We start from the raw sequence: 72,089 nt of genomic DNA, 5'->3' as shown, positions 1-72,089 counted from the left end.
GTAGGCAGAAAAAAAGACTGTGACCACATTCGGGGCTGTGAGAGAACCATATAATGCTACATTCACACTACATGAACTTCAATCTGTGCTTCTTTCATCCAAGCAGTCTGACCCTGGACCAGATGGGGTTGATTATAAAATGCTTGAGCATCTTCGTCCGTCTACCCTGGAACGTATCTCGTACCTTTTCAGTGGAGTTTGGCTCCCAGGGTCACTTCCCTTCCTCTTGGAAAGTTGCTATTATGGTACCAGTGCTGAAGCCAGGCAAAGATCCCCCTTGCTCATCTAGCTTTAGACCCATAGTTTAAACTAGTTGTATTTCAAAGACTATGGAGCGGATAATTAACAAGAGATCGACATAGGTGTTTTTTTTTTTTTGTTTGTTTTTTTGAGAGAGAGACAATCTACTTGATAAGTACCAGTGTGGTTTTGTTCAACCCGGTCCACATTCGATCATCTTGTTCTTTTTGAGACTGCTGTGAGGGAGGACCTGTGAACCGGCAACAATGTATTTCTGTTTCCTTTGATTTAGAAAAGGCTTATGACACGGTTTGGCGTTTTGGCATGCAAGACTTGTTCAGTTTCGGTGTTCGAGCTCACATGTTGGCTGCCATCCAAAGTTACTTGGAGCACCATACTTTTTGTGTGAAGCTGCACTCTAAGAAAAAAGGGAGGAAAAAAGTAGCAACGGCGCGCCTTCCTCCCTTCTACCGACGCGCCTCCAAGCGGACACGAGAAAAGGGGAGGAACGAAATGTTTTTCTCCTTCTCCAGGCAGACGGGAGAAAGCTTTCGCCCTCCCGACTCATCGTCTTTCGGTTTCGTTTTTCGAGCAGGTCGCGCACGTTGTTTAATAAATAGCTGTTGAGTCGATTGAGCTTCAGCAGCAGCGAAGGCCGCCTGTAATTCCGTCTTCTAGTTTAAACGTCCAGAACATTTCGGTTGCATTGACATTTTTATCACTAATTTTATCAAACGAGCAAACGAAGCCGCTAGAAACAGCGAAGTCCCGGAGCAGTGCCAGCAGCGCCACGTACACTGGGGGATGGCCGTCTCCGGATTGCGTGACTCGCGCGGCACGGAACTACAGCTACTGCAGGCTACAGCACTACAGACTGCAGTAGCGAAAGCACGCGGAACTGTGTCGACGTTTTCGACGTTATGGAAACCGCAGGAACTGCGTCCAAGACAGGCAGGTTTTGCTGCCGGCTGCCTGGGTGCCTTCCCCCCTGAGTTTGGTTCTGTTTTCCGATGCCGAGTGCAACCGGCGTTCAACGTGGTTTTGTGTTTGTGCGTGTCAGCAACATAGCTGCAACATCGTGATGACAGTGTCGGGTTGTGAACAGAAGACTGGAATTATCGCCGATGTGACCATGTGTTCGCGTATCAGCGGTGTAACAAGAAGATAAGATCGTAAACTGTTGGGCATTGATGCCGCTGGTCGGGTTGTGATCGGAGGGGGCGGGGTGTCGCAGGTTGACATTCCGCTTTACATTAAAAAGTTTAATACCACTTGAGGGATTACGTGCAATCGATCAACGTGCGGATAGTCATGGTCTGAACAGTAGAAGCTCCTATCGTACAGTGGCAATGTGACTGTCGGAATTGTCTCGTCCCCGACAGCGATTGTGCTCAAGGGCAAGGACTGAACAGTACGAAATCGTGACGTAAAGTACGTATATTTACAGTATGGAATTTCGGCATTAAAAACAATAGTAGGTAAAATCGAAAAAAAGCTACCCTTTATTTTGCTGTTTAATTATACGGTTGCTGGAGAAACTGCCCTCCGTGGTGCGCTGGGATGAGCGCTAGAAGTTTTCGGGCTCGCCACGGCGTAGTTCCGTACACTTAAACCTGCCGCAAGTCGCGGCTTGACTACATTCAAGTTGATCGAAAAGCAATTTCTCAGTCCGTGAAGCATCACTTCCAGCTACTGAATATCCGCTCTACAGAGATTAATTCAAACGGCAATTGCAGCTCTGCGCGAACAGCACAAATAGAAAAACAAATAGAAATACAAGCTACGACGTGCCGTGTGGGGAAACAAACTCATGGCTTCGAACCGCATTGGAGCGGCTTGATTTATTGGCTTTCAAATAATTACGGCATGATTGAGCGTTTACTTTTTAATAAGAGATTCAACCCCTGAGCCATTCAAAATACTCTCAGAGGTATGACATTACAGGGAAAAATTCAACATGCTGGGAATATTTTTTATTGCTTAGGGAGTCACCGAAAAGTTCCGCACGTTCAAAACGACCAGTATAAAAGACGGAAACGCAGAGCACGGGTGTAGTGTTCGGGTTAGTGTGGTGTTCCGTTGTAAGGATTCGTCGTTTGGCTTTCGAGGCGAGCAGACGTATCGCAATGAGCTCCGTCGGAGCGGTATCAACGGCCGCTGATAGCCGTGGTTTCAAGGATGAACGCAGCAGCGAGGACTACAGGATTATCATGCCCCCGATCCCGGCGGGCGAGCATCTGCTGAATTCTGTCTTTTTGCACGCCGATATCGGAGCAAGGCCGTACCGGATCGAAGATTTCAAGGCCGGGCTGGAGAACGCAGGAGTGCTCAAGGACATAGCTGCGTTTGGTTCATTTCAGATGAACCACGTATGGCTGGCGACCCTGAAGACACCCGCTGCCAAAAAGAAGTTGGCTGACGTCAAGGCCTTCGAAGTTAAAGGCAGGCAGTGCATCATCCTCGACCCGGACCGGGCGGAGGTGCGCCTCAAGTTGCATTGGATTCCGTTTTACCTGCCCGACGACTGCGTAAAGCGAGCCCTGGAACCTTTCGGCAAAGTCGAGGAAGTTTCCCGAGAGACCTGGCGCGTCGGCGGATTCGAGGGAGTCCAGTCGACCACGAGGACGGTGAGACTAACCCTAAAAGAGGGCGTCACCATTGAGCACCTGCCGCATCAGCTCCGGCTCGTTGGCTGCACTGTGCTGGTCCTGGCGCCAGGACGGGCACCGCTCTGCCTTCGGTGCCGCAAGACCGGCCACATCCGGAAGGAGTGTCGGGTGCCCCGCTGTGAAGGCTGTCGACGCTTCGGGCACACTAGAAGCGAGTGTGTCAGGACATACGCCGTCGTGGCTCACGCGGGGGCGGAAGAAGACCTGGCGGAACACATCATGGACCAGGTCGAGGCGGAAGCGGCGACGGCAGAAGCCGGAGGGACCACCATCAACCCGGAACCTCGGGGTCAGGGTGGAACATCCGCAAGTACTTCTTCAGCCCAACCCCAGGTACCCCCAGCTGAGGTGAAAACCCAAGCGAACGTCACTCCAACGCAAGAAACGGCAGGCAGCGGGCCTACTCACCCTCTGCCGCCCCAAGAACCCGACGGCAAAGAAGACGAACACCAGGCACACCGGGCGTCAGTAGCCCCCGCCCAAAAGGCGGACCGCGAGGACGACGGCGTCCAAATGGAGGCCGTGGACGGCTCTGCCAAGCGGCCTCTCCCGCCATCAGCTACACCGGACGACGAGCACCCAGCAGAGCTCCAGAACACGGTGCTCGAAAGGTGGAGAACGGTCATGTCCAAGAGGGGCAAATACCAAGGAGGAAGGCCTCGAACTTCGGTGGAGGTCAAGCCTCGGGAAGAACCGCGGTGAGGCGTCCAGAAAAAAGAACACTAGGGTCGTGAGTGGGTTTTTTTTCTTTGTCAGGATGACAGTGTAGTTGCACGGTTTTTGCTTTAATCTCCGCAAATTTTAATATAGCCCTCACATTTGCCACCCTCAATATACGTGGTTTAAATTCGAGGAAGAAGCAGTACCAGTTGCAACGCTTGTTATCTGACGCGAATCCGGATTTTCTTGCAGTGCAAGAAACTAAAATGGAAAGTGATAATGACATCGCGATTGCGCTAAAGCCTTTTCTTTTCAAATATGAAGTGTGCGTGAGTCAGGCGGTTGGTTTTTCGGCGGGATGTTTCCTTTTTCTGAAAAAATCTATCAATCTTTCGAACTTACATGTGACTACAGATGATCGCGGACGTTTTATTTTATGCGATTTTAATTTGGCAAGTGTTCAGTGGCGGTGCGTATATATACGCACCGAATAATGCGGGAGACAGAGAACAGTTTTTTCAGTTTCTACACAGTTACGTATACTGTGACAGAACAGTTGTTCTGATGGGTGATTTTAACTGTGTTTGCGATGAGAGCGATAAGTCCTCGCAGACAGCGATAAGTGATAACAGCGTGAGCGTTTTGAGAGACATGGTAATCTCTTGTGGCCTGGATGACGTAGGCGGATCGTGCGCACCAACGCATAGTCTGCGCTACACCCATTTTCAAGCTTCTTCCCACGCTCGTCTTGACCGTATTTATTTATCGTGTGACCTATTACAACAAGTGCGTGAGTATAGCGTCCAACCAGTTTTTTTCTCGGACCATTGCCTCGTAAGCTTTAAAATAGGGAAAAAAGAAAGCGCAGCCTCAAAGTTCAATTGGGGCCTCTGGAAGATCAACAGAACACTACTTAAGGACGAAAAGTTCTTTGATACTGTAGACGGACTACTGCGTGACGTTAGCAAAAGGGACGGCGACTTAGGCGAAATGTGGGAAGTATTAAAAGAGGAAGTGAAATTGGTAGCGATCGAAAGATCGAGCAACATTCTTTTTCAACGCAGGGAGCGCGAAAAACAACTAAAACGGAACCTGGAAGCACTTCACCGCTTAGAGAGCCAAAAACCAGGAACAAGCATGGAAGATATACGAAACATTAAAGCAGAGCTAGACAAAATATACCAAGAAAAGTACAAAGGGGCAGTAATACGTTCACGGTCTGAGAAGTACTTATTGGGGGAGCAGCCCACCAAGCGAGCTTTGTCCGATGAAAAGAAATATGCGTTGTCAAAGGAAATCCGTGAAATTGAGGTTAATGGGGATATAAACAGGGATAAAGAGGTCATTCAGCAAGGCTTTGTCGACTATTATAATAAGCTCTTTGGCGAACGGTCTCCTCCTAAAGGTTTTCAAAATCTAGATGACTTCCTTGCTCTCATGCCCCAACTAAGCGAGGACGCGAAAACATGGCTAGAAAAAGACATAACCGTAGGAGAGATCGAGTTAGTTATTGATTCGTTAGCGCGACAGAAAACGCCGGGGCCCGATGGCCTGTGCGCGGAATTTTATCAATGTTTCAAAAAATCTGTCAGCCCCTTACTGCTTTCGATATTTCAAGAAGCCTACAAAAAGCATAAATTGCCACGTTCATTTTCTGAGGCCCATACAATTTTTATACCGAAGTCGGACGACGAAGTCAAAAAACGCAGTGTAACAGGCTATAGGCCTATTTCGTTGTGCAACACAGACTATAAAATATTTACAAAAGTCCTCACGCGCCGCCTTCAGAAAGTCATCGTTGACCTTATTGGAGATCACCAAACTTGTGGCATACAAGGGAGATCTATACAAACAAACATACACGTAGCAAGGAGCATTTTAGAAACAGTGGGGGGTAGCCGCGTGGCCATGATTCAGTTGGATTTCGAAAAAGCTTTCGATAGGGTTCGGCACGACGTGCTGAAGCGGATTTTATCACACGTAAATGTCGGGGACGTAATTTTGGAAGGCGTGACCATGGCTTATGATAACTGTGGTACAAGACTGGTAATAAACAATTCTTTATCAAGACGCATAGAAGTTAAGACATCGGTGCGACAGGGCTGTCCTTTGTCGCCTCTACTTTTCTCACTATACCTGGAACCTTTTTGCCTGAAAATTGCAGCCTGCAAAAGTATTCGAGGCTTCACCTTAAACACGGTGGAAGTTAAAGTATCAGCATATGCGGACGATGTTGCCGTTTTTTGCAGTGATAAAGAAAGCATAGAGGAAACTGTGAAGATCACAAATGAGTATTGTGATGCCACAGGAGCCGCGGTCAACTGGGGGAAGTGTTGCGGGTTCTGGCACGGCAACTGGACCTCAAAGCCATTGTCTTTTGCAAGAATTGACTGGACAAGCACTCCAACCACCTATCTCGGAGTGCCGTTACAACACTACAAGGACAGCACACCCTATTGGACAGAAGTTTTGGAGAATTTAAAATCAAAGACCGCCACGTGGGTTACTCGAGATATATCTATTTTCACCCGTGCCACGGTATGCAACATCTTCCTCATAGCGAAGCTATGGTACGTTTTACAGGTTCTGGCATGTAAACGCATAAGCATCCAAAAGTTTCATAGAGTTTTTGCCACTTTTATATGGAAATCCAGCTGGGAGAGGATGCGAAGAGACAACCTCTTTCGCCGCGTCAAGACCGGGGGACTGGGACTCACGCACTTGTACGTTCGACAACTAGTTTCACGTTTCTGTTTTCTGCGTGATCAGAACCACCCGTTTCTGCGCACTGTTATCCAGATGAAACTAGCTAATTCTCTGCCCGCCATGTTAGTTACCAGTGATTGTGGTAAACCTCCGAGTCTGGTCGGATTTTTTAAAGAAGTGAAGGATGCTGCTTTATTTTTACAATCGCGTTTTTCTCTGGAATAGCTTAATAGCGTCAAGAAAAAGAAGTTGTCAAGGGATTTAGTTGAAATTCTTTTTCCCACGCCCCTGTATCGCTCAGTTTATAGCCATTGTCCGGGACAAGATGTGTTGTGTCGCGTCAAAAAGATGGCTGTCCCGCCCGTTGTCAAATCTTTTTTCTTTAAACTTCATAGCGGTACTTTGCCTGTCAAACCATGGTTGGAGGAAAAGGGTCTTTTTGTTCCTTGGTCGATTGATTGTCTCCTGTGCAAGACGCCAGAAACAATAGAGCACATTTTCATTTATTGTTGGGACGCGGTCTTCTTTTGGGACATACTACAGAGAACGTTGAAAAAGGACTTGGTTATAACGCACGAAACAATTCGTTTCCTGCCAGTCGATAAAGGGGACACGGTTCCCTATGATATGTTTATAGTCCTGGGTCTGTTTAGTCTATGGAGAACCCGAATGGAACTGCGTCATGCAGACCCGCACGTTAAACAGGCACGTTTTCATTTTATTGATGTGGTAACTCAGGTCCAGTCTGTGTACTGCAGGACTCCTGACACAGCGCCTGACTGGGCACACTTGTTTGAATTGTGTAAACATATGAAGGACTTTTAGTTAGCCCATGAGTTTTTGGGCGGTTCGTATGAATATTGACATGGCATTTGTATGCTGCACATTGTGTCGAATAAAGAAAAAAAAAAAAAAAAAAGTGTGGTGTTTCGTTGTATTGATATTTGTGTGAGCAGTGCATGTGCTTAATGTATGTTCACCTGATGCTTGTAATAATGTGTATGGGTTGCATGTGTGTATAGTAGAGGGTCCTCAGGCGCAGTAGTGGCCTGAAAGAAGGAAATTATTTTTTGTAGAACATGAATTGGGCGGTACCTAGCGCCACCTAGCCTAGCTACTTGCAATTACTCTGCTTGACCCCGCCATCTGGTGGCTAGCGATTTAACCTTCTTTCACGCTACGCGATAAACAGCGGCTTCGAGTTCGTTCTTTCGAGAGCGGCTTTTAGTTTCGCGGAGTGAGTTTTCCCTTCTCCGTGATGTGCGGTTGACGAAGGAATTGTGATTCGAGGAACACCAAAGGTAAGACGCAAAGTGCGCGAAGTAACTGGGTATCGGTTGTCTCCGTTTAACATCGCAGTGCTGTTGACGAGAAAACTGAGTAACTGCTTTCGAAACGCAGGTTTCTGTACCTGTGGGGGGAATCTGGCTTCGGAAATAAACACAGTTTGCGGAAAGCTCGTGTTACGCTTTAATTTGCTGCTGCTCTCGTCCCGTACAAGAGACGATGCGTCCTCGTTAAGCCTTATTGGGCTCGATTTGCTCGATTCGGGGCCGCCATATTGAGGTGCAAGCGACGGAGGAACTTTTCTCCCCTGCTTCAGGGACGAAGGTTTCTCCCTTTCTAAAGGAACATAGGTTACAAGACCGTTCCTCCCGTAAGGGAGGACTATCCGTACCCTTTTTTCTAAGAGTGTGGGGACAACACTTTCAGGAGAGTTCATGCAGAAAAATGGAGTCCCCCAGGGAGGCGTGTTCAGTGCCACTCTTTCCATCGTTAAGTTCAATTACTCGCGTAATACCGCCTTCAACACAATATTCCATATATGTTGATGGCTTGCAGATATCCGTCTCATCCTGTAACTTGTTGATTTGTGAACGTCGGGTTCAACTCACGGTAAATAGCTTGATCGCATGGGCTGATACAAATGGTCTTAAATTTTCGCCCGAAAAAACAGCCTGTGTTTGTTTCTCTAGTCGGCATGGAGTTCGCCATGATCCATCTTTGAGTATGTATGGAACTCCAATTTCCATAAAAAGGGAACACAAGTTTCTGGGTCTCATATTTGGTTCAAAACTTACTTTCCTTCCACATATTAAGAGTCTCAAACTGAAATGTGTATAATCTTTCAACATTCTTAAGGTGTTATTACATGTGTCATTGGGCTCGTTATCACATGTGTCATGGGGCTCGCTATCACATATGTCATGGGGCTCGGACCGACTGTGTCTATAACGCATATATCGCTCCGTTGTTCGTTCCCGGCTTGATATATGGTTGGATAGTGTATGGTTCAGCCCGGGCATCGGCTTTGAAGATGTTGGATCCTATTCACCATCAGGGGTTGCGATTAGCTACTGGTGCGATCCGCACCTTCCCAGTACCTAGTCTGTATGTAGAAGCTAATGAACCATCCTCAGAGTTTAGAAGGCTCGCGCTGGGTTTTATGTACTCCATTAGTGTCTGCTCAGTTGCCGAGCACCCTGCTCGAGATAATATAGACAACATTTGGTTCCAGATAGCATTTCAAAACAAACCCTCCATAGTTTCACCTTTTTCAATTAGGAATCGCAGTTCAGTGGAGTCTCTTAAGATGAATGCAATGGCTTCAGTAGTCCAATATTCTCCACCTATTGCCCCATGGGACTGCCACAACATTCACTGCGACCTCACACTTACTAAACATAATAAAAAAAATGTTTCAAAGGAAGTCATAAAGCAGGAATTTCGGAACTTCAATGTAAATATCAAGAGTATACACGTTTCTATACGGATGGGGCAAAAAACGACTCCACTGTTAGTTGCGCTATGATCGGACCATCCGTTAAGCGAGTAAGAAGGATCAACCCGAACGCCACCTTACTCATGGCAGAGCTCTGTGGTCTGCTAGCTATTGGCGGTCGACTATACTATACACAGACTTGTACGTAACGCGTTACAAGTAATTGATTACTTGTAATCAATTACAGTTAAGTGTAATTTTGTAACGCTTCAATTACATTTGTCAAGCTGTAACGCTCGGAGTAATTCAATTACTTTTTTTCTGTAATCAATTACAAAATCAATTACACAATTACCAATTACATTTTTCATCCCACAATTCTTTTTTCTCACAAAAATCAGCATAGTCACTCAGCCATGGAGCAAAAATGATTGACATTTTTTTAACATCTAAAAAAAATAAAACTAGGATTATTCGGCAAATCCTTTTTTTCTTTTACGCCACGCTCTTCTACAAGCGCGCCACCAGCCTTGGCTGGGGAGTTCCGGATCTCGTTGCAGATTGCTGATAAAGTCGACGGGAAGCGGGAACTCGCTATTGACTTTTTAGTGGGCTTTGTTCCTTAGGTCGACGCGTCAGCTACACGACAAGGTACGGGTCTGAAAACAAAAAAGGAAACAATAACCAAACAAAATTGTGTACGCAATATTTTACTGTGTATTTCTGTCATCGCAATAAGAAGTAACGTGAAAGTAACTTGAAAAGTAATCAATTACTTTGCAGTAATTGTTCAATTACTTCTGGGAGGCAGTAATCAGTAACGGTAATCGGTTACTTTTTTGACTGTAGTAATTGTAATTGTAATCAGTTACTTTTTTTCAGTAACGTGTACAAGTCTGACTATACATAACCAAGAAAAGGTTTCCTCGCTTAGTAGTATTCACTGACTCTTTGAGCTCTTTAAAAACAGTCCCATCGCTGAAACAGGTCATAAACGCGCTTGTTTCTGAATTGCAGAGCAAGATTATTTTAGCCGAAAACAGCAACATTCACATAACTTTATGCTGGGTGCCCAGCCATGTTGGCATCCCGGGAAATGAAGCGGCTGATTCTGCAGCAAGATCTGATAACGAGGAATAAGTAGACTTGCATAAAATACCTTATAAAGATTATCACACGTCTTTAAAACTCAATTAAAGTGGCAACTTCAGTGCAATACTGAAACGCACAACAAATTGCATGCAGTAAAAGTTTACATAAGTGAATGGGAAAGTGCACGGTATCGGGTACGCTTCTACGAAGAGGTCGTGTGCAGGTTTTGAATTGGTCACACGCGTCTCACACATGGCCACCTCTTGTGATGCTCCAGTGTGTGAACACTGTAACATAACTTTAAGCATTATACAGATCCTAATTGAATGCCACACGTATGATCAATTCCGTCCCAAACACTTTGCGCAACCATATAAAGAACATGTCCCACTGCACCTAGCCCTGCTTCTAGGTGATGAACCACTCATTTCACATGATTGCATATTTAATTTTCTCCCTGATATCGGCCTTATACACCGACTGTAATTTTGTTTTCCACCCCAAGCCCATGACCATATATTTTACATTTATACAAATGCATGTTCATAGTTTAATCACGTCACCAGCTACTATAGCTCTTTCTCCTCTTTAACCCTCTACTACGATTGTTCAGACTCTTGGCGGATTGTAGCCTTAGATGCTGATGGGCCATTAACCCCCAATCAATCAATCAATTAATCAATCAATTTTTTCAGGTTGTGTGAAGATTTTGGCACGTAAAGCTGCAATTCGAACTTCTGTCGTTTTCTAGTGGAGCGCCGGGCTTTCCAACTTCGTTTAGCAGGGATTCCGCTACTCCTAAGACAAAAGGAGGAAACCTGCCTGTTCCAGGCGAACTACCTGAAGCTCAAAACTATCACTAACTACATGCGGACAAAACTTGAGTAATGTCAGTCACTACTCTTTCTAAAACAAAAGGTACAAAACCTGCCTTTTGATTCAGCCCACTTTAAATTGATAAAGAGTTACATCACTTCGTGGCGCCTTCGATCGGCATCGCTATTTTACTCTTATCAAATAAGAAGTAAGCAACAGCGTTATCAATAACGCCTGATCAAGTAACAATTTATCACACACACAAAAATTAGAAAAAGATGGCTGGTTGCTACGTCTTAACACGGTGTCACGATTGATCGTTTCTTTTCCCTTTAAGCTGTAAGAGAGAGAGTGTGTGTGTGTGTGTGTGAGGAGCAGTTTTTGTGACGTTGGAGTCGCTCAATAAATACTAGTTGATAATTAGCACCTGTCTTGTGTGTTTTTCTGACTCCGCCCCGTCCTTTTCTAGCTTTTTTTTATTATATAGCCAAGCAGGAAACTATTAGCTTAGAAGGAAGAAAACCAGACAGGGGGGGGGGGGGGGTGAAGATATTTTACAAGTAAACAGTCACATGATGTGCACCAATAGCAGGCGTGCTTGCACACCGTATACTCTGTTTCGTCAAGGTTTCTTTCAAAACTAGCGTCTCAACTTTGAAGATTGGGGGGGGGGGGGGGGGGGGTTGTGTGTATGTTTATACAGCCTACAACTTGGTCTGCGTCAACGGGCGACGAGTCTCCCAGCTCTAGATGAGACATTTAGCCAGTGCAATACAATCGCTAGCCTGGGGTCTTTAACGTGCACCACGCAGTAGTGATACACAACCGCACTTCGGTACGATGCTCATTGAAGATTGTGGTTTGGTGTGCACTTCGCACATTCTCGAGCTAGTTTTCAGTTAAATGGTGGCTAACTTTTGAAGTGTACACCATAATAAACCTGGGACCATGAAACTAGAAAGTACAACCACACACATCCGTATGGGGTTGTCCATTTGTTGCTTTGGTCTTTAGTTTATTACGAAGCTAGTTCACCAGCTTGCCTGTATTTCCATTCTTTCATTCTTAAGCCTAGATACCTGGAAATATCGACGCGTGCTTTCTAAGCTTCAACAAGCGACACTAAAGCTAGACTTGACTTCCAAGTAGGCAAGAGGCAAATAACAGCGCGTATCTTAGCGAACAACACAACCGTCTTTTGAACTACTGTGGCAGAAGCCTGCGCTCGCTCTCTCCCTGGCGTCCTTTTTGTAACACCGAGACACGCCCCAACGGGGCGCGCCGAGCGTTGGCGATCCGCGCCGATGATGATGATGATAGGTCGCGAACAGCCCTCGGCCGGTGCCCACAATTTTGGGCGCCGCCGGACCGCGTGAATCTTCACACCACTCGACAATGGGGGGACCTGCAGAAAACGAGAACAGCCATCACGGACCTTTCACTACAAATGAAGGAGTGAGAAGCTGCGGTTGGTTCTTCCCTGGACTTTCGCTCAATTATCGCCGGCCGCTACAGTAGCACGCTTCTTCGCTTCGCGGTTTGTTTCAAAGAAGTGGGTGGGCTTCCCTCCGGAGTTAACGCGAGGATGGCGTGTGCGGAGGGTCGCGTTTTTGTCAGGTGGCGCAAGCTACCGCCCGATACGAAGGGTATAGCCAATACCATTCATCCATCCTTCCATCGTCACGCACGTCTCCGTAATTGCATCACAGCCATTCGTCTTCCTCGGACGATAACTACTCTTTTGTTAACCACCGTTTCGGCGTTAATTTGACGGCATTGTTTGCTTTCCGCAAAATTCGCCGGCATTTCGTGGCTGTTTTTACGTATTTCGTGCGGCTGTTACCCACGTTGCTTTCGTGGTGCGCTGTAAACAGACCGGCGTTGAGAAAGTGTGTTTACAGAAGCACACACGGGAGCGTTAAATATATATGAGCTTGAACAAAGAGAACCAATCGTTGGAAAAATACAACTTGGACCTCTGCCGCCGTTTCTTTTTGGAGATGAATGGTGAGCTTGGGGGAAGGGGGGGGGGGGGGGGGGGGCTTGGAACTCACAGGATTTCGGACCAAGCCTACAAGCAACAGCTAGCCACAGCTTTCTGCAGAAACACCTGGAAGATGGTTGGGTGAAGTTGTTTTAAGCGTAAGGTGTTTTTAATCTCCCATGCTCACAAGTTCATGTGCGACTGGTCCCCCAAATTTGGCTGGTGTGTGCTTCGCAGCCATTTGACATTTTGTCTTTCGTTGTTCTTGTATTTGTTGTTTTGGGAGCATCTCGAAAATGAGCGATCGGAACTACAACAAAAGTATTTTGCCAATATTGCCCCTAAGTCTTTGCACCAGATAGAAAAAAAAAGTTTTTTCATCCTCTCAAAAATAACATTTTGGCAGCCGGCGTGCCTTGGCCTGTGCCGCCCTATCAATTGTAAACGCGCCGCTTACCGCTGTCAGCTTTACGAATTTTCATGGCACACCGGATCCGGGTACCTACTACAACTGATGCGTTCTCAGCGGTCGGTACATATCCGTTAGAAAGTTACCCGTGTTCTTAGAAAAGCTTGGGGGACGCATAAACCTCGCCTTTAAGAGTGGAACGCGATAGCGATGTCGGGTTCTGTTCGCAGAGCCTTCTCCTATAAAAGCGCGCTAGCTGCTTGCGGTAACCAACCGGCTTGCGGTAACCGACCGGCTTGCGGTAAACATGAATTTCTCGAAAACCACTGCCCCGCACAAGAAATGACGCTGAAATGACGATTCGGCGAAGGAACGAAGCAACGGATCCGGAAAACGAGGTCAACTATTCATTCGGGAAGAGTCCACTTTTTGGAAGAAATGGTCGTTCAAACATTCCATTCGGGTTGCGGCACGAAGTGGGGGAGGGAGGGAGAACTTAGCGTACGTAGGGAGTTCGGTGTCGCCAGGTTGTTGCTGTTGGGTGAGCGTAGCTCTGCTTGTGTTCTGTATATTCTGTGTGTCAAGTGCTGTATGTTTATTGTACAGCGTACGAAAGTCGGGGAATATTGAAGAAGTATCTTAGCGCTTCTCTTACTTTTTTTTTTTTTTGCCGTTTGGAGCGTTATTTGGTGGAAGCTATATAAATTATACTGGGGGGGAAAAGCTTCCTCCATCGGGAATAAAATGGGGCAATTTCCCCTACTTCTTAGAGGAGCAACCTTTTCTCCACGAGCAGAAATAGGTCGCAATTTTTTCTCTCTTTTTAGGGGAGCAAATTTGCTCCCGGTTTTGTGGGAGCAACTTTCCTTCCTTTCTAAAGGAACATAGGTGACACGAGAGTTCCTTCTGCAAGGGAGGAAATACAACTCCTTTTTTTTTTTTTTATTTGGGAGGTTCTATCGGCGCAAGCTTTCGCTCCCCGCTCCGAGCCACTCGGCCATTCATTACCCTTCGGCAAAAAAAGAAGGAAAAGGAATCCAGATGCTCACTTGGCAGGAACGGGTTGAGGTATTAATTTATTTATTCAACCATTGGAGGTGATTTAAACAGCCCCCTAGAGAAGGGTCCACCTTTTGTCAGATATACGGATTCCAACATGAATAACGGACAGATAAAATCACGCACAGTTGCTTGTACACAAAAATCTGCTATGAGAAAAGAAACTGGTACGTAAGAAATATTAATCTAAAAATATTATCAGATGTGAATATAAAATACACAAAAAAAAAGTATGATCTATGTCATCGTACAAAAAGAAAAAGGCACACAAAGATAGCTCGAACATCAATTTTGACTAAAAAATATTTAGAATGCCCAAAGAAAAAAGGAATTTACTCGAAGACGTTTGAGCAGTAACCGCATACTAAAATTTTCACTCGTAAAAATATCGACATCAGACGAACTTACCACTTTTGGCCCATTCAAATTATATTGAATGCATTCAAGGGGTTGCATACTCTATGGCTCAGAGCAACGGATTGCATGATGGGAAAGAAGAATCCTATAGACCTTTCCAGCGGCAGTCTCGAACGAAGCGATTTACAGCGCGTGTCCCTGGTTTTGAGGGTGTACGTCAGTGTTGCCCGACTGCGCTGAGCTGTGGAGTTTCTCGTCAGTAGGCTGTGGCAGCTTGCGTTGGCGCAATTCCGGACGCTGGTGGCGGCTGAATTGCCACGTTTTCTTTTTTATCTTGTGTTCTGTGGCGAGCATAATTTATAGAAGTCTTTAAGAAAGCAGTGCTCTATTTTTGGGAACAAAAACAAAGAAATGAAAGCTGTTTTGGTGAGTCCGTGTGCGACAGAACAAATGCAACTGGAATGTTTGTTTCATTTTATGTTCATTGTTTTACGGCACCGTAAACTCAGCCGTGTCAATCTATAAAGGTCAAAATATTTGACCACACAGGATATCCGTACTGCATGGATATTCCCCGCCCACAACATAAAATTAAATGAGTCTCATCAATCAAACAAAAAATATATTGTACGTACCCCTCGGTGCCGCGTTATCCGAACAGGATTTGAGAAAGGTCTCAAGTAACACAGCATGTCCAATATACAGTGTCGACGATAGCCACTTCACGACGATCGGACGGAATCCGGCGTGTTTTGGGAATCATGTAGAAGAGAGCTCCTTTTTTGCACAGCTTCATAGCAAATGAACGAACGTGCTTATTATGTCGCCACACCCCGGACTCGACCCTATCAGCTAGTTTTTGCGAAGACCCGGAACACAGCCTGGAAGGCTTTTTGGAGATTATCTCGACGGAAATAATCCTCCAAGCAAGTCGAACTGCCTGCGTCGCGGGCTGCTTGACGTTCGCTCTCTTCGTTCGTTTCCTGCGAAGGCCGAGCGGGCTACGAGCCTTGGTATTCCCTGGTTCTCACAGTGGAGGATAACATACAAAGGGTAAGTATCCTAAACAGGCGAATAAAATAAAAACTTCCAAGAAAAGCCGGCAAACTCCGAATGCAAAAGGCAGGTGGGGGTCACGCTGACCGGGTTTCCACAGCTCAGGCGGGTGCCAGACATTTCTGGCTGATAGGGGTCGCTCGATTCGCAAAATGGCGGCGGCCAGAGCGCTCTTTTTGGAAAGGTCTATATGGTAGAGCGATAAAAACAGACGAAGGTAGTTTAGGGCATTTGATGGAACCGGGAGGAAATTTATGTCAAAATCACAAATCACGTATCATCCTCCTTTAAAGGGGCCCTGCAATCCTATTTTAGCGTCTACTTTTATTTTGCTGTTTCCACATCTCTTCTAGTTCGAGCAACCCAGCAGGCACAGAGAGTCACTAAATGTCAGTGCGTTATATTTTAACCGGAAACGCTTGCGGCATGTGACAGATTCGTGACGTCGCCGGTTCCGGCCAGCTCCTGCATGCCTTACGACTGCTCACAGTCGCTAAACGTTTTTTTCAGTCGAAATACAAAATATAAGTGGCGCGAACCGTTTCAATTATTTATGAAAGTAGTGTTTGTTCAGCATTTTAAATTGGAAAATGAATAAATGCAGTTTAGAAGGTACGGAAACAAGAAGCAAAGCGCGATGGCACGTCTTTATACCCGCCACCACGCGGTGGAAGAGGCTGCGCAGGCCGCCCCCACGGATTCTAGCAGACGACGCATGGCGACGATGCCGGCACATCTTGCAACACGGAGGTAGGAAGATTCTGGAGGCGACATGACGTTGTGGAGAGGGATACGCCCGAGACGTTGTGGAGAGGGATACGCCCGAGACGATGACCAAAATTAAGAGACGCGGAAGAAGAAAAGGGAGCGAGCTGATGTGCATCTCCGTTTCCGGGGATACCGGCGTGGCCCGATATCTATCCAGTTGTGACGTTGGTGCCTTGGTGGTGAAGCTCGGCAGCTAATTTCTTGATCATCTTGACCTTCTTGCTAGCGCTAGAGGTTTTCTTGCATTCCAGTACAGCCTCCTGAGAGTCTGTAAAGATACGCAGTTCTGGTGGCCCGTCGTTGCGTAGTGGATCACGTGACCTCTCGTACCACGTTACAGCCATGTTTTTGGCGGCCCGAGGCTACGGTGCCTAGAACGCGTCTCCAACTCATGCGTTTACCAGGTCCAAAAAAGTGATCCCTCGGTTTCCGCCTCATGACGTCATAGAAGTGAAGTGCTGTCGCCGGTTGCGAACCAGGCGTCTCAATAGCTGTGGTGTACGTGGCAGACGCCTGTTCTGCTGCAGGCAAAGGTCGGCATTTTAGGTCGCCCTCACTCACCCTCACCCTCACAGCCACACTCACCTAAGTCCCTCACTCACCGTCACCCTCACAGCTACACTCACCTTCAGCCCCTCACTCACCCTCACCCTCACAGTCACACTCACCTTCAGCCCTTCACTCACCCTCACTGAACCTCACGGCCCTCACGCGCTCACCGCCCTCACGGCCCTCACGGCCCTCACGCCCCTCACCGCCCTCACGGCCCTCATGCCCCTCACTCCCTCATAGCCCTCACGACACTCACCACCCTCACGCCACTCACCGCCCTCACCGCCCTCACCGCCCTCACCGCCCTCACCGCCCTCACGGCCCTCACCGCCCTCACGACCCTCACGCACTCATAGCCCTCACGCCACTCACCGCCCTCACGGCCCTCACGGCCCTCACCGCCCTCACCACCCTCACGGCCCTCACCGCCCTCACAGCCCTCACCGCCCTCACCGCCCTCACGGCCCTCACCGCCCTCACCGCCCTCACGACCCTCACGCACTCACAGCCCTCACGCCACTCACCGCCCTCACGCCACACACCGCCCTCACCGCCCTCACCGCCCATGCGGCCCTCACACCCCTCACGCCCCTCACGCACTCATGGCCCTCACGCCAGTCAGGCCAGCTTCAGATGGGGCAATTTCGCCCAGAAACTTTACGTCGCAACACCAGCAACACGAACCGCCCGCGATCACACGCAGCAACCAATTGCTGCAATTTGCCGTCGTCCTCATAAAATTTTATTTTTCTTGCACTATTTAGACAGAATTACGCGTTATAAACGTGTTTTTATGCATTTAAACCTCGTTAAGAATACTAATGCACCTTTCTGAAACAGTTTATTTCCGAAAAAAACGATCGATTTCAAACCAGAATCGTCATTCGGCGTTATCATCACCGGCACGAGGTATCACGTGAAAATTTTGCGTCCCTGACTGGATGCAGCCGTTTCAAACGTATTCGAATTGCTCCGAGTTGCTTGCTTATTTCGAGCCGGACCCGATCTCAGCAATTCGTGTCGATCTAGGGAAAGCTAGAGAACAACCCGCCATTAACACCAAAATTGCTGAGAAAGATGCTCGATCTGAAGGGGGCCTCACGCACTCACCGCCCTCACGCACTCATGGCCCTCACACACCTCATGCACTCACCGCCCTCACGGCCCTCACGGCCCCCCCGCCTCTCATGCCACTCACTGCCCTCACGCACTCATGGCCCTCACACCCCTCACGCACTCACCGCCCTCACACCACTCACGCACTCATGGCCCTCACGCCACTCACCGCCCTCACGCCTCTCACGCACTCATGACCCTCACCGCCCTCACGGCCCTCACGGCCCTCACGGCCCTCACCGCCCTCACGGCCCTCACGGCCCTCATGGCCCTCACGGCCCTCACGGCCCTCACGGCCCTCACCGCCTTCATGGCCTTCACGGCCCTCACCGCCTTCACAGCCCTCACTCACCCTCACACTCAGGAATTTTCCTGGTTCAGAAACTCACTCACCCTCACCTCACCTGTGAAGATGAGGGTGAGTGAGGGTGAGTGAGGGTGAGTGAGGGCCCTCATGAGTGAGGTTTGCCGAGGTATGGCTGCAGGTCGCTCTCCACTGCGGCTGTCCACGGAAGCTAAGGCAGCGGGAATTTGGGACGCCTGGAACGCCGTGACGACAGCGACACTCGCGATCGTCTGCGGTTTTTGCCAGCATTTCTGCGACCAACCGCCAGGATCGCGACATGCAACGGCATGACACTCCGGCTTCTGTGACGTCATTTGCTGCCACTTTGGAACCACTTTTGCTGTATGGGCGGGATAGGACGCTAAACACACCAGTCGGAGACGCGATCCAGGCACCATAGCCAGGCCAACGTTACCGGACGGAGCCGAAATTTCGGTTTCGACTTCTGCTTATGTTTAAAGTAGGATTTAATAATATTTACCCCATTTATCGCTAAACAAACGACGTAATAATAATGTTTATTTTCCACCATAAGATGGTGGCGATCAGGGAAAAAAGCTGTCAGGTACAGCTTGACGGGTCCCTGACCGCCTACAGAAAGCAGCAACAGAGCCGGAAAAAACAATATTCAAGAGGAGAAAAGAAAAAAAAATTGTACAATGATTGTCGCTATCACACATTTTAAAACAAATTTTAGATTTCTTTTCCCCTTTTTTACATTGAGGCAGGACAGACAGCAGAGAAAATTATGCAAAAACTAGTTACAAAGATCACAAAGAAAGAAAGGCAACTACCTTCAGCTGCTAGAGAAAAAAGATGATTTTACTTCTCTTAGGGATAACTTATCCCAATCTATACTTTTAGTCTTATACGAATTGAGTAAATTAGGGAGAGTGTATTTAAGCATTTGTTTGCCATAGTTTGTTCTTGGTGTAGCCACCTCCCAACATTCAGCACCTCGGGTAGGGTAATTATGAACATGTTTTGATAAATTTCCAAGATCTGTTAAAAAAGTTGAGTCTTTAAGTTGCTCTACTTTAAGGCTAGTGCTAAGCCTGTAATCATATAATGCATGCGCGTTTAATACGCGAAATTTTTGAAATAAGCCAGCTGTGTGAAAATCATACGAGACGGCAGCTATAGCCCTCAGTGCTTTTTTTTGCAATACATGTAACTTTTCTAGGTTTGTTAAAGTTGTTGTTCCCCAAACTAAATGGCAATAATTTAAGTGAGAATAAAATAGAAAATTATATATTAATAATTTAACGCTTGTTGGTAAAATATAACGATGTCGATTTAACATGCCCACAGTTTGGGATAGCTTTGGAATAAGAGAGTTTATATGACTTTCCCACGACATATTTTCAGAAAACGTGACACCTAAGAGTTTAAAACAATTCACAATCTCGATTTTGGTTGAATTCAAAACTATCTCCTTGGTAATGGTAACGAGTTTATTTTTAGGACGAAAAAGGTTTTATTTACATTTATTTGTAATGCGTTGTAATGACTCCACGTTTGTAACCTAGACAGGGCCAGATTTGCCATATCGAATAATAGGTCAGGATCATCTGCAGAAAACAGTATGCTCGTGTCATCAGCATAGTTTACAAATTTTGCGCTTACATTAATATTGACTATATCATTCACGTACATGTTAAAGAGGAAGGGGCCCAATATACTACCCTGTGGTACACCAGAAGGAATAGGTTTTATAGTGGAAGAATTCCCATTGATATAAACATATTGTGCTTGATGCTTCAGATAAGATCTTATCAGCTGTAAAGCGTGCCCTCGAATTCCATAATTATCTAATTTAGATAGTAACATTTCATGATTGAGGCAGTCAAACGCCTTGGTGAAATCTATAAAGACTCCAAGAACCATATTTTTGTTTTCAAAGCTTTGTAAAATAAATTCTTTTAAAACAAGTAAGGCAGATTCTGTCGACTTGTGTTTTATAAATCCATACTGTGATGGAGTTATCAAGTTATACTTATTTGAAAATTTAGTCAAACGTGTATGAATAACCTTTTCGAGCGCCTTGGAAAACACTGGTAATATTGAAATTGGCCTGTAGTTTCCCATTTCATTTACATTTCCTTTTTCATGCAATACTGAAACTTTGGCAATTTGCATTCGCTTAGGAAAAATTCCAGTAGATAAAGAGATATTAAATATATGAGTTATTACAGGTGCTAACAGATGAATAACATGTTTTACCGGTCTTATCTGGATGCCATCGACGTCACAACTAGAACTATTTTTAAGCTGAAGAAACACGCTTATAATTTCTGGTTCGACGACGGGATCTAAAAATATCGAATCACTGTTTCGTTTATCATTTAAAACCAAAGGAGTTTCGGTTTCAGTAGTACCCAGAATATTTACAAAATGTTCGTTAAAAGCATTTGCCAGTGAACATCCAGTAAGTTCAGTACCATTGCACAGAATTTTTTCAATTGAACTGAAGGGGCGATTACGATAAAGAAGATAATTTAGTTGCTTCCACAAGATGTCAGTGCGTCCTTGTGTGGCCTTGAACAAATCAAAATGACAACGCGTTCTGGCGCACTTTAGTTCTTTTGTCAGGTTGTTGCGATAGTTTTTAAATGCTTTAAGGTCCTTCTGGTCCTTGGATTTTATGAATTTACCATGTAAAGCGTTTTTTATCTTAATTTTACAGAGTAAATCCCTCGTTATCCAGGGCTTCTTTATGCGCTTGTTTGTTTTAATAGAAGTGAAAAGAAAATATGTCTTATACAGTCCAAGGAATAACTCTATAAAAGTGTTATAAGCCCCGTCAGCACTATCCTCACACAGTACCCGGCTCCAATTTGTATTTGAAACAGCGGTCTGAAAAGCGTTGAGTCGATCCAAAGTTATTTTTTGTACTAATGTCCGCTCTGTCCTACAATTTTTTTTTCGGGAAACTTTTGAGAGAAATGAATATTGGGAGGTGGTCACTCAGATCGCAAACAATGACGCCAGCTTTTATATAATCGACTGAGCTGTTTGAAATAAACAAATTAATTAATGTTTCAGATTGGAGAGTAACACGTGTAGGTCTATTAATAACATTTGCACAACCATATGTCCTGATTAGCGAATCTAAACATTTTTTAGCTACGGTTTCCGCGCTCATATCAATATTAAAGTCCCCACCACAAATTACATTACATTTTTCTTCATTAACAAAAACCAAAAAAGACTCGAAAAATTTTAAAAACGATTCAATGTTGCCGTTTGGTGGTCGGTACACCACAGCAAAGATATTCTGGTTATTGCGTATACACATCATTTCGTAATCTTGAGTGATGCAACTATAATCACCTATTACTTCGCCAGAAACACTTTTTGTCAAAATGGCTAAGCCACCACCACGTTTCTCTTTACGATTTGTGTAAAAAGAGTGGTATGTAGGGAGTTGTAGTACGTCAGTCTCTTCAGTGTACCAGGTTTCTGTAAGCATGATGACATCGAAAGAAAAACCAAACATAGTACATTTTATTATTGCTTTTTAATGTGAAATCATTCATTGTCCCGAAATTTTCGGAATTGAGTGGAGTTGCCCTTTAAGCATGCAACGTGCTCAGAAAACTTTCAGTTCACTATCTAAAAATACGCCCAGATTCCACATTACTGAGTTGCGCTCAACCACACAGGTATTTAAGGTGTATCCAAAGCTGTTGCAGGATTGTTTCTCGAAAAAGTTTTAGCCTTGTTTTGGTCGGGTTCAAAAACAGTTTGTTTTTTCATCAGTCTTTCAGGGCTGGAATATCCTGCTGCAGTTGATCAGATGCAGAAAAATCAAGAGTAGCTCGAAAATGCTTAACAACATCTGCGAATTGTGGAATCTTCGAGTGACGAACGCATGCACTGATGTAGTTCGCGAATATGTAGAAAAGCAGGGGCGCGCCTTTGTAACCCTGCGGGACGCCGGATGTAGAACAGTACGGCGTTGACTTGGCACCACCGTATGTAGCAGAATTCCATCGACAATAGATATAGCTTTCAAACCGATCACAAAGCGACGGGGACCACCATACATCAAAGGTTAAACGCTTTTTTTTTTGTTTTTTTGTAAATCAAAGTAAATGGCATCAACTTCTTGCTTTGATCCTAGTTCGGAACCGAAGAATTTTGTAAACGTGACCAAGTAGGTTTCTACAGAACGATTAAGCATAAAGCCATATTAAGGCATGCATGATTTTTTTAAGCATTTTAGCAAACGAAGAAATTAGTGGCATTGGAAGATGCCACTACCAACTGATAGTGATGAGCAATCTGTGTGTTTGGGCACAACTAATGAAAACTCTCAAGACGACGGATAAAGGTTCGAAATCAAGATTAATAGCGGGGCCAATACGTCACCTCACCCTTTAAGTATAAAAGAGAATTCCGTCAGGGCCCAGCCGATTTTATGGGTGGTAACGCTTGAATCGCCGACAAAACGTCGTCATTGCTGGGTTCGGGAATCGAGATTTATTCGCGTCTTTGGTCATGCTGTGTGCAGTTTTGAGACGTGTTTGCTGATAAATTAAAAACAAAGCAAAAGAGATATTCAAAAGCTTACAATTGTCGCTCGGGTCGCTGCTATATTCAGGGCCACAGGAAAGTGCTATGCCCCTCTCGTTTTCTTTTTTAAAAAAATGTACTGTACATTTCCAAACGCTTTGTGGCTTTTTGTTCAGGCTCGATTCAACGTTTTGAGTGTGGTTTTTATGGTCACGAGAAATACAAGAGCTTCGTCAAAGTGCAATCCGATTAGAACTTTTTATACCCCATCGGAATATTTTTTTTTTTGTAATGTCTATGATATTGTAATTTTTTCCTCGTATGTTTCAGTTCTTTGATAAAACCAGAGCGCGTAGTGGTTAGTGACACCCCATTTGTAAACCTAAATGAACGTTTTCATAGCTGCTGTGAAAATATCCGTAAGAATTGATGCAATTGCTTGTCTATGTCTTCATTGCATGTTTCAATGACTGACCAATCTACCGCTGCAAGGAAAATGTAACGGGTACTAATGTAGCGAATTGGACGAGTTCGTAGGAGATATACATAATGAAAACAGTAACGACGAAGGTGAAGGCAAGAAACACGGCAGGACAGCTTCGTCTTGTTGCAGTGCAGTCCTGTCGTGTTTGTTTCATCACATCGGCTTGGTCATTCAAGCTATTTTAATCCTGTATAGATTGTAAAGCGCCAGGTAACTTCCTTTTGATTAAGAAAATGAAGTATGTCGCTGGCACTTGGTGCCGCGGTTATCAGTTATATTCTAAGTTATCTCGTAGGGAATACACCAGGTGTTGAGAAGAATGAGCTCTTGGAGTTCACATTCGTTGTTATCTGTTAGAAACAGATCTAACGAATTGCCTCGCAGTTTACGACAAAAACGTTTTAAAATAACTCCAAGTAGCTGAAGAGCTGAGACGAATCACCGGCTTTCCTATGCGCCTCAGAGTTACTGGGATTTACGATACCAGTTTTCCAGTTTATATCACCCAGGTTAAAATCACCAGTAATGAAAACAGTACTTTGAGAAGTCGATCATGCTTAAGGTCTTGTTAATACAGGTGAAGAGAAGTAATAATTTCCCTGGAGAATATTGAGTGTTCATTAGCATTGATATCGAGTCACCCGGATTCTTTATATACTTCCAGGTCATGTCAGCGAAGTTATTTGAAATCGCTTCTGATCGCTATCAGCATGCAATATCCGTGTTTTTAATTGTAACTTTTTAAAACATCTGCCACCACGATAGATTTTCTACTGGGGCAGAAACTACTCGGCACTAGAAATGTCCTCCTGCAACCATGTTTCAATCATAAAGTATATGTCATAATCCGAAGCAAGACAGTTTTTTATGAACAACGCAGCCTTTCCACGTTCGTATGGGTATTTTGGTAATACGGAGATATTTTTCTTGCAGTATTTATCGTCATCTTTTTTTTTTTTTCGGTTCTCTTCTGACTCTAAAAAAAATGAAAGCCGTTTACAACTCCCTGTAACGCCGAATTAGAGCGCAGCTCTTGAGGAGGAGGAGGGAAGGGTACTGGGGGGTGGGTCAAGTGACCTCGGGGGGCGGGGGGGTCACGTGACCTTGGGGGTCACGTGACCTTGTGGGTCACGTGACCTTGTGGGAGTCACGTGACCTTGGGGCGTCACGTGACGTCGGGGGGTCACGTGACCTGGGGCCACGTGACGATACCGATGACGTCATCAGTAGCGTCACTGATGACGCCATCAGTGATGATGATGACGATGCGGATGCCGGTGACGTCATCAGTGACGTCACAAATGACGTCATCAGTGATGATGACGATGACGATGCGGATGCCGGTGACGTCATCAGTGACGTCACTGACGACGTCATCAGTGCCTATGACGTCAACGGGGGGTCACGTGACCTCGGGGGGTATCTCCAGGTCACGTGACCCCAGGGGGGGTCACGACCTGGGTAACCATCGTGACCCTCGTGAGGGTAACCCTAGTAACCCTTGTGAGGGCAACTCTCGTGACCCTCGTGAGGGTAACTCTCGTGACCCTCGTAAGGGTAACTCTCATAACCCTCGTGACCCTCGTGAGGGTAACTAACCCTCGTAACCCTCGTGAGGGTTACGAGGGTGAGTAACCCTCGTGAGGGTAACTCTCATAACCCTCGTGACCCTCGTGAGGGTAACCCTCGTGAAGGTTACCCTCACGAGGGTTACTAACCCTCGTAACCCTCAAAAGGGTTACCTTCACGAGGGTTACCCTCACGAGGGTTACTAACCCTCGTAACCCTCGTGAGGGTTACAAGGGTAAGTAACCCTCGCGAGGGTTAGTTACCCTTGTAACCCTCACGAGGGTTACAAGGGTAACTAACCCTTGTAACCCTCGTAACCCTCGTGAGGGTTACGAGGGTTACGAGGGTTACGAGGGTTACCCTCGTAACCCTCGTAACCCTCACGAGGGTTACGTGGGTTAGTTACCCTCGTGGCCCTCGTGATCCTCATGAGGGTAACCCTCATGAGATTAACCCTCGTAACCCTCGTAACCCTCACGAGGGTTACGAGGGTTGCGGTTACGCCGACGGCGACGGCGACGGCGACGGCGACGGCGACGGCGACGCCGACGCCGACGGCGACGCCGCTCAAGCCGGGAACGGGCCCCTAAGAGCTGCGCTCTAAAACGCATGCTGTCTTTCAGCGGACCGCAAAACGGCCGAAAGAGACAACCTTAAGGCGAAAGTTCATGGTCGCTCATAGCACCCAGTTTGTCATCGTCCACCACAGTGTGTAAGGATAAATAAGTCTAAAACTTCCTTCTTCCTGGTGCACTCAAAACAAGTAGCTTCCGTAGCTGAAATCAGCAGTTCACACTCATATTCTGGTGATGTTTCTGGGTGAAGGCCAGCCACAAAAAAAAAAGTCTTCCGTCGGCGAAGAGCGCTTGAAACGGTGAACGACTTTCATCTGCTGGCACTCACTGCACTTTTCTTTCACTGAATTACTGTGTAGCCCTTATCGGCTTTATCTGTGGCCGCTCAATGAGGTTGCTCCAATGACTCATCTTGTCGTGGAAAGCAGAAGCTTTGAAGCTCGGAAATGTCCTCGCACTAGTTCCCGGAGGCGCAGCGCATTGAGCAATGTTGATCAGCCTGCCCGCTCCTGGCGATTTTTGTCCGACTTGCACGACATGTGGAACATAGCGGCATGCACAGGACGAGGAAAGGGAAAGGAGTACACCAGACGCACAAGCGCAGATTCGTAACTGAAACTTAATACACAAAGAACGAATATGAAATCATCAGAAAGGCTCCGACTACAAGAGCCCGCCACAGACACAGCTGGATGGGCAGAGTAGTCACTGCATAAATAATAAGGTGAACAAACATAAATTCGAACTGCAAATTAATTGTATCACACGACGGCCTATCCAAAAATAAGTTTTTTTCATTCGACAGCCCTACGGAAGGCTGTTTTTAGCACAGCGTTCTCTCCAGACTATAGATATTTTCTCTTTCCTGCCGTTCTCAGTCTCTTGGTTTCTGTATCTGGTATGCGGGCGAAAAAATTATGAAAAATTTCAATTTGGAATTTGCGAAAAAATGTACGTGGGGCAAAACAAGAATCTGTGACAATCCCGGATTTTTCGTAAACACCTTTCAGCAGCGTGGAGAGATCAAACCGATGTTTTACCGCATACCAGAAGTGACGACATTCAAGATGGCTGCGCCCTTGTGGAAAATGTGTATTCATAATATATGCTCCAAGAGTTTCGCGAGTGCCTTTTTCCCTATATCTTCCAATATTTGTCGCCCCCTGCAAAGATGGTGAACGCGAACAAGATCTGCAGTGCAAAGGGAGGTGATCCGCACCGTTGATTTCCGGGATCTATCATATGCGGTGAGGCGGTCATTCACATACCGACTAGTGTGACCCACGTGACGTCTACCATATGTCAGTGGGATGTTGCACGACGTTGCCTTCCACAAGCTCTGTACTGCACATCATTGGTTGATTTCTATCCTTCACTCACCTCATTTCCAGCGTTCCCTCTGCTAAATTGGAAAGTGTGGAAAGCTTGATGGGAGGCGCATATTGTGGCATTCTTAAAGAGCGCTCGCTCTGCTACAGTGTAATGAGTGGAAGGTTCCGTGAGAGGCTTTTATTCTGCTATTTTCGCAATAAATTTCTTCAAACCTATGTTGTTGTTGTTGTTTTTTGTTTTTTTTTCTTCTTTTTTGCTTTGTTAATGTCGGTAATTGTGAAGGAGCAGGTTATGCGGTGGGTTTGTATTACAAATTCTGGAAACACTTGCATTATATGCTTTTATCTTTATCGTAAAAACGGCAACAAATGTAACGAGATATCCGGAGTGTGGCAGAGTATCACGATACAAGGGATACATTCTAAATTTATTTTACTACTGAGATGCAAATACATTGTTCAAGTGTATTTCGATGCAATTATACAGCTACTGAAAAATAGCTCTGAGGTACTATTGCGATACTGCCCAACACTATTCTGAGGAAGTCGCATTTACACTGCAGCCGCAGAATAAGTAAGTAAGACATCCACGGAGCTCTCGCACACGGGGCCGCTTCAGACCATACAGTCTCCACATGTGTACACAGTTTCCTTACACTAATACGTCACATTCTGTCTCACCGCTGGCTTTGCCACGCTAGTACGGCGAAATGGATTTTTTATTCTTGTAAGAAAGCTTGTTCGTGTCTGTGAATTTCATATTTTAGAATTGTCTTTAGATTGGCTTTTTTCATTATAGGAACGAAGATTTTGCACAGATTGCCCTCAATAAAATTGCCAATCCGACCCACAAAAAAAGAAAAAAAAAGTAAAGAGACGCTGCTGAAGAAAAAAAACACGATATACCCGTCTAGGATTTTAGGTGAGCAGATAAACATTTGAGATACAACGCACAAAAAAGAGCGGAAAAGGATGCCTGAAGATGACTTTATAACGTTGTTAGGACGCGGTTTACGGTTTTTTTGTTCATCCTTTATCTTCTTATTTATTCATTCTTTTGCCGCCTGATGTCGAGTGTGTGATTGTGAAAAGACTTATTCTCTAATTCGAAACATATTGCACGTAAGTTCGCCCAGACTCTTTGTAAGAGACGCTACGGGGTTACACCAACAGCTTCCATTTGACAAGGCTGAAGTGCTAGATGTTTCATGTCACGTATCCGAGGCGGGGCAGACTTACGGCAGGAGCATATGCGTAGACTACGGGGGGGGGGGGGGGGGGCAATTAGGGCTCGTGCCCCCCCTCCCCTGGTAAAATCCAAGGGGGGGCAAAGTCCCCCCCCCCCCCGGCCCGTTGTTTACGTGCCAAATAACGAGCTTCTTGTAGCGGCATGTAAACAAAATAACGCCCACTTTGCCTTTATTGACAAAATACATGGGAAATTGAATACCAGCGTGCCTTTCGTTAGCTTCAATCTCCACTTCTGGCAAAAAGTTAAAGCGCAGCCCCCCCCCCCCCCCCCCCCCCCCCGGAGAACTTCTCTGCCTGCCCCCCCCCCCCCCCCCCCCCCCCCCCCGGGAAAAAGGAAAGTCTACGCCGCTGGGCAGGAGTGCTGCTTCTGCGTTCAAGGACGCGGGTTCAACCAACGAGCACACGAGTCCCAACCGAACGCTTACAGAGCAGCCGTGTCTAACCCATGCATGCACCCTTTCGCCACCGTTGGTTGACGAAAAACATCCATCAGTATGATACTGCTATCTGGACGGAAGTTTATTACGCAGACCATTCCAATAAGTCTTTCGCGCGCTGCAACCTTTGTCTAGGGGGCTGTGCAACGCTTTCCGAGCACGCGCATAAGCCTTCTTCCGTGCAATAGCGCGTAGTCCACAGCCCAGTACCTATGTACTCTTCGCCTGCGTGATGATCGGTGGAAAGATCCGCCGGGGTATCTTATCCGGGTCACCATGCCCAAACACTTGCTGCTGAGACGGGACTTGGTCCGAGAGCCGCAATTCGAATCCCCGGCCTCGGTCCCGTAAGAGGCGGAAGAACACGTGCACGGCGCGGCGTGCACTGGTGCCCTCTGCCGGTGGAGTGGCGGAGGGACCGGGCGCAAATGGGCACGTGCGTATCGGTCTGCACCCAGCGAAGCGTGCTTCCTTCCCGCCAGGGCGCGCTAAACTCGCTGCATCCGGGACGGCCGAAGGTGGAGGCCTCTGGCGGACGGCAGGCAACAACGCGAGGCGGCGCTCCCCAAGAACAAGTTCTGTTCTTCACACTCGAATTAAAGAGGCAATAAAAATGATTTTGATATCGACTTTTTATGTGGAAAACTATGTACACAATATCCCGAATAGAACTTTATCTAAACCCCGTCAAGTTACATTAGCGGTCGGCATCTCTAAAAGACGAAGCGTATAATTGAATCCGGGTCCGCGCCGACCGCCGGCAGGCCTCGTGTCCAGTAGACGCTAGAAGTGCAGGCTAATTAATCTTGGATTCGGATAACCAAGGTATTAAGAGCCTGCTCGTGTATAGTTTCACAATACTTTTATGTAATTTTTTGTAAATCTCTTGAAAGCGGATTGCTCCCTAAAGAATGGAAACGAACGTATGTTGTACCAATTCATGAGAATGGTCCAAAATCAATTGTTGACAATTACAGGCCGATTTCCTTGAGCTGTATATCATGTAAGATATTTGAACATATTGTCTATAGTAGTATAATTAAGCACCTAGAAGATAACGTTTTTTGCCCTAACCAACACGGTTTTCGTAGAGGTGTCTCCTGCAGTACCCAATTAATTGAGCTCTATCATGATTTAGTTAGTGCGGCTGAAAACAGACTGCAAACGGATGCCATTTTTGTGGATTTCCGCAAAGCGTTCGATTCTGTTTCGCATCAATGGTTATTACACAAAATGAGTGCTTTAAATATCGACCGTAATGTGCTCCGGTGGATAAAAGACTACCTGAGTGGGAGGAAACAGTGCGTCGTCCTGGGGGGTAAAAGATCAGAATACGTAGATGTAACTTCGGGGGTACCTCAAGGGTCAGTGCTGGGACCACTTTTATTTTTAATCTACATTAATTATATAGCGTCTTCCATCTCTTATAATATCAGATTATTCGCGGACGATTGTGTAATTTACAGAACAATAAGGAACGTTAACGATGTCTCTTCTTTGCAAGAGGATTTGAACCGGGTTATTTTATGGTGCGGGACCTGGGAACTGGGGTTAAACACAAGCAAATGTTTTCATGTCGCTTTTAGTAAAAAGAAACATAATATTGATTCGGCTTATGCTGTTGGTCGAGACTCGTTGCGGAAAGTGTCTCAAATTAAATATCTTGGTGTCATTCTTTCAGAAAACCTTTCGTTCAATCAGCACATAGATATGATCATGAAAAAGGCTGGCAGGGTTCTTAGCTTAGTCATCCGCAATCTTCGCTCTGCTCCACAAATCTTGAAAGAGACAGCGTATCGCTCACTAGTTAGAACACATCTAGAATATGCGAGTGCCGTATGGGACCCGCACCAAAAATATCTCATAGATAAGATAGAAGGCATTCAAAATCGCGCTGTGAGGTTTATTCTGAATAAGTATTCTCGAGCAGAGAGTGTGACACAAATGAAAGTTTGTATGGGTATCGAGCCTTTAGAAAAAAGACGTAAGAAAAATAGACTTAAACTTATTTACGCTATCAACAATGATTTAACTGGAATAGACAAGTCTAATTATCTAGAAATGCCCCACTATATATCGAGTAGGAGGGACCACGTAAAAAAAAAATACGCGAAATAAAATGTCGAACTAACTATATGATGTTTTCTTTTTTTCCGAGAACTATATCGGAATGGAATGAACTGCCGTCTGATATTGTATCAGCTAACAGTGACTCTTTTATTAGCCTTATTAATGCAATGTAAGTTTCCGTGTTAAGTACATCATTGGTTTTTTTCGTAATATTGCTATTGTGTGCTAGTGTGAATCATGTTTATTGATGTTGTTGGAAATTGCTGATGTGTGCTGTTATGTGACTTTCCAATTTATAATGATATATGTGAATCATGTAACCCACTCCTCTGCTGTAATGCTCCGGCGCTGCAGAGAACAAATAAATAAATAATAAATAAATAACTGGCGCAGCTGTTACTAGATGGCGCATTTATAAAATGGAAATCATGCGCGGCCTTCCTCACTGTTAAAATGACATCGCCACAAGCCTCGTTTCCAAGATCAAATATCGTGACGCTCTCCTTTTTCTAATATATTTCAGAAAAGGGACGAAAAAAGGGGTCTGCCTCTATGGGCGACGAGTCCCCCAGCTGTAGATGAGAAATTTAGCCGGTGCAGCTCAACCGCTAGCCTGAGGTCTTTAACGTACATCGCGCAGTATAGTGATACACGACCGCACGCTGTTATACGATGCCCATTCAAAGGGACGAGCGCGGTGATTTATCGCGTTTCAAATCGAGAAAAGGTCCCGCGTGTTCGTGATTTTGGGTAGCATATACTTAGTTTCACCTCAAGTTCGCACGCAGCCCACGTTGCCAGTCCATGGGACCAATCATAAAATGTAAAAAGCGCACCAACATGGCGTTCGTCAAGTTTCTGTACGTGTTCTATCCAATCCTTAACCCAACCTGTACCGGAAGGCCCAGTGACTTGCACTATTGACATTCTTTGATTGGTAGCATCAGCTCGTAGCGTCAACTACATTGTAGTATAAAGGGTCTACCGTTCGCAGATTGAGTTCTCGCAATAAAAAAAAAAATACTTTAGTGCCCCTCGAAGAGCATCGGTGCACACAGGGTGGGATTGATACGCAAGTTCGAATATAGGCTCGCAGAGTCCTTCAGTGCCATCTACGTGGGCAAGGGGAAAACAAAGGACGATGAATAAAAATGCTTAACACCTAAAAACGGCGTGCGCAATATCTAACAATGCGCCTGAATTAAACGACAAGTTTACATTGTCACGTCGCAGACTTTGTTTTCCAGTGCGAATGCTTTTCTGACGTCCACGTTCGCAGAGCTCCCTTCCTCTTAGATTGGTGGGTTCACTTTCCGGCCAAAACAGAGAGACTGCCAATCACGGAGAACAGTAGAGGAATTACAGCGAATGACAAAGCTTGAAATACAATCACCGTAATAACTCACCCATATTTTTGACAAAATTTGTTACTTAAAAAAAAAAACACCTAAATATAGTTCACTTCTAGTCATGTCAGGGCACTAGCCAATGGTGACGTCGGCCGGAATGGGGTAGTTGACTATGTCTTATTGCCCCTCAATGTGAAAACAAGTTTAAAAAAACCACAACTAACAAAACTTAAAAAAAAAGTATTTATTTATTACACGCCGAAAGTCAGCATTCTCCTCATTTTCACTTGATTTCCTCTTGCTTTTAGGTGGGCTGTCTCTCGGTATATAAAAGTAGACAATTAAAAGCTATTTGTGCTGGCACAATCAGCATATGATGTTCCGCTTCTTCATTATACCTGAGTACAGCACATGTTTAGGTCTTATCGTGCGCTGAGCGTTGTCGATCGCTTCAATTCTTTTGTTGTTCGCCGTGATTGGCTGTCTCCGTATTCCGCATGAAAGTAAACTTCCACTTTTGTAGCAACGTCTGCGGGTCACTTACAATGTGCCCTGACGTGGCATAGGGTGTGTCTGTGTGGGGTAAGGTAACTGGGATGTTCATCACCAGGGGTGTAGAGAGTGGGAGGGGGGTGAAAATGCATGTGTATTTTATAGGGTCGGCTGGATTTCGGGGGGAGAGAGGGCCTCGAGCCCGAAAACTTTCCCTCCTAGTAACGCCACAGCACTGCAGGAAACTAGAAATCCCGCACAATACGGGCATTTTCGTTAGAGTGAATTATTCGACTGCGATAAAAACTTGCAGGGCGCAGAGTGAGTTATTTAGAAAGTTTAGCATCTCGAAAGAGCCACCTAGTTAATATATATATATATATATATATATATATATATATATATATATATATATACCAGAAGAAGCATTCGGCTTTTCAAAAATAAATTAACATAAATTAATCAATAACAGATATTCCTCCGGATGTTCGAAACTTGGATCCAGTCATTTTAAATTAGTAATTATTCATTTCGCATTTGAAAAGAAACCTCTGAGTTGTCTGTCCCTTTTCCTTCCTACTTTACGAGTTTCCGTTTTTCAAACCACAGTGTCGGGTTTCAAACCTCATGTGTAACTTACACCACTTCGCCTGCACTTTAACCGTTTTTTTCATTGACCTCTGAGTCTCTGACTCGCCTCGAAAATTGCGAGAAACATTGATGACTGTATTATATTAATTTGTTTTTATTTCGACCTTGCAACGCGCAACAACTGCATACCCTCGCACCTAACTACTTGTATTCAGCGTGTGCTACAAAAAGAATACATCCCGTCCACGGGGAAGACATGGCTCAGGCACCGCAGGCAGCTCACCGTCTCTTTGAAAATAATCCGCGGGAATTTTTTTTGAAGTTGTGAATGTTCGGAACGCATATTCTTCTGCCTCCGTTAAACAACAGGGAACCAGGAAAAAGAAAACAGTTTTTTTTCAGCATAACACAAAGCCTTTTTTACAATACTGCGCGCGTTACGCGCGTGCGCACGTGAATTCGCGGCCCATCGCTTTTTTCTTTGCTTGCTACTTTTTCTAATAATACAGATAATCATTGTTCTCCCGCACAACTTTTACACAATGCATCGAACGAGATAAAGAGAGATGGAGAGAAAGAGAGAAAATGAAAGAGGACAGGTATCCCAACAGGGCCGGTGCCGGCACAAAGCGCCAGAGGGTGGCGGGTTTTGCATCCAGATGGCTTGGGAGAGGAGGGGAGCGAAGCACCCCGCGGAGCCGTACACTGCATGCACCCCTGGGCTCACAGCGCGCTGGAGGCTACGTCCTCGTTGGACCAGTCATACGTCGATCTTTCGCCACGTGATCACGCTGCCACCCATACCCAGGCATGAACAGAGGGGGTCGGGTGACGAAGTTGGGGCGGCTGATTGGTTCGGAGGATGTGTGACTTCGGTCGCGGTGTCAGCTTAGAGTGAGTGCAGCGTGGAGGCATCTCCTCCGCATTGGGCGCCAAATTTCGAGTTGGCTTTGCAGAGCGGCTCACAATGAGCCCAAACCCCTTCGTCCTCCTGCTCTTAGTTTGGGCTTATTCTCGGAAGCGGTGGGTGGGGGAGACAGAATAGAACAAGGAAGAGAGAAAAGAGACGCCCTCCATGGCACGTGTGTTTTGAGCGAAATTATTTGCATATTGGACAGCTTCTATGAGAGGCTCCAGCGGCTGGGGGCATAGTTGAGCTGCGTCGTTCCCGAAATGCGTTCAATTGCAGTGGGGCTCGAAAGAAGAAAAAAGTATATTCCGAGCGGGCTACTTGTTTTGGGTAGGCCTATTTTCACGCTCTATAAGCACTACTTTAGCGAGTTGCCCTAAAGATTACGGAGATGCCGCTGCGAGTTGGGTTTTTCACCAGGACGTATGCGTTTCAGTTCACCCACTGCTTGTTCTGGGACGCGTTGCAATTTACACGTCCCCAGATTCTGAAAGGATGCCGGAAAATTCATCATTTTCAGATTCTAACTTTGTACGTATTTATTTCTCCTTCCTCTTTCTTATTTCTGCCGCCAGGCCGTAGAAAATTTCGCTTTACGATTCTAAAGGTTTCGTTTTTGTCGCTAGGTGGTATGACCTCTCCTGCTGATGCGAATACTAACCAGGCCTTCAAGAAACGTAAACCGTGCCCCTAGTGTTAGAAGTCGGTACTTACTTCCATTATTGTTTTGTTCTCCCAGAAATATTGTCGCAAGCCATCCAATTTTTTTCTAGCCACCTGACAGCCCGTCTCTTGCGAATATTTTTACTAAAATAAAAAAGGCGCTTTTGTCTTTATTTCTAGTTACCGCTGGGTCGTTTTAAATTTTTTGAAAAATTTAAGCTCCACTCAGTGTTTGTTCGTGAGCTTTATTTTAGAGTCGGTGTTTGAACTCGCAGAGGCCGAAGTATGTCATTTAAACTAATTGGAAGAACACTTGAAGGCGGTCAAATGCCTCTCGCTGTCTTTGTCTTCTGTACTTAAAAAAGCCTTCAAGATTGCAACTTCATTTGCAATCACGTTTCTTTACAAAATGTTTTTAATCGTATTGCTAAAGGCTGAGCATTGATTAACAGTTTTTAGCCCATATAGTGGTCAACTGACATTTATCTTTAGATAGTTATTGTGGTCTATTGTAGAAGTCAATAAAGTTGTTAAAATGTTACCAAATCTTAAATATATGGTCAAACATTTGGGAAGCACAGTTGCTGACATTTCCATATCTTTAGAGATGCAGGAACTATAGGTTAAAAATTATGTGATTTCCTTATTAATAATCGGTTTCATTAGCATACACGAAAATCCATGGGCTGTAGAAGGTAGCCCATGGGCTGTTACAGAAGAGATGACAAAAGGAAAGGTGTGCTATTTTTTAGTAACGTAATGACGCCATCTAGTCGGTTTACCTGTAAAGTGATCGATGAGTATTCAAATATAAAATGATATGCTTATTGAAAGCAGCGCGGGCATAACTAATTTTTCGCCACTGCCTCCCCCGCTGTAGGAAGTGGCAAAAAGGAAAGCAAATCGGATTGTCAATACGAAAATTGTGACACTACAGCAAACGTTTTGCCAATGATTAGTTGTTGTTGTTGTTGTTGTTATTGTTGTATCTTTTTGTTTGAAACAGCGACTAGATTGATGACTCATAGGTTTCATTTTTAACCATTTAATTGCTTGAAAATAAATCGAAGAAACAATAAATTATTCGGCTAATACATTATACCGTTGTAATGAAATAATCGATACGCTAAAATGTTATTTTATAAGCCCTATTTTCGCACAATCTTGCGAGTACTTTTTCTATCTCCGATTCTAGCATTTCTTTTTTTATTTAAAGTGGACCTTAATTCATAATTCATGAGTTTGTTACTAAGAGGCAAATCATAATTTTCGGTATTTTTAATTTTCTCCCGCGCGTTCGATAAGTAGGCATTTAATAACGGGGGTTCTAACCGTACTCTGTTTCACCATGATTTCAAAAAGTGCTGATATTACAGCTCCTGCGACCCAATCGGAGCGTCGCATAAAATCACGTGACAACGTATCATCCGAGCGTAGTCCTCTCGTGGAGAGCAGTCATGTGCATCGCTCCCTCTCTCTGATTGGTTCACGGGTCGTACATTTTGCTCGTTTCCAAGTTAGGCTGTTAAGGAGTATAAGCCCGCATATTTCAATGTGGGTCGAATTATTTTTGTATTTGTAGCTACACTGACTAGATTCCAGTGGAATATGTCTTTTTTTTTTAAGCTTTTTGTTGCGAATAATAATTAACGCCAAGCTGCGCAGTAGATACATTAAAATGTCTGTCCAATTCGAGTCACTCAGCACGGGTCTGTCGTGCTTGGAGTATTATCGTTTCCAGACCAAATTTATATGGAGACGAACTATTAGTAAAATTTTAACTTCAATTCGAAAGAAAACAAGGTGACAGTTAGACAGTTCAAAATAACATATATTAGAAATGTATTTATAGAGATATTTATTAAAAATAAGTTGGATAGGAACAACATTTAATTATTTGTTGCTCTTTTGAAGTACTGTGCCCCCGCGACCTTTCCTGACCTTTCTTCTTCCGGGTTTCACCAGCAATAGTTTATTACTACTTTTGAATTGTACTCGGTTCTTCTTTAAAGACCGGCGACCAGTTCACACTTTCCACTTTTCCCTCCTTTCCTTCCTCCACTCCCTTTTCTATCCTGTTCACCGTGGCCTGTTTCCTCCTCGCCCACGGTGAGAACGATCTTCTGCCTTGCAGAACCTCGAGCCTGGTCGTCGGCCTTTAAGTCCGACCGGAGCCGACGCTACAGTCCAATGAAGTCAATGAAACCACGCCAAAAGGGCATCGTCGCGGGGCTCACGGCTTAGGCTAGGTGGCGCAAGCTACCCCCCGTTACAAAGGGTATAGCCATTAACATCCATCCATCCATCCATCTTCTTTGTGTCTTTGCCATCGTTTGCTAGCGCAGGATGGCGGCGGCTTCACTGATTGGTTGAATCGTCAAAAGCAAACGCACAAAGGCATTGAGTGCCGTGACGATGCCCTTTTGGCGCCTTCATGATTGACTTCGTACGATCGTAGCGTCTGTTGCTGTAAAGGACCGTTCACACTCTTGCGACCGAGTAAGATCGAGAGAGACCAGACCGGTTTTTAAGTCTCGCGACTTCTTAGGACCAGCTCCGCTGCATCGCGTCCAGTCCTAAGAGGTCGCAAAAGGCTTAAAAACCGGTTTGGTCTCTCTCGGTCGTACTCGGTCGCATATATGTGAACGGCGCTTTAGACTTGAAGTGAATCGGAGTGCATGAACGTTTTCATTCTTGGAAACTGAACCTGCGGTAACCTCTACGCATCCCTTTTCTTCCCACGCGCCAGAGAGAGAGAAAAAAAAAAGGGGGGGGGGCGGAAAAAAGCTCAGAGACGGCGTTTACTATGCGCCTGTGCTCACTGCGTCCACAGACTCCTCTTTCCATGGCAGAAGTCAGTCCCCGTGACCCCCCGCCGTCCCCCCTTTGCCTGTCTTCCCCACTCAGCCGGGAGGGGGGACTCCCGCGCTACGCCAACAGCGGGGGATGCGTCCGAGCAAGACGGACTGGGCCCCGCAGGAATCCCCCGACGAGACAGCGGCGCTTTATGTCTGTTGACCCCCAACAGCCACCGAACCGCCGGGGTCCCTCGAACCCACGCCGGGCCGACCTTGGTCCGATCCCCGTCTTCGATGAAGCGACTACGGCGCTGTCTGATTAGACGTGCGCGCTCAGTGAACATCGACCGATGCCCGTCGATGATCGGTGCCCGATAAAAGAAGTCGGGTGGACTGGCAATTTACTCGATGTGCGAAGCTGCGAGCCCAGTAGATTTAAACTGTTACTTCGATCTTTCACTCGCAAAAATGTTCCGCACATCAACTTTCCCGCACAGCACTCGGAGACGCAGTTATTGAATATACGGAGGTAGCTCGGCAAAGGAGGACGCCTAAAATCACGTGATCAGCTATAATAAAACGCAAAGATATATAAAGAGACAAGAATGTGGGCGAACGCCGATCGCTTATATAGCCGTGGAAAAATGCTCAGTCACAACTATTCCCGGAGTAGTCCCCCTACTAGGATGCGTGTTCTTTTGCCGATATGGGAAAAAACCTGTTTCTTATACATTGCGTGCCTTTTACTCTAATTTCCAGAGCCTCGTGCAACTATCTGAACTTCGTTTCATCCTCAGTTCAGACGCAGATGCAAGATGATGGGACTAACCAAACAGCGTAAAAAATTCAAACAGGTAGACCTTTATTTTTATTCATTTTTTAGATTTGTTTTAGCCTAAAAAAAAGAGTCGCTATGACTCTCTTTGGGGGTATTGGCGCGCCGCAGAATCGACTCCAGTTTGTAGAGTCCCTCGACTCTTTTTTTTAAAGAGAGTTGCCACGACTCCCTGTAAGGGGTTTTTGCGCGCTACAGATTTGACTCCTCCACGACCCCAGTTCATAGAGTCACTTGATTCTTATTTAAAGAAGAGTCCTGCGACTCTCATCACACTGGAGTCATAGTAGTGTATGGGCGACTCCAGGTGACGTAGTCAACTGCGACTCTTTAACGACTCTTATCCAACGGAGAAAAAATGAAAGCCGCTTACAACTCCCTGTAACGCCGAATTGGAGCGCAGCTCTTGAGGAGGAGGAGGGAAGGGCACTGGGGGGGGGGGGGTTAAACTAACCAGGGGGGGTCACGTGACCTTGGGGGTCACGTGACCCCCAATGCCGATGATGTCATCACTGACGTCACTGATGACGTCATCAGTGACGATGACGATGCGGGTACCGATGACGTCATTAGTGACGTCACTGATGACTTCACCAGTGATGATGACGATGACGATGCGATTGTCGGTAACGTCATCAGTGACATCGCTGATGACGTCATCAGTGATGATGACGATGACGATGCGGATGCCGGTGACGACATCAGTGACGTCACTGATGACGTCATCAGTGATGATGACGATGATGATGACGATGCGGATGTCGGTAACGTCATCAGTGATGATGACGATGACGATGCGGATGCCGGTGACGTCATCAGTGATGATGACGATGACGATGTGGATGCCGGTGACATCAGTAATGATGACGATGACGATGTGGATGCCGGTGACGTCATCAGTGATGATGACGATGACGATGTGGATGCCGGTGACGTCATCAGTGATGATGACGATGACGATGTGGATGCCGGTGACGTCATCAGTGATGATGACGATGTGGATGCCGGTGACGTCACCAGTGATGATGACGATGACGATGCGGATGCCGGTGACGTCATCAGTGATGATGACGATGACGATGTGGATGCCGGTGACGTCATCAGTGATGACGATGTGGATGCCGATGACGTCATCAGTGATGATGACGATGACGATGTGGATGCCGGTGACGTCATCAGTGATGACGATGTGGATGCCGATGACGTCATCAGTGATGATGACGATGACGATGTGGATGCCGGTGACGTCATCAGTGACGATGACGTCATCGGGGGGTCACGCGACATCGGCGGGGGTCACGTGACCTCGGGGGGTCACGTGACCCCCCACGAGGTCACGTGACCCCGGTGGGGGGCTCGCGCGGTGCATTATGGGACATTTCCCATGATGCACCGCGCGGTTACGCCGACGGCGACGGCGACGGCGACGGCGACGCCGCTCAAGCCGGAAACGGGCCCCTAAGAGCTGCGCTCTAAAAAAGGCATGACGAACGCCACGATGCTTCCTTTTTGAGGCTCTCTCAGTGTTCCCGTCAGCTCGTAGCGTCGGCTGCATCAGGACTAGATTCAAAACGAAGTATATATAACCTATCCACTTTTCTTGTCCTTGGGTATTTTGCGCGCATGTTTAGGTGCTCACGAGCCATCTGGACCAGATTTGCGTTTTCATTTGAAATGGGACATTGAGCAGGGCGTAAGCACGCGAAAAGCCATGCTACAGTGCCAAAATGCATAAATCCTTTTTTATCTCATAATTAATTTCGACTTCCTTATTCGCCGAGCTCTACCTCCTCGTAAACTGCAGTGATTGGGTCCCCTGGGGCTTTGTATGAAACATGACGTATGGGTATTTTTAAAAGTGTAAGACTATTTCGCCCTCACAACTATTCAGTCTGTGTGTTTTTTTTTTTCGCACTTATTACTTTCCATTTTGTGTGGTATATTTAGTTCTTACTTTTTACGAAGTCATTTGTTGCTTTTGTAATATGCAATGCGTTCGGGCCCTTTAGGAATATAATAAAGAAATAAATAAATCTTTTAATATCTATTCTCGCCAGGCTAGACAGACTGCAGTTTTACTCGTCGTAAGCATTCTTATCTCTTCTAAAATGTTGAAATGGTAGAAAGTTAGAGTTCAAACCGAAACTTTCGAAAACCCGGAAAAGGTGTACAGATCCGCAAGGTCACATCACCTGGAGCCTCAACCACCGCTTGCGCAACGCTGACAGCGTCCCCCGCTCCACGTAACCGCTTCTTCCCGCCGTCTGACGTCACGCTCCCATATTTTCCCGCCATCCGCCGACACAGGACCGCCCCCGACTCCGTTATGGGATTAGGCCGCGACAGAGCCCCCTTTCCCCCGACAAAGGATACCAGCCGTATCGCACACCTGGCCAGATCGTTCGGTGCTGCACGCGCCAATCTACGCTCCAATAGATGGCCCCACTTCCCACCCCCTCCCATTTAGATACACACAAATGGAGAGACGGGGGAGAACAAAGGCTCGCCGCGGCTTCCGCGTCAATGTTGGGACGCGCGTGCGTTATGGCTCAGGGAGTTCCGTTAGGAAAGGGATTCGGGCTGCCGATACAAGCCAGGGAAATCAGCGAACCTTCGTGTAGGGCTGCTAGCCTGGGAGGGGGGGCAGTCGCGTGCTCCGCTTTATGAGATCGCTTTCCTTTCATAACGTCGCTTTTTTTCTTGTTAGTGCGAAATTCGGTTATTGGCAAGTTCGACTATTGCGAAACTTTGTTCGCGAGCGAGACGTGATTTACCACCTGGCGAGTTATGCCGAGACTCGAGAGCAACGGGGCATATGGTTAAACTACATTCGGTGCACGCAGCTGGAAAGCCGATAGCACTTTTATGATGTGTTGTGAGGTGACTTCCATTCAGTCATATATTCGCAATATGCGTCGATGTGTTGAAAGGACTGTCTAAAAACAACTAAAATAATAACAATCCTTTCTTTCTATTTGTTTTAAAATGCAAATAACTTTGAGCAACTGCTGAAACTGCAACCTAAACAATTAAGGGCAGACATAATTAAGAAATAAAACCTTGAGACAAGGAAACAACTGAATTTTGGAAAAATTTTAAGGTTGTAAGGGTGCAGGCGAGCTGGTGGAAGTTAACCATAGTTTTGTTTAACCCGAGACTGGGGTATTTCGGAAAAGGGACGAGAAGAAAAGAGGCCACAAGGAGGCGACGTCGCCTCCTTGTGGCCTCTTTTCTTCTCGTCCCTTTTCCGAAATACCCCAGTCTCGGGTTAAACAAAACTATGGTTGAATTTTGGAGCACGACGAAAAAATAAAACCTTGACACAAGGGACGACCGAATATTGGAGCATAAAAGAGCGGTGAATCCTTCCAGCTCTGAAATCGTTAAACACCTGAGTGAATGCGGAAACTGTTACCCAGATTAAAAGTAGACGACTCTGCCCGAAAAAAAAAAAAAAAAGAAATCAGTTTGAAAGGGTGATTAAGTAGAGAATTAAGAACACGAGCTCCGGAAATCGTATAAGCCTGTCCTCTTTGACATTGGACGATGAAACTATAGCATTTTTGTCAGTTTAATTCCAAGAAGGTTGTGTCCCGGGTATTGTTTTAATGTTTTTCTCCCGTGAGCAATCGACATTTGAAAACTTTCTTTAGACCTTAGTTCGATACTCATGGTTTTTCGGTGGTCTGTTTGCGCCTTCCGTTAGGACATGTATTAATTGGAATACGACAAGAAAAACGACTGCAAGCAAGAAGACTCAGTTTTTGTGCTCGAGGCTTTCTTAGTAGAGTGAGAGTGCCTCCTGTTTATATGTATAATTTGGATGGAAGTTCACAAGGAAGGCTGTTGTGGAAGTAAATGACAGCTGTATGCTGGTGCTGGTTTTGAAACGGTGGTGTGTATGTTCCCTTTTTGGTGTTGTTGTCTCAAGGTTTTATTTCTTAATTATGATTGTTCACCAGTTTGTCTGCGTTTTGACTTTTATTTAAGGGCAGACATGGCTTTAGTGGATCGTAATCTTCTTTCCTTATCGCTCACCAATTTGGAACATAATGTGCCCTGATAGTATTAGCAAATATCCATTGCTTTCGAAGAGTGCAAACCTGTTTGGTAGAGAAATCCACTAAATGCTCGCGGCTTTGATTCCTTTCATATAAGGTCGGCTCCCTGCAAGTACACGAACACAAGAACAGTACGCAGTATGGAAACTGCGACCAGTACTACGATCGAAATTGACGGAACCATGCACACCATTAATGTGATAGTTCCTCGTTTAAAAATAAAATATGAATAGTCGTCACACTTTATTAACGAATCCTTTGCCCCAGAAAATAATGCGACAATGGTCCCGTTTGGTAACTAATAAATGGATACGGCAGAAAAAAATATTGAGATCCGTTAACGATAGCTTTAGATTACTTTTAAACGAGACCTCTTGGTACACGTCACTGCTAACGAAAACTGCTTGACAGCCGGTTTTACAAATGTATTTTTTGCACGATCATGGTTCACTAGAGGTTGAGGGGGATACTAGGTGCTAAATGATGCTCGCTGTTTCACTCTACGTCGTAATTTCTGAGGAGCATAAAGTCCGGATCACAGATTCACACACTTCCGACTGTTCACAACCGAAAAACATCAAAAACCGTGTTTTGTTTTCCTTCTTTTGGTGCGGTCGGTTGTAGTTAAACACACGTTTGTGAACAAGGTTTTAATGTGACTGACTGCGGTGAAACCGTTTGGGACTGCTGACGGCTACAAAACACACTGACGTCATCTGTCGGGCGGCTCTGATGTACTTCTAACCTTCATATATTTCCTGAATTAGACTGGATGTTTTGCAGCATTTGCAAGATCATATCTACACAGTCTCTGCAGTAAATGGTCCCTTATAACATTGCACGATTATCTCGATCCCCAGAGAACAGAAGGATGCGTAATATTTTTACGTTATACGCAGACCGGACATGGGTTAGGGCTAGCCAGTAGATGTCGCCGGGGTGCTGTTTCGCCCTAAGCAGAGCAAGCGGGTGCAACGCAGTTGGTGGTAACTCAATTTTGGTGATAATGGTGATAACTCAACACGGAAGGGGAATATAGTAATTCATTATAGAATCCCAAAATGTTTTAAGACTGATAAGGGGGAACGCAGCTGCCAGCTAGTTGGAAACAAACTCTATTCTAAACCCGGAGAGGCACTCGCAGCGTAAAAAGCACTGCCCGTGTCCGAGCATCACAACACAGCTCCGGAGTCAATGAGTAGCACGTCGAATAATTCAACGTCTATGAGTCTTTACATGTTACAAGTTCGCGCGAATTGACAGAAGGTTTGAACGTCAATCGATCGCATAGGGACTTATTCCACATTCGCATTATAAACTCTAGAATTCTCGTTTGATTACTATTGCTTCCGAATAATCTATTCTCAGGTGGTTGTGTGCGTATTAGCCTGTCATGTGCGTCGAAATGCCCACGCCTACATCTCAATGTGCACGCGAGGGAAGTTGTTGGCTGTTTCGCCTTACTCTGAAACAATAGATGGACCAAAAACCACCGTGCATACTTTTACCTTTCTTTTCGCGGCTCCAGACGAAGCGAGAAGATGCCCGTAGTGGAGTCACCGCAAGGTTATACCGACGGTATTCGTTGACAGGCTCTCCCCCATCCTAACCCCAGTGGGTGAATTTTCCCCCGCGGGGGAGTCAGAGCATCCAGACTTTGATCTGAGAGACTCAACCGAGCACCCCCCCCCCCCCTCCCCCCGCTCTCTCTTTATAGACGCACACACTTTTTACACGCGAGATCAAGGTCTCATTGTACGCGGGCCCCCTACAAAAAAGAAAAACTGGCGGGGACAAAATCAAAAGGAGATATAAAAAAGGGAGCAACAGAGAATAAAGGAAATAAAAAGATGGCGCCGGCAAAGCCGTTGGTCGTGCAACAGGCACGGAGGCCTGTGCGAGCATTTCCATTGTCCCCGACCAGACTGGGCTCCCCTTCAATGGGGGTGGATTTTTGGAGTAGGCAGGCTTTGAAGGGGGAGTCTGGCAAGAGGATGAGGGGAGCGAAAGAGAGGAGGACGGGGAGGGGGGGAGGGAGAGGAGGCTTCCCTCAACTGTTTCCACCCGTCTCTTACCGAGGAGATCCAGGGGAGGAGGAAGCGTGAAGGGGGATTCAAAATTTTGGGGATGTGGGACCATCTGTTCCCGACGAGAACTACGTGGCTTGTGCACTTCTCTGATTTATATGCGTACGAGATGTTTTTTATCGTTCATTTTGTTGTTGTTTTGTTCCGCGATTGGTAGTGAATGGCCCCGGTTTTTAGATCTCATTTTTTTTTCTTGTTAGGTTTTCGCGTTATCCGTTGTAGCAAGATGTAATTGCCACTGTCGGTTATCGTATGGTCTTGTGGTTGAAATTATTAAAACGGCGCGATTAACCGGCAATTATGGGTTTTAACACTTTTGAAGTAAATGCAACGTGTATGATTTATTACGATGATTCTATTAAGTAATTGCAGAACGAACAGATATCAGGTTATTTGTGCAAGCCCCGGTACTTCGTCCGTCATGACGCTTTCATCGGCTTTCTTTTATTACCTTTTTTGTTACGTCAGTTTGCTTCAATGGGACGTGCGAACTGCTTCTAAACGGCAGCTTTAGCTACCCCGACCGTGTGTGAACCTGTCGCAATTACCTCTCACTCACACTGGAAGCGGATCCGCGTTCGCAAAGCGGTTGCGAACGTGGTTGTATAAGATCCAGTCAATTGCACGCGCACTCGATGTCATCGAGTGCGCGTGCAATTGTACTGGATCTTTACACACCCGCGTTCGCAACCGTTTTGCGAACGCGGATCTGCTTCCAGTGTGAGTGAGCGGTTAGAACGCCCTGAACGTAGAGCCGCACACCAGGTTATTAACGTTACAAAAGAGTAGCGTATTGGCGAAGAGACCAAACTATAGGGGCGCTTCGTCCAGCTTGTTTTCCACAGAATTCGGTGCTGACTCGTATCCATCGAGACTTGTTGGCTGGGATTTGTGTATCATTTCCCTCGAACGAGCGCGGATTATACACGACCGGCCGCGTTCGGCTGCGTTAGTTGCGCGCTGAGTAGGGAACAAAAACGAAAGCTTTATATTCTTGTTGTTCCCATATCAGTTCTCAACTTGAGCGTTATGGGCACGGAGAACGGATCGCCTTCCTAGAGAGCCTAGATTACAAAAAGAGTCCCCAACTCTTCTGCAGGGGTCACGTGGTTTATGTGCCGCGCTGGCAGTTCGAGCTGCGGGGAGGTGACGATCGCCTACAAACATTCCTGTCATTCCTGCTGCTCTCCTCCTCGCCGCGCACAAACGCAGCGCATGCGCACTGGCAGCGGATCTTTGCCCGGCGTGTCCGCCATTAATTTACGAACGCTCCCTGGTTTGCGATGGGCCCTAGGCTCTCTATACTCTTCCCCAAAATGGTTGTCTCTCGGATGGGTGCAGTGCGCGGCACAGCTAGCGCGATCACAGCATCGTGATCGCGCTAGCTTCGCGTCTGCGTCCGTTTTCGTCCTCGTTCGTCTGCTATTCCGCCCCGTCTAAAAACTTCCGCAACGCTGGCAAGACGCGACTATGAAAGCGGCGTTTATCGTTCCATCATACTCCAGCCACACTCAAATTCAAGCGTCTGTCAGCCTTCGTCGATGTGCGGTAAAAGCTCCCGAGAGAACTAAAAAAAGATCACCATTATAGATACGTTGTTCTTCCAGCTCTTGTGTCTTTGTCGTTATTTTTTCGCATGGCATCCACGAGCAAGGTGGGTGAGCGTCAAGACGCACAATTAAAACGCGAATTAAAAATATTCGCATTGGCAGGCCATGTACACTGCAAAACTTGATAGACCCTTTCATTCTGAAGCGAAATGACGGAAACAGAACTGGACAGACTTGATGCGAGCCGAACGCCCGATTGCCCCCAGCCAAATCGCTCGCAAATTCTTACTTCTTTGGGTATCTTCTTGGTATTGAAACCATGGTTGCAATCACAGCGGTCCCACAATTCACAGAGCAGCGGGGCCGCTTTTAGGGGAACCAATAGCATCAAAACGCGCAAAGGAACAAATCAAGCAAGATCAAGCCAACTTTGTTGAAGTGGGACGCTAGGCTTAGTCCAGTCCCGCTACGTACCCTATAGCACCCGCGCAGCACCAACAGCGCTCCAGAAGGCGCGTACTTGCGACAGCTGTTTGCTGCGAACTAGGTCAGTTGAGCAGATATTCATTTAAACAACTCCGCGAGCGCAGAACGACTCGCTCTCATAAAAATAGACGAGATCGACGAGCTGCGGTCGTTGATCACTGAGTGGACGTCGGAAGTTAATTATTTTTTGAAACCGAAGCGGAAAGGTAATTTCGTAATATTTTTGGAAACAATAATGTCTCTACTTAGATTATTTGTTTCTCAAACATAAATATATTTTCGATTAAAATACTGTTACGTTGCGGAGATACAATTTTTCAACCAGCATTTCATACGTCAATCGTCTCTCGAACCAATGAGAGCAGAGAAATGGTGCTTAGTCTTGTATACGCACCAGGTGGGGCCTAAAGCAGGACTCCCTCCCCCCTCCCACCCTTAAATTGCGTCTAACAGCGTGAATATTCCTAAGATGTTCTTTTTTTCCAGTTGAAAAATTTACAAAAAGAAACAAGGCCCTTTTAAAAAAGTTTTTTTTATTTTTAAGGTATTGTTATCGAATTTTGGCTGCTTCCGGGTCAATAGCCTTAAAAACATTGCAGCTTCTAAGTGTTCCTAACTAACACCAAGTATGAGCGTTGACATCTCAAATAAAATGGCCGATTTCTGTATACTTAGAAGGGTATAACTCAAATTGCCCTTTTCTAAAAAGATGAATAACGGGCATCAGATAGGTATGACATATTAAGCCCAATGCTCTTTTTAAGGTATATAAGGTTATTGTAAAGTATAGAGAACTCAATTATTTTTGGAGGCTGAAGGCTGAGCCTTTAGTCAAGTGCAACAGGCAGGTGCTGATTTAAGACAAATACATTCGGTTTGGAATGTACGACGTAGAAACGGTTCACCTCGGGGGCCAGTTGCCAGAGCATCATTTCCCGAAGGAAAAATCCATCAATGTAACCCTGTTTGGCAGTCAATGTTTTCTAGTGGACCGCTGACTGTGCCTGACTGTACGTCAAGCATGTCTGATTGGCCAACAAGTTACTCCGACCGAGAGTCAAACTCCAGTCAGACCCCGCTTGTCAGCTTTCTGATGGTTTCCTGGTGGCAGTCGGCCGCCGCGAAATGCCATCAGGATGTCTTGGTGGTGATTCTGACTGTACATCGATTGTCTCTGACTGTACGTCAGAAAGCTTTGACGTGCAGACAGACGTACGGTCAAAGGACGTAAAGTTCGTTCGGATACCACTATTTCGTCAAATCTATGAATACGAAAAGTAATCTATGCACGAGAAAACGATTTTGGGACGTGAGCCCATAAAACCGCTGACGTTAGAGATATGACACGCAACCGACCGACAACCTTGATCAGAAGCGCGCCGAACACGACACTTCGCACTTCGCTTCGCCCATAGACGCTTCGCCGAGCTTTCATGAACGATCGCTCTCGACTCGTTTTGTTTGCCCGCTCGCTCCAACCTGTCGATCCTGCCCAGACTCTACAATGTCCTACGCTTTAGTAGAATTTCTACTCGACAAGACCCAGCCTGTTGTGAGTTCCGACGATGTAAGGGACTTTAGCGGTGTAGTTGAAGACGACAGGGTGTACCAGGTCTACTGGGCCGGTGATGCGCGAACAAAAGGATCGTTCTACGACGCGAAAGTACTCATGGCAGGTGAGTAGAACTGAAGTACGGCGAGTGATGTACGAGTGCTTTGCATAAGATGCTGACGGCTTAACTGCATTTGCGGCCAAAGCATTTCGTATAAAACGAATATTCAAATCGAGTTTCCCTAACGGTTGTGTAGCATAGCGGTTAAGGCGTACCATTTGTATGCATGTGGTCGCGGGTTCGATGCGCGGTGGTGCTGCTCTTTTTTTTTTTTTTTGTTTCTCGAACATTTTGTTTTATTGAGGCATTTGGCGATATTTATGAGTGCGTATAGCTTTACTCTTATATAAATGCTGCCCTTGTTGATGAAATTCCCTTGGCAGCGGCAGTCAGACGTCATCTGATGGACCATCAGATGACGTCTGATGGTCCATCACGTTCCACCAACGCTGCTGACTGGCAGTCAGTGTCCCAAATTACGTAGCTTGATGGAATTTTCAATAGGGTTGTTTTATCAGAATCATATAGGAAATATTTCAGACGTAGGGATAACTTACAAAGCCAATAAAAACTAAATAGAAAATAATGAAGTTCATCAATGAACTAAAAACATCTTAGGCAGGTTTTCTAATATTAAAAACTAAGAGAAAGAACTCCAAGAAATATCCAAGCACATGGTATATAACACTTTTTTTTAACTTGCCGGTAGTTTAATGAAGATCTGAAAATTATTTTACAACCTGCTTATATTTCGTTTATATTTTGGCGTCATGAAGTAAGCCAAGAAGATGAGGCGTTATGTGGAACAGCCCGACTTGGCAGTAACGTTTATAACGTTTCTCAATGCAAGACGACGTTGAGCAGGGTAGTCGAGCGCCAAGTTGTTTGCACAAATACAGTAGAATTCTTTTTTTCTTTTTTTTTTATCGAAGTGAACAGGTCGGCGAGTGTTCTCTTTTTCAATCTACCTTAAAGCATGCAAGAAAAAAATAACATGCATTGCGGTAAGTATTAGAGGAACAAACGTTGGAGTATGATGGTTGCAACCCAGTTCCTTGACTTATGTTTTCGTTTTTATTCGGGCACCAGGTTTAGGGTAACTTTACGGTACCGGGAGTGCGTCTCCGACTTGTGTGTTTACCGCGTCTCAAAAAGTGATCCATCAGTTTCCGTCCAATGACGTCGTAGAAGTGTCATTTGTTGCCGGCCGCGATGTTGGCGCTGTCACAGCTGCGCTGGTGGATGTGACAGACGCCTGTTTTGTTGCAGGTCGCTCGTCAGCTGGGCGGTTCACGGAAGATTCGGCATCTGGGGGCAGGGGCGATCCCGGACATTGGTTCTAGGGGAGAGAGGGACGATAAAGGCCTGTTCACACATGCAGCGGAGCGCTACAAGCGTAGCGCTGACCTCGCGCGAGGCGCGTGCTGACGGAGCGTTCACCAGCTTTGTGTCGCACCGTCAATACTGTTGTTTGTGGCCGACAATAAGTAGCAGACGACACGTGAGAAGCGCTACATTAGCGCTTCGCTGCATGTGTGAAGCGGCCTTAATCCAGGCGACGGGAGAGGCCATGAGAAACAAAGTCGCGGCGGACGGCACCCGGGAGATTATGTCGGCCATCGCCGCTGTGTCACGTGGTGCCGCCTAAACCAAACATACCTCAAAACGACGGCCGACATTCTCTAAAACAAGATGACAAAACTGAAACAACCCTTGACGTCTGGTTGGTTTACATCGTCGATGTCAACCGGCCACTTCCAGTGAATAAGAGTGTTCGCCACCCTTCGAGGAAATGTAAAGATGTAAATATGTATATTAAATGTACATAAGAGAAAAAAAGGACCAAGAATAAATGCGAGAAATAGTACAACAAAAATTTGTAGCAAAAACGTAGATATATTTTATACGATGGTTAGTGAATAAAATTGTACGGGATCATACAATATATAAACCATGACGTATGTACATTCTGAAATTAAGCACAAAGAGAGAGAGACCAAATTTCGCTTTAAGAAGTTTATTCCGTGAGACACCATGTATATTTCCAAGCATGGCGTCCCGACTGGTGCCCCACGCGTTCAAGCGCGTGCAGCATGGGCGTGAAGGTGGCTTTGGAAGGCTCGCAATTTCACGTGCTAACGCGCACAGAAGCAGGATCATGGCGACGCCCGGATGCCCCGTTTGCAATCGTCCTATAATCGGCTTTAATACTAGTCTTTTTAAATCTGGGTTTTGAGGCACGGTCCTAAATATTATTTAAAGCGGTGGATACATTTTCAGGAAATGCGATATTAATTATATTACTTATTGAGTTGCACAATTTGCCCTTCACCGAGATACTACATACGAGTCTCTTCTCAGATTTTTTTGCGCATAACTACTCTCTATCGCCATCGAAGGCTACAGGCCTCCAAAAAGCTAATAAGCGCTCAGAAATATGCCGAAAGCAATTAAAAAAACAAAAGGGGAAACTAATATAACATGTTTGCTTAAAAACGGCCTGCGTTTTTTTTTTTTTTTTTTAATTTTTTAAAGTTAGTTTTTGAATGAGAAATTACGAAAGGACTTAAAATACACGATTCAGTCGCATTTTCATTTTATATGTCGTACTATTGTTATGTGACGTTTACTGAGGTTTCGTTTCAGCTAGAGTCAAGACGCAGCCGATGTATACGAGCTCGAGCTCTGACTTTCAGCGTCCCTGCCAACAAGCGATTAGGTGCAGTGCAAGCACTGTTCTCCTCCACATGCTCGCGCTTGCAGCATCGCCTGCGTCTCGAATTTGCCTTAATCAAAGTATAAAACTGCGGTTTTACGCTCCCCGAGTGCCCGACACAGCCAGCTCCCCTGAGCTTCTGTTCCGCGAAACAGGCGTCATTGGAGGAACTGCGTTACCCAAACGTCCCTCTACGACCGGAGACCAGAGCGAACTTCAAATGGCCACGGGGCACGCGACAACCTTTCACCTGGCCAGCGCGTCACGCACGCCTCTTGGGCAAGCTTCAGATTCCGAAAGTCCGTCCCGCAGTTCGCCGCTCAAGCAGCCTCGGGTGCTCCAGTCAGGTCCTCTGAAAACAGTTCGGACGCCGCGTCAAATTAGGCTGTCCGATACGCGGCGACAAGCTGAAGCGGGTCTTGAAAGAAAACGAGTTAGAGGCGTATTCTTAAGTATTTTTATCCGGCGCCCATTTGAATATCCCGTTCACTTTCCTTGAAGATGTAGCTCATTGCGAAAAACCACGAAACACCAGAAATTACGTCATAAAATTGAACATGGTTACAATTTGCGCACAAAGTGACGAGGGCAAACGAGGAAGGAACACAGAACACAGACAGGCGCGCACTCAAAACTCTGGTATATTAAGGGAAGAAAAGAAAGATGAAGCACAATTGTTTGTGCTTCATCTTGACCATGTTCAGCGTTTGCCAACTCGCCCAGCTTACTACTCTTCTACAGCCATGAAATTATATTTCGGCCACCAAGGGCACGACGCTCGTGTGTGCAGCGCGTGCAACTGCAAGCTTACCAGGTGTATTGCCCCGCACTGACACCAGTAGTGACATCTTTTTATGACATTTTCCAAAATAGTGAGTGCGCTACAGAGCTTTGATATGCGCTAAATATGCGCGAGATTGGAGATTCCAAAAACTCCTTTTATGACGTCACGCTTACGTAAGTAGATGCTTTAGCGGTACTTTTTCTTTATTTTCTGCAGCCTGCGCGCACCAATTTGAAAAATAATTTCCATATTCGTGATCCTGGAGGGAAAATGAATAAGATTTTAATGTTTTTACTCAGCTCTAGAACCGCTTCAGTTTCCCTTTAAGCTGAGGCTAGAAACTCCTCCTCCAGCGCGAGCTCGCTGGCTTCCGCAGTGCTTCGCTTGCTCGTGCCTGCATCTTCACACTAGTGTTAGGAACGGCAGAAAGTTCGTGCTGAAGGCGGAGCTTGCAGTCTCAGCTTAAGGGTAAACGGAGTTAAGGGCGCTTCCCTTTTTCCTTCTATGGTAGTGCACGTGCTGCCTAATGCGGTTAAGTTTTACTTTTCATAGTGTATAGACGCTTTACACACGCGCCAAATTACAGACGCCATTGCTGACCATCTCTTGACTTTTCCACATGCCGAGCCAGTAAAGTGGGCGTTGAGGAGCCTCCTGAAGGGCCAATGCTGCGGAGAAGGACACAGTAGAACGTATAGCATGGCAATAACCTGCCCTGCTATGCTCATGATGAAGTGAAGTAAACGGAATAAGAGGAAACAAAAACTGAAGGTCGGTTATAGCGGCTCCCATGCACAGCTGCTGCAAAGCGTCTATAGACACTTGTCATTGCACGTGCTTACACCAGCAAAGTAAGTTGAAGTCTGAAAAAAAAAAAAATCCACGAGGCGGCGATAACCTTACTTTTCGCCGCGTATAAACCTTTCCAAGAAAGAGCCTATGGCCGGTGCCATTTCCAGTGTTCGTGCGTATGGCGCGTGCTTTGCTCGTTTTTCGGAGCGACGCACACGCGCGTGCTGAGCTGTAGAGATCGCACACTGGGCTGTGGATTTGTAAACATTGGAAAGGTCTATAGACGACTGCAAACAAGGCATCCGGCCGCAGCCATGTTCCTGCTCGTGTCATCAAGCACGCGCAATTACAAGCCTGCCAAAGCTAGCTGCACGCATATGCTGCACGTGCTTGCACGTGTGGGGCACCAGTCGGGACTCCATTCTTGCAAACATCTATAGACGATTGCATGCAACGCGACTGGCCGCCGCCATGTCGCTGCTCGTGCGGGCAAGTCATTGCCATTGCAAGCTTGCGAAAGCTATGTTCACGAGCACGAAGCACGTGCTTTCACCCATGGGGCGCTTGTGAGGCCCCATGCTTGCAATGGTCTATAAAAAATCACAGACATGGCGCCCCGGTGGCGCCCCACACGTGCAAGCGAGTGCAACTTGCACGTGAACAAAGCTCTGGCAAGCTTGCGATTGCACGGGCTTGTGCTCACGAGCAGAAACATGGCGGCGGCCAGTCCCTTTGCACCCAATCCTCTATAGAGCCATAGGGCCACTAGGGAAGCCGCGCTCGGAGTGTCAGCACTACAGTGCCTAACTGACTTGTGGGCGCCTCCATTTTCTTGCCTATAGTGGAGAGTTGGCGCAGTAAGAGGGTTAACTGTTCGAACCTTTTGTGACGACGGGAAGGCGTCTTCCCTAATTCCAGATCAAGCTCGATACAACTGCCAATAAAGCGTAACTGCCATCGACGATTTTAAGCAACGAGGTGACTCGAGTGTCGCCGCTCGGAAGAGCACAGAGTGGCTCTAGACTCCGCTTGGCTTTCAGTCCCACCGGAGCCGGCGCTGCAATCCCATGGAGCCGATCAAGCAGAGCCGAAAATGTATCACCACGGCGCTCCTTCTTGTCTTTCCGGTTTGCTGTCACCGACGAAACCAACCCTAAAAATCGAATGCGCCGCTTTTCCGAGCTCTTTTTCGTGCTTGATTGCTTTAGCCGGTGATGGGGCACCCACAAAGACAGCGTGACGATGCACTTTCGGCGCCGCTCGATCGGCTGCATCGGATCGTAGCGGCGGCTCAGGTGGGACTCGAAGTGCCCCCGCAGTCCGTCATCCCAAATGGCGGCGCTGAATGGGTTCCTCCGCGGCCATCTGGAGCATCCCCACCGACGGTGCCGGCACGCGAACAGAACCCGCCTCCGGTCCCCACGCACCCCCGACCCACCCGGTCGATGAACCCCCCGTGGCGCGCGTCACCGCGCCACGCGACGTCGCCGCCATCTTGGAGCGGGGGCCACGGGCGCACGCAGCACGCGCTCTCTCGTCGGAGCGGACCCCATTCGAGGGTCCCCCCCCGAGCTGCCCACAGCGGCCGATGCGAGGCGACACCACCCAGATCACGAGGCCGCACTGCCGGATTTCCTACGTCACCAAGCGGAGGCCATTAGCGTCCGAGGATTGGACGCCAGTGCTGCGCGCTCGTTGGGCTGCTGGGACTCGCGTTCGGTCAGGGAGAACACGAGGCCCCATTGAAACGCTGCTGCAGCAATCCTGTTTGTTCGTTGTTGTATTCATATATTTGAACCAGGGGTCTCGGGAGAGCCGGCAAAAGGCACCCTGCCTGCCGTGGACCAGATGGTTTATATATAGTCACTATACATAGTTTCAGCTTAAGTCCTGACGCACCCGACCGCTACTAGCTAAAGTGACCAATCGAGAACCGCCAAAAGAGAGAGCCACTGCGTGTTTTTGTTTTTGCTTGGTTCAGCGAAGAGAGAACACGTACAAAAACATTACGACCACAATGATCCTGATGTTTCAACCCTGAGACTGGGAAGGAAACTCCAAGGTATACTTTAGAAGAAACGGAAGACAACCGACCTTGGAAGATGGCTATAAAAGCCTCGTATCCGGTACATTTTGTTAGCCGAGTTTGAGACGCTTGCCCGTCACCTTTCTTCTGTCTCTTTTAAGAGATCTTCGAGTTCCCTTTCCAGTTTCGGGGTTTCGACATCACGATTAATACGCACCAGCTCGCCTGCACGTTGACCATTTTTTCGCGAACACAATGAAGGTGCCCGTTGGACGCTGACCCATAAGCTCGTTGCGTAGTCGGCTGCGTCTCAACGTAAGCAACAATGTATAACATCCCAAGAATGGCAGGGCGTGGCGAGTTCCAAGCTCTAATTACCACTATGCAGCCAATAAGAGTGTGGCACTTGCCAGGAAAAACGCCCAAGGACGAATTGAAAAAATGGAAGCGCGAACACCACGCCGTACGTTTTTTTCCCCTGTCAGTGACATCCGCTGGCAATAAAAAATACAAATGTTAAAAAAAAAAAACATCTGTAGAAAACAACAGCATACATCATCAATGGCTTAGATAAGAAAAAATAGCACGTCAAATTTCATGCAGCATATTCTGTGTTCAATCTGTGCACCACGCTGGCCTCCAATCTGTGACGTCATGAACCTGGCCCTCTCAGCCTTGTCGTAGAGAGCGTGCTGCCCAAGGCCCGCAGGGCCGTCCCCACTTGCCGGATTCAATGCGGCCGAAGATTTCGGGGGTGGTGGTTGTGGCTGCACTACTCCACTGCTCGTAGAGGGAGGGTGGAGAACAGGGAGAGGGGGGGAGAGGTTTGCGTATGGTGGAAGCCGACATCTGTTGCGGCACGCGAAGTGGACAAGGTTATTGCGACATGTGTTCCTTCCGCGAGGGGGAGGCGATCTGGCCGGGCTTGGGTTTCACTTTCTCCGATCTTTGTGATGAGGGCGATGCTTTTTTTTTTTTCCTTCTTTATTTTCCAGATGGTCGTTGAATATTTATTGATTTGTTGCTGGCCGAAGAACCGACCCAAGTACAGATGGTGCCATGGCGCGCTTTTTCCGGGAGAAAGTCAGTCGATCTGTAAAGGGTGCCGTTTTATGATCTTTATTTTACTTTCAGGCCACGGGAAAGAGTAATTATTAAACAGAAAGGAACGCTTAACAAATATTTTAGCGAAGAATATTAGACACTTGCATGACTTGGGTCAAACCAACAGATGGCTTCGTCTAATTTCCCCGAAATGTATTTATTTTACCCCCAGGGCGTCGCATTACTGAAAGGAAAGTGGTTGCAGATATTTAAACAAAATTTAACCCATGGGTAAACGCAATAAGCATTGGTTAGATGATGACACCATCTAAGGTGCTTTGAAACACAGCATGATCTGGGACTGAGACTCTGGGTGCGCGAAGGTGGTTCCAGTTAGAGTCTGTACACGGTACGAAGGAGTTTTAAAAGAAATTGGTGCGAGCATAGGGGATGCAAACTCTGGGTTCATAGTCAAGTCTAGGTGAAACATAAAGAGGAGCTGTGATAAGCCTACTGCCAAACGTTTCGTTGGATTCATAAATTTTAGAAAATATACTTAGTCGGGCTATTTTTCCAGGGCTGATAATTCAGAGTGACAGAGATCGCATTTCATCGTTAGTAACACTGGCTGTTCGATGAAACTTAAAGATGTTAATCTAACGAATAGGTTTTATACAGCTTCCATTGGATCCATAGATATATGCTGATAAGGTCCCCAATCAAATGAAGCACATTAAAACTGGTATCGTACACTGTTTTTGTATGAGATTAATTTTAAAGAAAAACAAGTTTTGTTTTCATGTTAGGCTTTGAAATGGCATATCAGGACATTACAAAAAAAATGGTTTCACTATAGAGGTGCGTAGTTGTTTTATAAAAAAATAAAAATACGAGGCCCAATTCAAAGTTCTCGCCAGTGCACTGTGACGTAACAGTGTACCGCAAGGTGTCGGGGCGGTCAGAAGGGAGGCATTGCCGGAAGTCACGTGAGTTGTATCCCTCCTCGTGCTTAATGCGAGCGCGTGTAATATTTTTTTTAATATTTTTGTTATTCTCCGCATTTCCATGAGCGATTCAAGCAGACAAGGTTTCTTTTATTTGCTTTTCATCGCTTTATGTTGCTGTAAGGGTAGAAGATGTGAAGTCAGTGAATTGACGTGATCAACTACAATGCCTGGAAGGTGCTGTGTGGGGGACTGTCCCGGTTTCTTCAGCAACTGAAGAATAGATCGCACTGCATGCATTTCCGAGAGACGGCAGGCATCTTCAGCCTGGAGAGTATACGAGGATTCGACGACTTCGGTGTCCGAACCTTCAGCAATGCGATTGGGCGTGTCGTACGCTAGCAATCCTAATTTCTGCGAGCGTTCTAAATTTTTTTTCAAAGCTTGATAGCTTGTTTTGTGCCCAGTATAGCTCTGTATCATCGGACTGGCGGCTTGCACTCGTACACTGGCTTGTACTCGCAACGCTTTCATCATTGACCTCCATCACGTCGATCCACTGACCCTTCGTCCTCAACTTTTACAGCACGCAAACTAACCAACGGTGCAGCGATAAAGAGCTAGTGGAACTGAAACTTCGTTTTCTACAATCGCTCGTACAAAGAGCAGAAAAAGAAAGTCTTAGGCGCGGTCGTGGAGAACACGACGAGTGAAACTTACGTGACTTCCTGCGAACCCACTTTTAGTGATGTAGGTCAATGCCTCCCTTCTGACCGCCCCGACACCTTGCGGTACACTGTTATGTCACAGTGCATTGGCGGGAACTTTGAATTCGGCCTCCTATTTCTATTTTTTATAAAACAAAAGCTACGCAACTCTATAGTGAAACACTTTTTGTGTAATGTCCTGACATGCCATTTAAGCGCCTAGCATTAAAAAAAATTAAATTTTTTTGGCGTGTCAGAGGCCCTTTAATGAAAGCTTCATCGCAAAATAAAAACTAAAAAAACACGTGAATAGCGTTTTTATTAATGTAGTCAATATGCAACCTGCATTATACGTTAGATTTGAGGTGATCACCCACGTAATTGTAAACAAAAAATGATTCAAGGTAACAATTTTCTTTTTGAATCAGGTATAATATTCAAAATATACACAGCCCGTTTCCCTTTAGACGTGTCGTTTTCTTCAATGGCGCATACTATAGCTTAACGTCCTTACCCGTATGGAAATCTTATATCTGGGGCATATCTTGCCATATCAAACATTATATGATTATATACGGCCTATATGCAGCCTTATCTGGAGTATATACAGCCTTATCTGGCATATATACAGCCTTGCCTGGCGTATATACAGCCTTATCTGGCGAATATAAAGCCTTATCTGGAATATATACAGCCTAATCTGGTGTACATACAGACTTATCTGGAATATATATAGCCTTATTTGAGGTATATGCATCGTTATCTGGCGTATATACAGCTTTATCTGGCGTCCAAATTTCAATATATAAAAATGTTAAAGAAGTTTAAAAAAGTGCTTTGTTAGCAAAATGTGAATGATTAATATTTCGCGAGTTAAATATTAGCGCAAATAATCCCAAAATTCAGCTTCGGCAAGCTTACGTTTGGGATTATTTGTGCTAATTTTCATGAGGATTTCGATGTCGCTTAATTATTTCGAAGTGTTAACATTACGCCCGAATGGACCATTTGCTAAATCCCCCAGCGCCTCGGCCCGTACTCGAGGAATCACGGGGACGGTGTTTCTTCAGCTGCCTAGTGATCGGAAATTTCGACCAACACACTTTAGAGTGTAATGGACCTTTTCCACATGCCGGCGGCACCAGGCGGTGGCTGCACGACCTAAAAATCGAGGAAGCGACCTACCTGCGCTACCAATCGATAATGGGAGCTACGCTACCAGTTTCTTCGCTCTCTGAGCAGCGGCGCCTGCCCAACGCGACTTTAAAGAGGGCATCCGCGGCGTCCACCCAAATGTCGTGTTTTCCTTTCCGTCGACGTTCTTTTTTTGTGTAACACAATTATATATATGCTGCAGTTACGTGTTCTAGTCGCTGATATACAGCCTCCTTCTGAATTTCCTCGATTTTTCGTTCCGACTTCCGCCGCTTGGCATCGGGCGCTCGCGCGTGCGCAGAACGCTTCTCGGAAATGGTCCATTCGGAGTCACCCTGAACAAGTGTCGAATAGAACCCAAGTACCCGTCATACAACTTTAAAATTTTCACGCCAAATTCAGTCCTGTGCGTTCTGTCCAACCTTCAACTCTCTTAGATTATTATCATTCTCGTACAGCTTCAAAGACGCTGATATTAAGTTAGAAACGCTAAAAATGTCATAAACAGCTCCGCTGAATCCGAGCTAAATCCCGGTTTTGGCTGTTGTGATTTCACGGCTTTTAAGTAATTCTTGCTAAAACAAAAATCACGAGAATGCTAATATTGTAAGAGATTTCTGCGGTTCAGTCAGGTTGAAAGGTAGATTGCATGCACAGGATCATAAACGCTGCCATTGACGAGAAAATTTAAAAGTGATATGACAGGTCCTTGAGCCCTATGGGACTCTTGTTCACGAATTACACTCGAAACTGTATAACCATGGAATTGGTCAAAATTACCGATCACTAGGGAGCTGAAGGATCACTGTTCTCATAATTCCTCGAGTGCGGGCTGGGGCACTTGGGCTAGAATTGTAGACAATAAAAAGACATAAAGTGTTAATATCAGGCTTGTGTCCTTTTGATATGCGCCAGATCTAGAATTTCCTTACTTAGCCAGATCTCGGATTTCCATACCTGGCCAGGGATATCAGACTATATTTGGCATTATGAGGCTATATCTGGCAGATATATCATATCAGGTTATATGTGGCCAATTTTTGATATGACCATATCTGAAATCTTCAGATTTGGCCAGATATAAATTCTTTGTAAGGAAATACACATACAGAAACAAAAATAGTGCTTCTTCTAAATTTCTCATTTGCATGACTATTCCCCAACATTTAAACAAAGCTTGTTCTTAAGATTGCAGCACTGATAATAGATATGAAACGATTCAGTCAGCCTCCGGGATCACAAGCCAATAGGTATATTCAGTTGAAAGCTTCACTTTTCACAAATGCACTGACGGGTGTGCCGAACCAAAAGCTTCTACAAAGCATTAGCTTGACGGAGCCTTCGATTCAATTAGATGGAGACGAGCTTCGGAAAAGACGCTACCCTAATGGACCTTTTCCACATACCGACGGCACTAGGCGGTGGCTGCACAAACTAAACATTGAGGAAGTGACCCCCCTGCGGTACCAATCGATAACAGGGAGTTTTCGTAGACCGTGTTTCCCCCTCCTCTAAGTCCTCCGGAACGAAAATCCGCTACTGCGCCTGCGCGTCGATGGCCTTGACTGTAGAGTTTCGGGTATCGTAGCGGGTTGCGGTGGGGCGGTTCGGGACGGCGAAAACCTTCTACGAAAGCTCCCTAATGGGAGCTCCGCTACTAGTTTCTTCGCCCTCTGAGCTGCAGCGCGTGCCCAACGCGACTTTAAAGAGGGGAATCCGCGACGTCCACCCACACGTCGTGTTTTTCTTTCCGTCCACTTTCTTTTTTGGTGTAGCACAATTATATATATGCTGCAATTAAGTGCTCTACTCCCTGATCCAGATCCTCCTTCCGAATTTCCTCGATTTTTCCTGCTAACTCCCGCCACTTGGCATTGGGCGCTCGCACGTGCGCAGAACGCTTCTCGGAAAAGGTCCATTACATATTTTGCAGTAACAATAATAGGGACAAAAAATCAAACAATTACAACAAAACACTGAACACACTAGGGGAAAGGTACGCATAAATCGATTGACAAAATCCTAAATTTATTGCTGACATTAAAGAGACACTGCAAGGAAAATATATTTTTTTTTCATTTTCTGCACGACACTCTCAAGTATTAAACGGCATAAAAAAGGTTTTCTTTTTAATAACTTGTACAGGAAATGTATTTTTACAAATATTTCCCCACGAAAAAGAAATTGAGCCATATTTACGCCATTAGATGCAATTTAGGCGCAGGTCAAAGCCCGCTCTAAGCCCCGCCCACAGATCAGTGGCCCTGCTCCTGACTACTGTACAGGCCTGGCTGCTCGACCGAACAGGCTACCAAGCGTAGTGTCTCCGTTTCGTGTCCTCAGGTGCATATGCACTCTAAAAAAAACTCGTGCATCGACTTACCCGCACAACACTCGGAGAGCCAATCAGCGCGACTTATGAAAGCAGCTTAGCGAATTACAATGCCGAACCATATGTTTAGACCAAAAAACGCAGTCTGAGTTGTGACATTAAGCAATGCAAAACGTCAGCTTCTATTGCTTAATGTCACAACTCAGACTGCGTTTTTTGGTCTAAACATGTTTCGGCATCGTCACTCGCTAAGCTGCTTTCGTAAGTCTCGCTGACTGGCTCTCCGAGTGCTGTGCGGGAAAGTAGATGCGCGGGCTTTTTTTAGAGTCATAGTCTGGAAGTCTCACACCACCATGCGACCAGACGAGCGGCTGCCTCCCTCATTGTGTTTATGGTGCATGGAACGCGTCTCCGACTGGTGTATTTACCGCCTCCAAAAGAGTGGTCCTTCGATTTCCGCCTGATGACGTCATAGAAGTGTCATGTTGTCGCCGGTCGCGAACCTGGCGGCGTCCCAACAGTTGTGACATTTTGGCAGACGCCTGTCCTGCTGCAGATCGCTCTCCACTGTCACAGTACACGGAAGCTACAGCAGCCGCAAGTTGGGACGCCTGGGACGCCGTGACGACAGCGACACTCGCGTTCGCTCGCACTTTTCGCCAGCATTTCTACGGCCAACCGCCAGGATCACGACAGTCGACCGCATGACACTCCGGCTTGTGTGACGTCATTTGTTGCCACTTTGGGACCACTTGTGATGTATGGGCGGGATAGGACGCTAAACACACAAGTCGGAGACGCGTTCCAGGCACCATAATTGTGTTATATATTTCACCGCCGTCTATCGTTATGTGCTATGTCGCGAGACGCGGACACAAAAGCTGCGCGCCGGCGTCCTTTTTCGCCTCCGTCCGTCTGCTATTCATTTGCCATCCAACTTCGGCAACGCTTGCGAGACGAGACCATGAAAGCGGCGTTTAGCGTTGCATCATGCACGAGCTACGGTCTATTACAAGCGTCTGTCAGCGTCTATCGATGTTCGTAATAAGTGATCGAGAGAAAACAAATATCAACAGAATCAATATTCAGTCTTTCTAACTTTACTGTTCTTGGTATTTTTTTTTTTTTTTCACATGGCATGCACGATGAAGATGGGTGAGCATCAAGACGCACAATTAAAACCCGACCAAAAATATTTACTCTGGTAAGCCAGGTGCAGTGCGACAATTAAAAGCTTGCCTTTCGAGGCGCAATGACGGGAACATACCTAGACAAAATTTAAATGAGTCGAACGTCCGATTGCCTCCAGTCAAATGGCTCGCGAACTCTTACCTGTGTAGGTCTTGTCTGTATTGAAACCGTGGTCGCAGTCACGACGCTTGCACAGCGGGACCATTTTTACGGGAACCAACACCCTTCTTCAACATCAAGACGCGCAAAGAAAGAAATCAAGCCAGATCAATTAAAGCAGTGAAGGAGGGACGCTAGGCTTAGTCCAGTCCCGCTACGCAAACAAGCATCCGCACAGCGATTCCGAAGGCACATACAGGCGACACTTCGACAAAAACCCCGAGACTGGGACAAAAAGGGACGGACAAACACTTTGTTTGTCCGAGACTGGGACAAAAAGGGACGGACAAACTTTGTGTTTGTCCGTCCCTTTTTGTCCCAGTCTCGGGGTTTTTGTCGAAATGTTTAACCACCACCAGCTCGTTTGCGCCCTTACCTTTTGTTCACAGGCGACACTTGTTTATTTTGCAAACTGTGTCGGGTGATAAGATCTTCCTCTACACGTCTGAGTAAACTCAAAACAGCCCGTACTTTTAAAAATTGACGAGCTCAACGAGCGCTCAGCACTCCGCAGACGCCGACAGCCATTAGGGAGTTTTCGGAGACCGTGTTTCCCTTCCGCAACGAAGAAGCCACTACTGCGCCTGCGCGCCCATGCCCAAGGCATCGGCGCCTGCGCCGCCGATGCCTTGGTATCGTAGCGGGTTGCGGAGAGCGTTGCGGGACGGCAGAAACGATACACGAAAACTCCCTGCTATCCTTTCAAACCGAAGTGGAAAGGCAATCTCCGTATATTTTTGAAAACAATAGTGACTCGAAGTTAAAACACAATTACGGCACGGATATACAAATTTACAACCAACCATTCACACGTCAATTATCTCCCCAACCAATGAGAGATGTAGGCACCTTGTAAGCACGGGCGGGGCTAGAGGGCTGCGTCCTCCACCGTCTGCACCTTAATTGCGTCTAACGGTCTAGGTGTTGCGCAAAAAAAAAAATATGTTTTTCGTGTAATTTCTCTTTTTTAGAAAAAATGTTTTTTTATTGTTTTTTTTTTCTCTTACATTTTTTTTTTTTTAGGAAGACAACATTTATTTAGAACTGTCACGAGGTTGTAGCTGATCGATTGTAAATTATAGTTTCTGCTGTTAAGAATTACCCACCTATTTCTTTGGGCGACTAGTACTCCGGCTTTCGCACTCAGCCATTTCGGGAGTGAAATTATAAGAATAATTGCTGTAGGCACATGAAAAGCGAAGAGAATACGATTTTCATGCATGTTTTTATTAAAAATACTTTCTGTACTGAAAAGAAAATATTCCCTAATAATAATTATAAGCGACATGATTTTAATATAACTCGACATATTTTTTAACCAATAGAATATCTAAGTTAGTTTTTGTTCAGTTGCTACACGGACCAAGTGGAGCACGTTTAAATGGGAATCAAACAGTGTAGAATGAATCTTGCGTTTAATAACATTCAACAAGATTCTGCTGCACCTGCGCTACGAGCTGAAGGGACCGATCAGTCTGCGTCAAAGCGCACCATCACGGTGTTCGTTGCGTTTCCGTACCTGTTCTATCATCGCTGAACCAATCATAAACAAAGAAGACCTAGTGATTTCCGCTTTTCACGCTTCTGCTTGATTGGCTCCATTACCTCATAGCGTCGGCTCCGTCTGTACTTAAGCTGAAACCAAGTACAAGCATGGAACAATAAATGAAACGTTAAGCTCTAAGAAAAAAAAAAACATTGTGCGCTCACCTTCCTGTTGAATACCTAAATGGCCAAATATGTAAAGAGCGGAATCATGACGATGCATAGCGAAGCTCAGAATACGAAAGATTCTGAAAAATGCAATGGGCTCTTGGAAGATGATCGAGTGAAAAGTTACGCTCACTGTGTCGGCGAACAATCAACTTGCAGGTCTCATCGTGTCACACGCTCCTTCAATCAGTATTGATTCTACCGTGTGGCGCAGTGGCTGGTTGCCAGCGCGCTTCGCAGGAGAAACGAGTGTTGGCTCAAAAGAGACTCCGAAGCATTTTGCTTGTAGCCTTTAATCCCTGTCCCTTAACTTCAGATTCGTAGACAGGACAGATTCTTTAATTACCTACTTACAGGTGATCGAGTTGATGCTATAAATTGCCAATAGGTCAGTCCTGAACAGTGGCAAAACTACAGTTTCACAACTAAAAAGACAGTTCTATGTAATCAAGTTTCGAAAGCCTGCTGGTGATGCCAGTTCTTATACGGAGCGCAAGCTCGTCTGCTTTTTGCACAGCGGTTGCAATAATGTCAGAACCCCGAGCTGTTATTGGCTGATTGAAAGCAATAGTTGGCAGACCTGGAGGCATCTAGCATTGAAGTCGACCCACTATCCTTTCAATCAAAGCAAGTCACAGCTCTGCGCCGCTTTGACGTCGCAGCAACTCCTGCGCAAGAAGCGGACGACTTGCTCTCCTCAAATCTTTAAAACGCGGCCTTATCTCCCGCATCCTAGAGTAACCGCTGTGATACCCCCGTCGGACGGGCACTCTAAAGGAGTTTTGAATAAACTCATTTAAAGAACAAAAAGTTAGGGCGCAAACAAGCTGGTGAAGGGTTAACATTTTAGACAAAACCCCGTGACTGGGGAGGGGGGGGGGGTGGAGGGGGGGGGGGGGGGGGGTTCGCGAATCAGCGCAGGCCGACAAGTGCGAGATCGCGAGCGGATTCGCGCGATTCTTTAAAGAAGTTTATCCGGACCCTCTTCCCGTCTGTCGGTCTTGTGCAGCTTTGCTGCGCTAGGCCTACATTCTCTAGGTTACAGCGAATTTAATCTTACTTAGATCGTGGAATCTTACTTAGATTCCACCATCTAAGTATGTACAAACAACTAGCTCAGCTCCTTCCCATTGCAAATTTAATCTCCCACCAGGTTTCGAACCACTCAACATTCCAGCAGTTTCTACGTCTGGTATTACGTTTCTACGTTTCGTAGTAACTGCTCGATGGGGAAAATATTCCTATTGCACGTGTCACACTGCAGACAGCGTGAATATCTCGAGTATATAAATGCCCCAGTCGTGCCACGCGCCGCGATCAAAATCAGTCCTGTGTCCAACCGACAACCTCGCGATAAAGATTGCCTATTGGGGCCCGCCAGCTGCCTACAGAGTCCTAGACTGTTTGCCCTGAACTCCACCTGATTTCCCACTACCTAGTGAAAGACACCTTGTCCCTTCTGGCATCATCGGTGCGCTCGCTTTAGAAAGTGGCATCCTTATCTAGACACCTGGGTGTGCTCGGGGCGCGATAAAAAGGACCGCACTCAAACCTCCCAAGATCTCCGCACACACCGTGTTTATTCGCAATCTTGGAGTAGTTGCATCTGCTATTCCCTGGAGTGCCGATCTCCGGTGAACACGCCGCTCGATCCACCAAAATCGTGGCGCCGCTCGAAGTGATACACCCGGTCTCCAAGAACTCTGCTCTGGGCGAATCAGTCAACGATGCCGCAGCTGCAGCTCGTCCTTTCCCCGGGGTCCTGCAATAAAGACGAGTCCTGTCACAGTATTTCTTCAATATGCAAGTTGATGGTCCGAATGTGTGATCAGCTTGCCGAGCTGTGTTCTTTTTATTGTAATAGTTCTTCCACGGCGAGTACGACGACAGAAGCCATGCACGAGGTGATCGTACGCAGTACTGCTTTCGTGGAGAACACTGCGCATAATCACTGATAACTAAATTATTAACGCGGACTTCCCTTACAAAAATTATCAATGCATTTCTATTGAGTGTCTAATGCATTCTACAAGAATATCGTAGAAACTCAATAGAAATTCACTGATAATGTTTTTAAGGGTAATTATATGTACCCGCCTCTCGCTTCGTGGTTGGCTTTTCGCCGTTGTTATTGTCTCACGCGACAGTAGCCTTGGCTGGAGAGCGATAATAAAATGCTCGGGACAGGGTATTTACGCTCGCCAAAATTTTTATTCGTACATGACACATGAGAGCCCAGCTACCCAGAGCACAATTTGCGGGCCGAAATTCGCTTTCTTTCCGCCCGAAAACCGCCGATCGGGAACTGGCCGCTTTGAGTCGCGCTCACTCTCTTCTCCGATGTTACGTGCCGTTTTTTATGGTTTACAAACACGCCATATATAAGATCAAAGTCGCGGGTTATCGAAGGCACGCACTCAATATTAAAAATAGAAAAAAGCGTGATACCCATTTCCCGTGGCTTCTAAAAAGCTACGAATATGTTAATTGAAAAAAAAAAAAAGAAATTGCACAGCCACGTGACTTTGATCCTCCCTCCTCCATATCTCTTCTTCCTCCCCAGTCCAGTTTCGATTTCGGTTCCGAGCGGTTGATGTTTTTTTTTTTTTTTTACTTTATTACAAAAATATACGTGACGCTGTAGAAAATATTGATTGGGTAGTCTTCTGACACCATATTCAGTCGCCTGGCAAAACAATTTAAGATAAAAAAAACTGTCTTGAGGGTGTCGGGTCCCTTCAACCTTCCGGCGAATATATTCACAGACGCCCTCTGAAAGCACGAGAATGAGTTTCCGAAGATCAGGCTTTCACTGGGCCGCCTACGAGCTCGCAGTCCGAGCTGATAAGATCGTCTTATTTAGTTTTTGCCCAATTACGATTCTAAAAGCGCCAGGCATACTATGATTACTGACATCTAAAAAATGCAGGGCATGGCTTAATATGTTTGCAGCTTTTACTTTGTGATTTGTTTTTCGGCGTACCGCAATCTCCTTTGCTGCGGAGCGAGAAGAGGACGTTCGGACTTGCTACGCACTGCGCTCCCTATATCTGCGCTGCTGAGCAACTCAGCTTTAAGTTGGGAATAGGCGAATTTGCTGCGAAGATATAATAAAAGGGTTGTGCTCATAATGCAATTAATGCAAATGTGCGAGCGAGCTCGAAAACAATGCCAATGATAATCCCCGGAGAAAGGGAACAAAGGATCCTCCAGGAATTATTATTATCATTTTTGTCCAGCTCGCTCGCGCCTTTGCAGTATTTCCATTAATATCGTAAGCTTTAAATGCAGGCCGTTCTCCCTCGTTAGTGTTAGACGGGTGGCAGTTGATAAAATCAGTTTGCTCTAATGCCGACTAACTCCAGGTTGGCTCAGTTGGTAGAGCGCTCCACTGGAAATGGAGAGGTCCCTCGTTCGGTACCAGGAGCTTGCTGTGTTTGGAAATTATTGTTCTTCCCTTGTCGCCTTCGTTTTCTTTTCTGGTGATTCTAATTTTCGCGGGTTTTGTTTACCGTTTTCCCAAATTAATTAGCAATATACGCTTATTCTTATTTAGCTTTGTGACCGTAATATAACGTTATTCTTATTGACCGGAGGCCGGATTCTCAAAACTATCTTATGACAAAGAAGTTCGTAAATATAACTTACGTAAAAGTTATGAACGTTTCGGTTCCCGAAGCAAAATGTCCTCAGCTTTTGCATAAGTTAAAGCAAATTCCTGCGACAAGGGTCCCAATGCACTTAGAAACTCTTTCGCAAACACTCCATCATAATGGCTGCGAACCTCGCGCTCGTCATTGACCAGCAACGCGACGCTAGAAGATGTTTACTGCAGCAGCGCCTATTCCGAACTCGTCGTACACTAGATACGATAGCGGCTAGCCGATCACCACCTTGAGCGCTACTACCGGCTGCCGAGGCCCGCTGTGCAGCAGCTCTGCGATGCGCTAGCGCTTCGCCGACCGACAGCTCGGTCGCATTCTCTGCCCAAGGGCGCCCAGGTTCTTCGGGCGCTCCGATGGCACCCTGGCAGCGCTTGAGCGATTAACCTGTGCATTGTGTTAGTATCAAGTAATGGGTCAACCTGGGATGCAGTTGGCCCGAATGATCAATAACATCACGACTTTGCGTTAGGCTAGTTGGTTCAAACTAAAAACGAATTAAATAGCACGAACGAGGACGTAAAGAAAAAGAAACATAAGACAAGGACTGGCGTTAACTTCCATCCGATTTTATTGCAATGCCAATCAAAACAATATCGCCCATTTGCAAATTTCGTTCGCGTCGCGAATTGTACCACCATATTGTTTATGCGTCCGAATGTGTGGGCATGAAGGTTGCTAAAACTAAAGCTCGGGCCTATTTGGTAGAATCAATAAACAATATTTTCGAACTGCGCGGTCATTTTTCGTGTTTGGCAGTAGCCAGTACGAGCAAACTTAAAGCGATTTCTGGTTTACCTCATTTTACGCTTGGGCTGATGTCCTTTGTTGTTGACAGAGGCCGACAACCCTTGTGGTATTTGACAGTGCTAATGTGACGGAATAAAGTGCGCTCGCTCGTCGACTCGGCATTCACGCCAAACGTTTCGCGCTTGATGGCAAATCGCGCACAAAGAGACGAGGATAAAATAGGGAGTGCGCGATTTTTCATCATCTTCAACGTTTATCAACTCGCCCAGCTTACCACTTTACTACGTTTAGCGCTGCTTATGCACACAAAGCGACATATTGTGTAGACCCTTACGCACAGTTACGTTTGAGAGCGTTTGGGTGCGTTTGACTGGGTTGCGGCTGCGGGAAACCAGGACATCCTTGCTTCTAATGTCACGTGACAAGCTATTTTTTTAATCGGATTCCACGCCTCATACAAAGCGCAGATGTGCCGGTGACTTGCTTTCATTTCTCGACTCAGCGCAGTCAGACAGATTCAAACACTCTCGGTTTCTGCTGCGTGTATCTAACATTTGGATGGTTGTCACAGAAATGGCTAGCGCTGTACGAAGATCTGATTCGGGGCACTAACCTAAGCGGTAAACCCCTTCAAAGTGAAAGGCGCCGATGGCGCGTTCCCGCTAACAGTGTCGCGCAGTGTAAGTACGACCATGGTACGATGCATATCGCAACAACTTATTTCACGAACTGTAAAAAGATCAAAGGATGCCTTACCTCGCTTCTTCTGGGTGCTCTTATAGAAGGCACATTTCTTCTTCACGTACGCGACGTTTCGTCTAATTCCGGAAATGGCATACACATCCTTGCAAAAAACGTTCCAAAAGCCGGGACTGGAGATGATAAAACAGATAACACCGACTTGACTTAACAAAATTAACAGTTTAATCAGACGTTTCATCTGCCATGCGGGAGACATCCTCAGTCAGTGCCAACGAGGACACGAGCCCAGTAATGTTAAACTGCTGGGCTCTCGCTCGTGTCCCTGGTGGTACTCACTGAGGATGTTTCCCGCATGGGACATAAAACGTCCGATTAAACTGTTAATTTTGTTAATTCAAGTCGGTGTTATTTGTTTTATCATACATATTCTTATTAACTTGCAGCCAAGCCAAGCGGACCATCTCCCTTCGCGTTTATCGCGATCCTACGTTTCTCGTATCCGTCGACTAACGCTTCCAATTCTGCCTCTGTGAAGTTTGGCCTCCGCTGTTTTCTACTCTCGGGCTGCGTCGTCGTTGTTCGCGGCGTCACTGCACCACGACCTGCCACTACTGCCGTCGATGAGGCAACTCCACGTGGTGCGGGTAAGGCGTCTCATGTCGTCATCATAGCCAAACTTCGCTCTCGCAGCTCTCGTAGGTTGCAAGCATCGCAAAACACCGGAAGTTTATTTCTTAGCCCCTCCGTTCGTAACTAATTCGTAAGAACGCCTTCAAGAAGAGCGATTCCGGCACATCTTAAGAACTTGTCCAGTCACGAACTTGTAAAAAAGGTCTTATTAAATTCCTAGTGAATCCGGCCTCAGTTGTATAAGTTACGGTTGCTGACGACGTATAGTGTGACGTTAAGATGTAACAGTGCTTTTTTTCTCTCTCTGCATTGTCATGCTCGGTAAAAGTGGATCACAAATATGTCACACGTCATGGCGAAATGTGGAAAGTATGCAGAGCGTAAGTTGGTCTCCTTCTTGCACAGGGGGTTGTGGTGACGTCAGAACGACGCCGAGCTCTGATTGGCTCTGATTGGAGGGGAGTGGGTAGAGCTCAAAGCAAGCTACCTTGAGGTCTACTCACTGTCCTTCAATCGGAGCCAATCAGAGCTCGGCGTCGTTCTGACGTCACGACAACCCCCTGTGCAAAAAGGAGACCAACTTCAGCTCCGCATTGACACCATGTATACCAATTATGGTTATCCTTCATTACAGTATATTTTGCCATCGTCACTTGCTGAACTGGAAGCAAATGCGCTGAATATCTTTGGGAAATCAAAGAAAATATTGAAGTAACATTTTATGACAATCTAATTCGCTAGGTATTGCCCGCGGTGAACAGTGTCGTGTATAAATTTGAAATAGCTTTTCGTGCTGGAAGCGTCTATCAGTGCAGTAGTGGTGCTTGTGTTTCTCTGTTTAGCTTCTGCGAGTATCTCTTTGAGCAATAATGGGATCAGTTTTGTACGTGATTAAAGGGGTCATGAAACGATTTTCCTACTTCTTCCTCCTTAGCTTTAATCCTCAACTCAAATGCGAATTGTGAAATCACGTCGTCGTGACATTCTTCGGCACCGGTGCGATCACTCCTAGCTTCCACCGTGCTTTTTATGCACACCATGGAACTTGTCATTCGCCAGTGACGATAAGTTCCGTCAGGGAACTCACTGGCCACGAACGCGAATCCAATTATTCATCGACGGATTGATTGTTGACGAGCGCGTACGTCCGAGTGACGCAGGTCTCGTATCCAATGCGTGAGCTGGGCTCGGCTGACGTCAGTTTGGCACCGCTGACGCGCTTTGGGAACCGCGGATGTATCATAGCGAAAAGGCGGAGAGCTTTCGAAGGAAAGAAGGTACAAAATAGTCCGCTATATCTTCAAATGTTCGTACCGAAACGCTGGCTTTTGACCTTCTACCCTGTTTATTTTGGCCAACTAAACAATATGCGATTACTAAAGTCCCAAATTAAAATCTATTATCCCAGCCCAAAATTCGTTTCACGGCCCCTTTAAGAAATACGACCAGTTTCCAATGGGAACTGGTAGTATTTCTAAATAAATAAAAAAAAAAACTACTCGTGCAAGCTTTTTTTTTTTTTCTTTTTCTTTTTTTGCTAACGTGTGCCAGAAAGTCGGGACCTTATGAAGCTATCAAGCTGAAAGAGCTACTTCTTGTTCTGGTTCCTTTTTATTTTTGTACAACCGAAAAGCGAAACACAAGCTTCGGCAATTTTCTACTCCTATGGACGTTTTCGCCGAAATTACGTGATTTACGCTTTCTTTGCTGACCTACTTTAAATAGCCGTAGCGAAAGGAGTCTGTTTTCGATGTTATTTTTTTAGCTTCACAAAACACTGCATTCAGCAGAAAGCATCCACAGTAAACGCTTCAGTGTCTTTTTGCCCTGGCCATGCTGGGGAACGTGGTTCCTGACGTAAGACCGGAAATGTATAATCTCTTTCAGTTACAGGCCTATTTCGTTAAAAGCATACCATTTAAAATGTTATAACATATAATCTAATATAGCCTCGTGTCATTTCTTGAGTTGAACTCATATTTTAGCTAATTCCAGCACGGTTCTTGTAGACACTATTTTTGTGAAACGCGTTACTCTCTTTTATTCATGACGTGGCCTCAGGCCTTAATTATAGATAGTTTTTTGACTACATCTTCCAACGACGTCGCGAAAACATTCGTCAAAGTACCACCATCAATTACTACTTGTTTAAATAACCACCTTATATATTGACTCAAAACGTCTCAAAATAAATTTAATTTTTTTAACTCTCCGGATTTAGTTTGTAACATTTAATGATTGTGTTTTATCCCCTTATTCTGTGGAGTCTAATATCCCGGAGTGTTGTGTTTATGACCTTTCCCATTCTTGATACAGTAAGTATTTAAGCGAGAACTTTCAAAAGTATCACTCATTGAGAAAAAAGAAACACTTATTAGTGTTAGTAGAAATAAACATGGTTTTGATCAGAAACTTGCTAAGCGTCATCAAAAAGCCCTGATACAGTCAACTTCGGCAGACTTCAAGTACATATAAAGCGTGGGTATGTGCTAAAGATGCCGTTCGTATAGCAGCTACAAGGCTGGTAATTCCAAAGCGCGAAGTTAATTATTAAATGATG

Source organism: Ixodes scapularis, unplaced genomic scaffold (genome assembly GCF_016920785.2).
Source record: "Ixodes scapularis isolate PalLabHiFi unplaced genomic scaffold, ASM1692078v2 PGA_scaffold4__175_contigs__length_147842914, whole genome shotgun sequence".
NCBI lineage: Eukaryota > Metazoa > Arthropoda > Arachnida > Ixodida > Ixodidae > Ixodes > Ixodes scapularis.
This window is presented reverse-complemented; position numbering follows the sequence as displayed.